Source organism: Vanessa tameamea, chromosome 23 (genome assembly GCF_037043105.1).
Source record: "Vanessa tameamea isolate UH-Manoa-2023 chromosome 23, ilVanTame1 primary haplotype, whole genome shotgun sequence".
NCBI classification, from domain to species: Eukaryota; Metazoa; Arthropoda; class Insecta; order Lepidoptera; family Nymphalidae; genus Vanessa; species Vanessa tameamea.
In genome coordinates, this window is record NC_087331.1 from 9,489,695 (window position 1) to 9,544,401 (window position 54,707).

Genomic DNA, 54,707 nt, shown 5'->3' on the forward strand with positions numbered 1-54,707 from the left:
TTCCTATTAATAATAAAATATTATACATTTGAAGGATAAAGTATTGAAGTATATATACAGTTTATGATGTAATTTAACTAAATCAAAACAACTAGAAAACGATGTTCAAACAGATGAAAAGTTTTTTTTTAATCACACCTAAAAGCAGACTCATTCGAGTCACCGTTTAAACAAAAAACTAAATTAAATGCGGTTTATCCGCTTAGGAACTACGATGCCACGGATGGACACATTAAACCTAACCCCTCTGTTTCCGAGTAACTACTAAATCTTATGTCGATAAAGAAGAAAAAGAGAATTATTCGTTGAATTATCGAAATCAAAACTAATTATTTAATAATATTTAATTAATTAATTACGCATATTTGAAATAAAAACGATCTTAAGCTGCTTGTGTAATTAATTTTGTATTTGTCAAGTAGAATAATTTATGAATTCTTTTGAATTATATTTTGAAGCAATTTACTAATCATAAACTAACATAATCTCATAGAACGCTCTCATAATCTGATGGAGGATGGATGGATGGATAATAGCGCCTTTACACTATCCGAGGCACGATAGTGTTAACTCTGTCAACTGTAAAATATTTGTGGCGTTACTAAAAACTTCTTGACTCCATAAACTTCTTATTGTTCCTGTTTAAAATCAAGACCTCGAGATCTGCAGTCGTATAAATTAAGAGCTAGACCAACGAGATCGTTAAATGAATGATTTGATTAACAACTAAAATGGTTTAATCAAAGTAGAGATATATTTACAACATATTCTATTTCAAGGATACAGTGTGAGTTTGACTTTAAATATTATATTCAGAAAAAAAAACTGTTTTTATTCAAAGCATAGACGCGGTCAGAGTATTTCATTGTATCCAGTATTATTGTAGTTGATGGTACAGTAACACGATCACCTCTCCGCATGGTCGCCTAGCTGCCCCTCTATTTACCCACCACACACCACCACCGTCCACCGCCGACATAATATTTGATCGTTTTAGAAACTTCCATTTACATTTTGTACTTACGTTCACATTCCTAAACTTACCATCTATTTCAAGCGAGTAACTAATCAGAAATCAAGCAAATTTCAGCCTTACTGCATAAACATAAGAAATAAGTATTTCATTAAAAAAGTTAAGATAATTTTGTCAATTTTAAAATTGTCAAATAAAAGATTAATTTTCGATTATAGTCACTATTGTATTATATTAAGAGTTAGATTAGGATATACATTTCAGTTAATGATTGTATAATTCTCAGTTTTTACATTAGCTTAAAGTAGGTATTACTTATAAAAACAGTTAATATGAATTCGTTTACCCAGTAATCGTGATTTGTTTTAATGTAGTTGTGTCAAGTTTCACATGTTGAGAAAAACTTAATTTACGGTTTTGATTGATTTATCTGTTCGTAGCCGTAGTTCGTGAAATATATTTGTTATAAGACATTTCTGTTTTTGTAATGATACTTTTACATCGTTTATGTTTTTCTAATGAAATTAAGAATGTTAAGATATACACATCATCCAAAAGTCAAATATCACAAAAAACATTTTAAAAAATCCGGAAATCATTAATGTTATTCAAAAATAGAAAGGACCCAAAATTGGTTCCTGTGGAACGCTCATTTTTAACACAGATCCGGAAGATTTTATCCAATTGAAGAAAACTTCAAGTTCAAGAACTTTAACAAGATAATATGTATTTAGACGCATATAAAAACGTTAAGTATGCAAACATTGTAATGCTTGTAAAAAATCGTAGAACGCGTGATATTCTTTTAAGTAGGTATAAGGTTTGGTGCGTATTCAACCAGCATTCTAAATATATATGTGGAAGAATTTTATTTGGCATAGGCAGATTTCCTCGCGATGTTTTATTTATTTGGCCTGATTTTAATTTGAAGTAACAAGGCTGATACGACCTAAACGGCCCGTTTATTTGATATTTCTTACGGTCTTGTAAGTTAATTTGATTTTTTTTTTCGTTTTTTTTTTTTAAACAACCGCACAGTAGCAAGAAACGGGATAGTTTTAAATAGTAAGTCGAAACCATTGTGCTGGTAACAAACGATGTTTCATTGAATTCAGAATTAGCGTCTTTTCATCAATAGATTTAAATTTATTGTATAATATTATAATAATACTCTGAACAGCATCAACGACAACTAATGGAGCTTAAATTAAAGACGTTACTGATGTTATAACATTAATCTATCTGTTTTTCTTTGTTGGATTGAGGCCACACGATAAGTTAAGTATATCTTGTTTTATCGTGCCTTCAAATTAGTTCAAGTCTTACCGAGTTTATTGTTTAATTCTCGTGCTCGGTGCGAAAGGAAAACGTCTTGAGAAAATCTGCTTATGTTATTCTCTCATGTTTACCAGCACTGCAGTCGGTAGCTTCTTCCTAAGAATGCAATGCACTCACAGGATGAGTAGAGGAATCTTGGGATAGAATTTTAACTCTATAATTATCTTTACATATTAAACTACATAAATATAAAAATTGAACTATTTATTGGAGTGTAGTTTTATTTGTGTTATTTTTATAGCATCTTATTAAATATTTTTAACTCAAATATACTCTTGTAAGCGTTTCATTTCTAAAAGGTAATACGGGTTTGGATATAACAATTATGTTAATTATACCAAGAACATTTGCCAAGTTTTATTACAGACATTAAATATATGGATACTATAATACCACAAAACTGTATTGCACTACATTTAATCAACGATAGTGTTAAGAATATCAAATTAAGTTAAAAAAAAGTATTCAGCTAAATACGCAGAAGTAAAATTGCAAGTATCAAAGAGATCTGTCGATGCGTGTAACGTGCTTATAAGAAGACGTCAGACGTTGCGTGAAATCGCTAATTGTGCAAACATCCTTATTGAACTGCAACACATTAGCGTTTCAGATAAATAATAACAATATATATTATATTTGAAGTGAAATTACTTTGGTCATGATGAGTTAAATTTTAAGGTCGTTATTGAGTGTACATTTTCTTTTGATACATCCCAATATGTCAGTATGAAATGCTATTTAAATAAAATAGATTACCACAAACGTTGATAAATCTTATGGTTATCTATCTCTAAAGTTCTTCTCAGAGAAACCTTAAAGTTAAATTGATACTTATTATACTAATTAAACTATTTAGCAAGCATTACACAACTTAAAGCTTACACACTTTAGCAAAATGTCGTGTGTTTTTTGAGTATTTACCTTGCTAAAAATAAAGTCACTTTAAAGGACACACAAGGGCTGCTCAATTATAAGTATTATTTTGTCTCACTATTTATTTAACTTATAATTTTTCCTTTACTTTACAAAAAAATATAATACTATCAATATTCCAAGTGATGACAATACAATATCGAAGTATATTTAATTTTGGCACAATGCGCAAAATGTTGACGTAAAAAACGAGCCATCGAAACGCAACCGCAGTTGACGGCGCGTGAAATCGCTAATTGTGCAAACGCCCTTGTTGTTGCTCTAAGTATCAAGTGTTGAGAATACTGGATTTAAGGATTTTTATAAAAAAAATTATGAATGAAACAACTATTCAATGAAATTAGATTACGCCAAATATTATGATGCGGACGTCGAAACTATTCACGGTGGCGATAATGTTTTTACTGTGCAACTTTTATAAAAGTAAATGTAACACTTCTCGAGGTGAAGCGTTCAGTCACCCAACCTTCGTAGAGATTCACGTGGTTAGGCCCCATTCTCTTACTAACATTTAATATGACTACCAACAGTTGTAAAAATTGGGAAAATCACAATTGTTAACTATTTAAAGATTGCCAATACCATTCATGAATTACAAAATGTTTTAGCACCATCACATATTGGTATTTAAAACACAAATTCAAGGCCTGCCTCAGCCATCTAGCCGTCCTGGACTGGACATGCATTCGGCGCCTTTTAATATTCGACCATGGTCGGCCTGGGAAGGTTTAATAAACATGGGGTGACCTCTTTTCCATACGTAGCTAGCGTAATTTCAGTATGATCGAGGACGGTATCTAATGTTATGCCTAGGGTATTGAGGTGACTCCACACCTTGACGCCCCCCCTCCCCCTAATTTTGGCGCGCTGGGCTGTCACTCGACCGCAACCCGTCCCAACGCTGTACACTGTATACATTTTATATAATTAATATACACGATCGCTCAGTTACGAGTGCAGTTATATTGTTTGTGTGTAAAGCAACCAATTTATTTCATTACATCCGAATAAAATACAAAACGCAAGCAAACAATCACTAAACACCAGTCAAACGTCAAACATTTTAACATTTCAATGGAATAGACGAAAAAACCGTCTATAATGTAAATACCCTTCAAGTTTCAATCGTCAGACTATCTCCCACGCAAATAAAAAATATAGTCTTAATTCGTCGAACGATTATAATTCTTATGTTCAAGCAATAAAGGCGTATGAGACGCAGAACAGATTGTTAACAAATGTTTAGGGACAAAGGTTATAATAAAAATGATTCCGCTCGATTCCGCAATTATTCTTATACAATGAGTAATTGATATGTCTTCAGTGGTTTCGAATAACAACCAGCCAGCGCTAGGTGACACCCGCAGGGCTTGGAGGCTAAGGCGCGGTGCATACTGTGCGACACGAACGAGTACAGACCTATTTTACAAAATTATGTCTTTAAATTGTACGTGTAAACGTACACATTTATCAAAAGACTGGAAAGAAACAGGTCACAGATATATATTTAGGTCTAAATGTTGCGCTCTGTGCTAACATGATTTCTAGTTTTTATAACAAAAATGAATAGAAAAACTCCAAATTAAAATAAAAACGCTTTTAAATCTGTCTTATTTCTGTTAACTTAATCTGCGAAAGCACTTATTACATATTTCATAGAAAATATTTGAGACGTTTCGTAATTGTTATAAACTAATATTATCTTCGGAAAAGACTTTAGTTTTCATGTTTTTATAGTTCACAGCGAGGAATATTATATTTTAATTATATGTATGCTTAGTTTTAATATTGTACATTATTTATCTTGTCAATTATGATAATTTTATTTTAATATCAATGTCGCATTAAGACAGTCTTACGTAGCGTTTGAAAACGGCCTTATTAAATTAAAAATACGCAATTCGTAGGCTCACTGTAATCTGGGCAATGTAAAGAGAATTTACCTGCTATTATGTTGAAATTTTCATAGTGTTTTAAGTGTTTTTTTTTCGCTTTTGTACAATTAAATATTGCGGTTTGAATAACCACAGCTGAGGGCTGAGGGATTGAATGACAGTATCTTTGTTTGTGAATATGAAAAAATCAACCCGTTGTCGATGGTCTTCGATTAGATTCTACTTTATTTCAAATGTACAGATAACGAGGGCTGAGGAATGAGGAAGCTACCTTTTTATTGTTCCAATTGCTGCCTCTTATAAAATACGTTCCTGCTAGGTCCGTGATCGAATAGACGTTTGAAACAAACTTTTGACGAATATTTACTTAAATATTACGTAATAGTACTATAGTTTATTTGCCATACTAATTAATAATATAATTAGTAGATCAATTTTAATTTGGGACAAACTTGTGTGTCTTACTGCGCTACAAATTTTTATTACATTGCAGATATGCAATATATGTTATTAAAGTCAAAGTCAAAAATCTAACTCCGGTACGGAAATTAATATTTCCATTAATACCATAATGATTGTTGTTTCATAATTAATACAAAAATATGTAGTTACTTTTTGGTAGAAGTTATTATTCAACATTAATTTAATACACCTGATATTGTCTTGAAGTAAAATCTTTTTTTAATAGTAGAGAAATTACAGAAAGTAAGTCTTCCAAATTTAAATCTTTCCACTTGGTTATTAAATCTTTTAAAAATTATATCAAAAATTAAACAAATGGAAAATAGAAAGTTAATTGTGGTACCTAAAGCATGTTTTAAAAGACGTACTCTGTTGCTCAGAGATTTAGTTATAAAAGGATGCTGTAGAAAGTTCGCTTCGAACCAATATATTTATATTTAAATGTCTTTGTATTTATACACTATCGGTATTGCCGTGAAAGCGATCCTTTATAAAAATAAAACTTACACACGCCCCAGAGTCGCTCCGATGTTGTAATTAACCACAATGGCTTGAGCTTTCAATGATCAGACGACATCTGTACAGAACCGATGATCGCCAGTTTGATTCTCTCTTCGAATATTCGTGAACCTCTATTTCCTTAATAGTAAAACCAGTTATAAGCTTGACATTACTGATTCTTCAGGTCCTTAAGTGTTTCTGGCGTGACAACGTTGTGAGTACCTAAACCTTATTAAAGCTATACCTATAAGTTATTAAATTTGTCGTCTAAAACGGGAATGCCCTTAAAAACCGATTGAACATTAAATAATAGAGCGAGGAGGTAAGTAAAGCCGCGGGTCGTTCATTTTATTATGATTCGTATCCCCGCCTACCAGCTACCGTTACCGTCCGCACCCCAAACAAACGAACAATACCACATTATTATATATTTAAACAACATCTATTCAATTAAAAAATAACCACACAATTACAAAAGAAATGAAACGACTGTGATTATTATAGTCTAGCCGAGTACGATGGGCAAAGGAAGGTGCTGTGTTTGCGTTGACCAAACATTTTTAATAATAGCAGTATAGATAACTTTTGTTCTGTAACAATCTTATGTAGATCTTATTTTAAAACTATGGGGGGCAATAACTGATATGCTTCTGTCTACTTAATCGCCATATTGGAATTATTTGCATCTGTCTGTGCTTGCTGGATGGCTGTAAATAAATAAATAAAAAATAAAAAGCCTCATATTTCTCACAAATTCATTAATGGATGGCTGTAACATTTGCAAGTAAAACGATACTAATACACGAACACTAAGACTGTTTGCGTGAGTGCTGGTCTGAGAATATGAACTGCTATATTAATTTCATCAAATCAAAAGCACGCCTTTTGCATAAAAACTCCAAGTCCAAATGTACCCGAAGTCTGTGTACACACTGTATTGGCTGTGTATTGGCTGGTCACGCTGGAAATGGTTAGTAGTCAGTTCTTTATAACGATGGAGTTAGCTTTCGTTGATTTCCAGAGCAGTAAAGATTATAATTAAATTGTAATTGATTAAAGTACCGTTGTAATATGCTTATCAGACAAGAATAACTACTGAGTTTCTTGGTGGTTCTTCCCGGAAAATAAAGTCCTTGTCGATTTGATCGCTTTAAATTTAAATAAATCTTATAAAATGATAACTTCGAAGTGTTTGTAAGAAGAGCCCACTTGAGCGAGATATATTTAAATTATCGTGTTGCTTTTCGCAGTTTTTGCGTTCCGTATGAAAACTGAAAGGGGCGGTGTTCCTTCATTAATAAATATATGTTACTCTGTGACAAGAACAAGAGAACTTTTGGAGAAATTAATTAGTTACGAGTAATTAATACTTATGTAGTTTATATAAATCTAAAAATACACATCTGTTTGGTGATACGTCCAACTATTGACATCAAGTTTCTAAACGTTCGTTGACCAAATTGGATAAAGTTTTACCAGGTGTGCGTGCCTCAATCGAGTACAAAAACTATACCTGTGAGACAAAATTAATAGGAAAATCGTTATTTTTTTTTATAAACATTTAATTGAATGAAAGTAATATACTCGATATATAATCGAATAACAATTATCAAGGGGATATTACGTTATAATGGAAATAATAAAACAATTGTTATTCGTAATTGCACTTGAGTGAGTGAGTCAATGAGTAAGTGAGTTCATGCGGTGCCCTTGTTCGTGGCTCATTGTTCGGGGTGATTACATGTAGTAAACGACTACTTTTGTAATCGAACTTTATTGTTATTTTTTTAAATCACTTATTAATTGTTTAACGTTTTCGAGTCTGAGGTCGATTGCCCGACAACAGTTATTGTCGGTGAATTATACGAAATAATACTTGCACTTAAATGTTATCGAAATATGTTTATTATTTTGTTATATGTTTTTATTGATGTTCTTTATGTTTTCGTTAAAAATGCTTACGTTTTGCTCAAAGAAATGCCCAGAGTTAGGTGGAGGCTACGCTTAGATTTATTTATTTGTTGTATTTTAAAGATAATAAATTATTTATTTCTAAGCAGGATATACAAAAATTTAATTGTACTTTACTGACATACCTACTCTGTCATTAAAATGGTGGAAAAGAGTAACTACTCAGTGTCTTGCCGGTTCTTCTCGGTAGAAATTACTTTCGTAACCGGAGGTAGCTTTAAATTTAATTCAACCCTGAAACATGGTTCAAAAGTGCTTTTATGACCCTGCTTATATAAAGAATATTTTAATTTTTGTTTTTTTAACGATTTCAGAAAAACCTTATTGTTTCTCTTTTGTAATAATGAATGATAGTTGCAAGAAATTACAATGCAATGGCGAGGCAAAGGTTTAGATGGTTTAAAGCTTAGTCCACCACCCTGCCGTGCGCGTTCGAATATGTATATAATATTTTCCCGTTCTTAATACGTAAAATTATTCTTTATTCAAATATACTCTAACAAATACTTTTTATCTTTCGATAGTTGCTTAGATTTGAATTCTCGATGTTTGTTTAATAATTTAAATATGTTTTATCTGTTGGGAAATTCTGGCTTTCAATGACGGATAAATAAGGTAGTAGTTCGGAGTTTCATTATCAAAAAGTAAATGCTTCTGTATTTAATAAATGATTTCAGGTTTGAGTGACAAATATTAAATATATATTTATTTTTATACAATATAATCGTACACTAAAATATGACTGCGACAAATTATTATAATAATAAACATTTAACATATTAACTTTATAACCTTAAAATCATAAGCTGTTTGGTGTGAAGGTTTATGTCCATTGGGTGAATACAGTCAGTTTACGAATATCACATATAAAAAATAAATAATTTATTTGCATTAAAATATCCTTGAAATTAGATTATAATTGTAAAACAATACTTAGACATTCGGCTTCAATAGTAACAAAAACGTCCTATGAGAGATACGATCAGATGTAATATCTCCCCGGTTCCTTGTTTCACTCACAAAAAGCACATCTACCCTCACTAAAAGTGCTAAAAAAACATTAAGCCGATAAAATCAATCCTATTTTATCCGCAATTTCACCACAAACCAATCCTTTGGGAACGTATCAATAACGTATCTATTGTCAAAAGAAAACACTATCAAAACCAAAATCAGTAGCAGGTCATTGTAACGAAATCACTTGTACAAGATACTTGTATTATTGTATTGTGTTTTAGTGCGTGGGAGAGATTCCCCGATATGCCCTTTTAGATCAGAAAGTATGAGATTAAATATTTGCATCTCTGTCTAATGTATGGAGGAGAGAAGGCTGGCATGATGCATCTTTAAAAAGGAAAAATTGTAATGATATATCTCCATTTCTTTCAGATGTATAGTGAAGAGAGGGACGGGCGTATTTGTTATCTTACTTTTTGCAGAATTAACCCTAGTTTTTTGGGCAATGTTGACGAATTATTCGCTTTGTGGATTTGCTTTTGTTACTCATAAGGGTTGTTATTATATACTTTTTTCGTCAAAGGCTTGACATGCAATATTTGTCTATATTAGCACCTGTGGGTTTCGTTCGCATGGGTTTAATTTGTTTCGCATTCTATTCCTGGCTGATCCCCTGTCAATCGCGGCATATTGATTATTGAGTACTCACAATAAAATATTTAAACAAAGTTTAAAAAATTTAGCAATGCTTAATATTGTTGAGATCCCGTTTGAAGTGTGAGTTCTCAACCAAGTGGTCACAACCGCCCATAGACATTATCACTATACGAAATATTAACCATCCTTTAGATTGCCCAAGCACCACCAGTTTGGGAAACCAAAATGTTGTGTATGTAGTTTCAATTGCTTATTCATTCTAAGCCAAAAGACAACTACTTAGTAGTGCTGTTTAGCGGTTCAATATGACGTCATAAATGAATTGTACCGTGCAAAAAACCTACAGTGGGTAAGTTTCCTACCTAAAATATTAGTACTATTAAATATATCAGTTTGCTAACTATATTACAGCACTGAAAAGCATCTGACCACGTCAACTATGATGTTCCGAAGTTATATTGTTTACTTTATCCACGCCCCACCCGCTCTCGCACAGTAGTGGCAACCCTACCGTCTGACCCACTCCACGCCCTGCAAGCCACTGGATTGTGTTTCGATTAATTCGCTATACTTGTGCCGCGTCTACATTTTATATTACAGGCGACAAGTACGGAGAGGGCTTTAGTTTTCATTATTTTATGTGATTTTTTAAATTCAACAGGGTTCGCGGATATATATCAGGGATATATATCACGATATAAATCACGATATAAAGGCCTGACTCTGAACGATTACTTTTTATGGTTAGTTGATTACAAATTAATATTAAAATAAAATTTGTTGATTTATCTCACAAACAAATGAAGATTATTATAATAATATTAAGTGTTCATTAAAAATTTCTTTCTCAAATAGATCGACACTAATTCCTTTGTTACTTTTTTTTAATAAAAATGTGATATTTCGACACTTGTATTATTTTACAAATTCCTATCACATTTTTAAGTGTTTACAGAATGAAATTCGCTTCGGTTTCTTAGCAAATAAAAAATAAAAAAATTACGTACTAATTTTAGAAATACGTGCAGCGATGATAAAAATAACACAAACATAAAATATCATCAATATATATATGGGGCGTTGACGTAGAATAAAGCGGTTAGGTGTAAATTAAGAACAAGAATATTCTTATATATTACAGATTACTTGTTTAAATTAAAACGTAATTCGTGTTAGTGGTATAAACATGCATTAAAGAAGAGAAGCCGCGTCCACAGCTCGCCGCCCGGGTCTGTCACTAGCACTCGCAGTAATTATTTTTATTATTGACCGCGCTAAGGTTCGCGCTTGTATATTTCGCTTTTCCATTTTTGTTTCGCGCATTTTATAGATGACGATGGCTTAATTAATTTTATTGGACGTTTGACGGTTAGATCGCTGCATTTCATATCTGTGTGGACTGGAACGATATTTTTTTTTAATTTGAATACTTTTTTTTTTAAATAGTAGCCTAAGAATTTAACTTGTAATCAAATAGTTATCTCAAACAGATATCAACATCATTCCTTATATAAAAAAATGTATTGAAATAAACATTATGTAGTGTTTATAGTCTGTATCAATTTAGTTGACAAATAAGTAACACTATTCCTAAGATACAAAATATGTATTTACACTAATTTCCACCTGTGTGTGAGTGTCCTTTTCTGTATCCCTGACAAAGTGTATGTCAGTATGTAGTTAGGAGTTAGGTAGTTACCCTCTTATAGTCAACTAAAGTTAACCTACATCACTAGTCGTTTACAAGTAATTGAATATTTTAGAAATACTTATAAAATCGAACGTTATTACGCAAAGACTCACAATATCGATATTAAATTATTAAGATGTCTTTCAGCTTTAGGGGAGTTATGTTTTATTTTTAGTTTGAACTTCGGAGCGATTAGCGACGACTCGAGTGAAATTTTACAATTCCCCGACTGAAAGCTGAAACTTAGCACAAAGGATCTGTCGTCCTTCTCACTCGTTTCTAGAACACTATACCTGTCTCGCTCGAGAGAACTTATTGTAATAGTGGTAGCCAAGTTAGAAGAAAGTATTGAATTATGGCGTTCGGAATGGTTTTATGCAATAGTGAATAATTAGGTTAAATTTTTTTTATTTCATTATAGAACGCATTTGTATTTTTATTCTAATTTAATTCATATGTTTGTTCATCAATCACAAAATGCCTCTAGGGCACTAATGTTTTGGCAAACGATGAAATTGGTCACTCTGATGGTAAGCCATCCCCTTAGTTAGAAACAATGTCTGGTATAGTCTTGCACCTCTACTCTCCCCGTATGTCGTGGACATACAGCCCCCCATATTATCTGATTGAGCATACATAAACATAAAACATATTGAACATCTGATTGAGCACTAGAAGGTAATTAAAATTTTAGTGTATCTATTGCCAAAGAGATAGTTACCTATAGCCAATTCTACCCCAGACTAACCACCGGAGTAACTATAAATAATCAAGTTGGATATTGAATTGTCGTTATAATATCGTTGATCGAAATCATGAATCTGAATTTTAAATGTTAGAAAAATGGTATCGAATATTTAGTACTTTTCTTAAGTAGTTAAGTTAAATTGTGCCGTTTTATAAATGAAGGTATATTAATCAAGTGTTAAATGGGCATATAAGTCAACCGTTTATAGTGCAAAATATATCAGAGCTATTCTGTAATATGTAAATCTGATCTTTAGGTACTAATTTCTCGATTAAAATAGCCGTATATAATAGTCTTTCGCAATAATGACTGTCTTGATGAAAATCTGTCTCTGTAGATGAGAACATAATATTTATGTAATAGGTAAGCGGACTGGCATATGGACCACCTGATGGTAAGGGGTCACCACCACCTATAGAAATTGGTGCTGTATGAAATAATAAAAAATCCTTACATCACAACAATGTGACACCATCCTTGGGAACTAAGATGCTATTTGTTTCTTGTGCCTGTAGTTAAACTGGCTCACTCACCCTTCATACTGGAACACAACAATACTAAGTACCTATTGCTGCTTAGGTAGAATATGTGATGAGTGGTTGGTACCTACCCAGACGGACTGGTACAAAGCCCTCCCACCAAGTAAATTATACCACAAAGTATCAACATCATTATACTTATTCTTCGACCATGGTGCTAATTTGTATTAAATATTGTGATTTCCAAATTTTTTAATTAATAACATTATTTACACAACAACACGGTTGTGTACAAATTATATTAACATTAAAAAAGATATTGCGATCAAAACAATAAATTCGTCATGAATGAAATGATATCAATAAAAAGTCTTCTGTTTCTGATGTATAAAAACTTGTACAATTTATACTCACCGCATGAAACCGCCGGCCGGGTATAGAATCTAAAATCCGTTTCGCGAGTGTTTGAATTATATATAAAGTTGCCCAATAACCTGCAGTACCGCTTTGTGCTCGGCGTGGAAATATCCACCACCGACTGTAATGGATACCGCTTGCATGTTACCTTCCACTGAAGTCTTGCGGAATTTTATTATTAACATTTGATAAAAACTCTTCCTAAAATCGGTTTTTTTTTTTATTGTTAATAACCATTGTTTTTTTTTAATTTCTACTTGGTTTTTACCAGTTCTTCTAGGAAGAATCCACATTCCGAACCGGTGGTAGTTGTACGTTTAACACAATTCTCAAGCCTACTTGAGTAAAGCATATTTTGATATGATTTGCCGTGGAAGATCCACATAAATATTGATATTAATTGAAAACACTTTAAATATATTGCGAGTTAAAGGAAACTATTTCAAAAGCAAACATTCCGGTCATATTAGGCGGTGATGGCAAACATCGTGAAGAAATCTGCATGTGTCAAATTAAATTATGTTGCGAGAGTATCCATCATCCAATAATAGAGTTGCATTGTGAACGTATACGCTCAAAAAGTGCAAATATTTCTGGAAGTCTTTGCCTAGTCGCGAGTCATTTACAGGACAAAATATATAGGAATATTATATTATGTGCAAATTAATTTACGATTTGATACTACCTTAAGACTTTATTACTTACTTTGTTTTCTGATTCAATAGTTAAATTAATTTAAAAGTAAAAAATGAATCGTAAATGCAAATAGTAAATAATCTGATTAACAGATTTGTAAATCGATTTAACGTTTAAAAAATAATTAAATTTTCTCACACGCTTGTAAATTCAAAACATCTTAACCAACTCTAATGCTATTTAAAAACCAACAAACAATTACAGCCGTCAAATTTAAATAGAGAGCGTCCGCCATCTTGTTTGCGTCACGTGTCAGACGCGTGTTGCAAATTCGAATCTCGCGATTAACTGAATTAAAATCTTTTTAAATAGACGGCAAATTTTAATACTTATTTAAATATATGTTTATAGAAATTTAAACATTTGATCCTTGTAGTAAGGTATAATCTCGCATGCGAATATTTTCTCATTATTTAACAACATGAAAGGCTTCCAGTACGCAGTTTGAAAAATTACAATGAGTTATACAGGCTGTTTTGGTATCTATTTCTAATGCATTAAAGTCAATGTTCCTGTGCTAAAACATAGGGGTAATTTTATAATAGTGGGTAGTAAATTTTTATTAATTCGTAGTAACATTACGTTTCGGTTGACCAAATTGTTGTCAAGTGAGTTGTTTCATTGTTGTCATTTGCACTGATGAGATCAAAGGCCATACTGCATACATTTTAGATTTTACCGTCCAACATTTTATTAATAATTCAAATCTAAGTTTATTTCAATAATTTTGTTGCAATGTTTTATTAATCGTTAAATTAATCTCATTTGTTTTATATTTTATAAATAATATATTTTTAGAGACAACTTATTTTCAAAGATGAATATTAATTAATTCATTAAAAATTAATAAATAATTCAATTGAAAAATTAGTAAATAATTCATTTGACAAATAATGTCCATAACATAAAATATATATTGACTAACAATTGATTTAATAATTTTATTACTTATATTGTAACTGTTACAGTGGTACATTTTTGTCTAACATAAGGAAACCGAACATTAAACACTGAAACATTAATAATTGTACGAAAATGCGATAAAAATCTAATATTTAAAAATTTTGGTGCCAATATCATAAATAATTATCATCTTTAATGACTAAATTTGTAAAAATGGGTTTGGAGTTTTTTTGGTATCGACTTTATATCTTCAAGATCTACTTTGGAGAGTTGCTTGGAGTAACATTGATATACGTGAGGCTTGGACTACCTTTCATAAAACAAGTATACTACTTCCCTCCACACTGAGTGTCCCTGGAGTGGTTAGTGGATAACTGCTTCTGCTAACCGTGTGTAGTAGGTATGCTTTACCTAATAGTTCACAGGACATCATTAATTATATTTTAATGATTATAATATTGTACGTCGTCCCATTAAAGTTGCGTTGACTCGATATAGTCAGGTAAGATGATAAGTTTATGATTATTCTTTGCGTTGCATTTATTCTTTAATGTATATATTTAATGCTAGCTATCTGTCCCAAAGTCACACGTGTAGAATGGTGTTTTAGAAGAATAGATGTCTACAAAGTTCGAATATTTTACAAATAAAAGGTTGACATCTTGATTTTTTGGCCCACCTAAGTAATAGTACTTATAAAAATTTCTCATTACAAACAAATCAGTGGTTACGAAATAAAAGTGTATTATAGTTAATACACATCTAATAAATGTTTGACACGTACTAATTATTTTATCATTTATTTTAAAGAGGGTTTTTTCTTTAAGAAAATGCCGCCCTCATAGTGCTTGCAAAACATTCAACTTAATACATGCTTAATTATATATATTTTTAAGCAGACCATCGTACTAATTAAGAAATGAAAATCAATATTGTCACTAAGCCCACACGACGCAAGATAATCTCAATTCACAATGGCTCGCTTGTCACACATGTGGGCAGTGGGACTTTCGTCTAGACGTCCAGGAGCTGGGCCGTATCTAAATACAAATACCGGGGAATAGATCGGACTACGTGAATGAATTAATTTGGTTCGTTAGCGAATATTGTCGTGGAAAATATCTATGTGTCTATGCAAGAAATGCCTACTGTTTATTTTATAGAAATAAATACTATTTATAATATAGACAATACGTGTTTGCCGTCTAAAAATCGTTTAAATTCATCAGAAAACTATTGAGAATAAAAATTCCTAATAGTACCTATTCATATTTCATATATTTGTTATATGGCCAGTAAGTAAAACGATTCACCATCCTGCATTGAAGCAGCATGATTGAATATCTTCCAAGTCTACATTAACAGGCACTTACTTTTTTCAACTAACAAAGTAAAATAAAAATAAAAAAAACTATACTTTTAGGACACTTAACTCTTTTACCTTTACGGTAGATAGACAATTATAGAACTAACTTTAATTAGTTCTATAAAACGCTCTTATAGTAAATTAGTACGGATAGGAATTTTAATAATTATGGAATTAGTACATTATTAATACTAATTTTCCTGAGTTAGATTTTCACAGTAGCATTGATTTCTTGGAATGACAACAATCACCTCATTAGGACTCTAACTGTTAACGGTTTTACCTGCTTTCCGAGACATGAAAGAGAACACTGCCGAGTTATTGATTTTGCGCTGCCGCTAATTATTTATTGACAGAAAAACTCAATTCCTTAATTACTAACTCTACCCGGAATTTACTCGTGTCCTCTGAATCAAAACAAAAAATATTATTCAAGTAGGTAATTGCGATCACTTTTGTACCGCCGTTTAATATTAAATTTAAAGCTACTACCGAGAATTATCAGCAAGGAACTCTTTTCTGATAATCAGTTATTTAGGTGACACCTCCTCTTCCTTTGAGGAGAATATTAAGGTGCAGATTTCGATGTATTATTTGCTTATGTTAGTATAAATTACCAATGGGTAATAATTGAGTCTGATATTGATGTATCGAAATTTAAAAAATACAATCATAACATACGAAGATGACACGACGTTAAACCGGCGTCTAATGGACGTCAACTCGACGTCACGCTGTCGGCCTCACAATGGTACGTCACTCGAGCGTCGATGTCGGCGAGTGGTTAACTGTCTGTCGGCCAGTTAGACGCACTACATTTAAGAGGTTCCGATTTACCGAGTACTGTTTTAATTCGACGTTTAATGGATAAACTTATCAAAATATATCTGTTTGTAAGGTGATAAAATCTAATTCAAGTCTATAAAGAACTTTGTCACACGGAAGACAAACAACATTTAGAGAAAAATTAAAAAATATAGAGGTACTAATATTGTGGTCGGGCTTCGTACAAACCCACCACCAGATACCACCTACTTATCAGCCATTCTGCTCCTATACACTAAAACAACAAGTATTATTGTGTATCGGTAATCTAGTGTTATTAAAAACGAAAGGGCGTAACGTCTTAGTTTCTAAGGTCGGTGATACGTTGAGGATGTAATTAATAGTTAATATTTCTAACAGCGCGTCTGTCTATGGGCGCTTGTGGTCACTTACCATCAGGTGGCCCATTTGCGCCTACATATTATTAAAAATTGTTACAGAATATTTAATAAATTGTCATTATGTCTATATATAAATTAAACACTATCCTATATATTTTACCACATACATTGACCACACGGTCGTGATTTATACAGTCAATATTTTTAATTCTTATTTGTATTTAGTTAAGGCCTTAATGTTAAGTAACCTCTTACAATTCGTATCCATAAAATATATATTAGTATGAATACTGTCTAACAAGTAATGTCTAGCTTATAATAAAACTGCGTTCTCGAAACGTTTTCTGCCACGCCCAGTTTACGCTTCGCTTTCATGACAAACACTTTTTGTCTTCATGTTTTGGACAAGATTGAACGCATATGTATGCTTTGTATTTTATATTCTACAATCAAATTCCACAGCTATTTTAAGCTTGGTCTGTGCAAACATTGAAACCTTTTATCAAAGAATCATTGATCAATAAGACATATTACTCAATACGAGATATTAAAGATAAAATAGTGTTGATTTGAAAGCAGGACGTATAAAATTTTAATTGTTCCTTTCTGACATACTGTTATTACATAATATCTGTTATTAAATGGTAGGAAAGAGTAACCACCGGTAGAATCTACTTCCCGGACCGGTGCTATCAAGAGTGAGATAAATAATTGAATTTTTCTGAACGTATATTCTCACCCCTTTTTTTAAGCGTGAGGCAATAGAGACCGCAATTGTGTTTGCGAACATACTGGTGCACTTTGACGTGTCCTACCGAGTTGTCTAGTTTCCATTAAGAATTGTCTATTGTTGCATTGAAAATATTGGAAACCAATTAATTAAAAACAATATTATTTACATTTAAATAAAAATTTTATGTTAAACAGGTTTATTTATAGTGTCTCTGATCAGTCAGATTGCAGTGAGACCGTTCAGTTTTATGACAGAGTGTATGATTACAGAATAATCGTTCGAAGGAGACATTTGAAATGAAGGAAACAAGAGGGCAGTCTGCGTGTAATGAGCCGTTTATTGTTCAGAACATTTACATTCAGCTACTCTAAACGATTAAACATTCCACTTCTAATATTTTAAGTACATAATAAGTATAAATATAATATTAACACTAATTATTTATGAACACTTATTTTAACGAGTATTTAAAAACTATAATATTATTTGTTCAAAATATTGCAAGATGAGCAGCTAAGGGAATATTGGCTACGAACATAGATCTGTATGTCTTCGAACGTGTTTAGGGTGAATCCCCGATCATGCTAATAAAATGTTTGCCATATAGAAAAGGAATATTCAATTTAAATATAGAAATTAAAAAATAAATACTCGCTAAAACCATTCTATTGTATATAATCTGTTTGGTAATTATCTATAAAAATTAATCTAGAAAATCTAAGTTTAATATTAACTAATTACTTACAATGAAATTATTACGTATAATAGGTACTCGTTTATTTACAAAATGGCGTCTAACGCCTCACTTAGCCATTAATACTAAAATATTTATAAAGCAATGAATATCGAGAGGAAATATTTGTTGAGACTTACACGGTAAGATCGTTCTACGTGTTAAGATCAAGAATCAAGTGTAATCTCTTTTGCACGTCGCACTTATTTAATACTAGTTTCGGCCCGCGCCTTTGCTCTCGTTAACTCAAAAATGATATTTTTCTATCAATGTTGTTTTGTTAAATAGGATGCGGCCATTCATAAACTGAGGCAGTCATTTTTACTTTATTTTTACTTTGATGCCGTCCCAATTTCTTAACATGCCTAGTATGACGATACCTTTTACAAGAATTAACCAGTAAAACCAAGGTTTTTGATATATCTAGTATTTTTAGTAAAAACAGTAGTAAGGTGACATAAAAATGTCAGAATTGGTCGCGCTGACTGTTCCCATTTTGCGATTAAAATAAAAAAAAAAATCTGAGAAAAATATAAAATATGAAAACAGCGTCGAAACGTGCAAAAGAGTTCAACATCGATTTCACCTTTACATATTTACATCACATAGATACTGTCTACTCAAAGATCGCAAACTAAACATTTTCACTCGGCCGTTAATTACGAGTCCAAATTAGTCACGCAAATATAGAGCCCAATTGTCCTAGCTAATTTAAAATTCGAACACTATTCATAAATTTATTGTTTTGCTAATCCTATTCCAGTTCATCGGTCGGAAACTCGATCAATGTAAAAAATATTGATTTTAAAAATTAAAATAATAGCCATGTTCACAATTACAACATTTAAGAACTCATTTCGCACCTCACGTATATCGTACAATGGTTTATAAATAATAGCGTATATAACTTTCTAATATTTCACGAAGGTGTTCTACGGTGAGTTTTCAATTTGTTCGTATAGAATAGCTCTTTAGTTTAACTGGTATGTAATCGATCGTCCGAGTAAATATAAACTATAATATACACTTAAAAATGTCACTTCATAACATTGACTTATAACTTCGTATACTCAAATATCGCTAAAGGCTTAAAAGTATACTTTATTTAATCCATACACCGATAAACCGATAGCAATGGGAAACAGAGTTTATTTCAATACAATTAGTACGTGGTATTTAAATACAATAATGGTCTTAAAATATGTTTTATCTGTCAAAGACGGATGAAAGAAGTATGAATCACTTTTTACATTTTCAGTGTTGCCACCTGTCGGGTACTAAATACATTTTATGAACTATTTAATAAACTTGAAATACCCAAATAAAAACTTCAATACAGAGCACAGTCGCGTTTAATATCAGTTGTTAAAAACAAATCTTTAACCAAAAAAAGTTTTCGATTTTTTTTACAATTTACTTTGCACAAATTCTATTGAAATAAACGACTAGACTAGAGATAACCTAGTAAGTATGTTTATTTAACTAATTTATCACAACTATGTCTAATGAAGCAAAACACTTATTTACAAATCGCTTATGAATGTCTCGATCTCCTTAATTAATGAATTAATGTCTTACATTTACATTGTCATTGTATTCAATTATATATAATTACTATTATATAATAACTATGCAACATATTGTATAATTATGTAACTCGTTTAAGATGAGTCTCTAACTTAAAACTGACTGACTCGTTCACATAGTTTAACTCAAGTCTTTTTATCATTTTCAACTTCACAGATATTCTGTTATGATTCACGTTAATGGCCAGTAATTGCTTAAAGTACTGTCCAATATTTCAGGTACCCCTAATCAGAAAAGCCATCATTATTCGTGTTGTCAGAAGTGGGAGAAGTTCCGGGGGATGGCACCTGCAATTGTCGCCCATACATCAGCTCGGAGGGAGGCAAGAAAGAAGACAAGTACTCAGGAGGAGGTCGTATCACTGTGGGCATGTAGCGCGTGCCACTGTAGGGTGGCGTGAGGAATCTTCTAGAAGGTGAAAACTTGAAACTCTGGTTCGATAGCGGCGAGAACGCAGACCTCGATTGGTAGTTCTGCATATACGGAGACTCCGGTGTCAAGCTGTAGGACTGCTCAGGGCCATTCACCATCATCTCCATGGCTGCGACCACATCCCCTTTGCATCTAGCTAGGATAGTTTCAATCTCCTGTCGACTACGTTTCGGGAACACCTTAATTAAGACATCGATGGGTGACTTCTGGAAGGGCACTGCGTCCTCTGACTCCGACATGGGGGCATCTTTCCCGCGTCGGTATTTAAAGGTCGGATCCCATTTATCTTCGTCTTCCTTCTTCACCTCATCTTGTCTATGTTCCTTCATCGACAAGTTCTCAGGGGTGAGGGATGGTTCGGAGTGCTCTAACTCCTCCTCCACATTCAGTTCGTGGTCTGATGGTGATCGAGGTGGTGGTGTGGAAAGGGGCGGAGTGTGAACTGGCGTTTTACTCTCTTGCGTCATTTCTGGTGGCGAGGGGCTTGAACATACTTCTGTGATTCGAGCGCGCTTGTGTACTGTTGACAAAAGAAAAAAATACATGAATTTATATATTTAATATAAATAATAATATAATTATAAGTTTGTGATTTCTATATTCATACTTATTAATAATTTACTGATGTTATAGTTAAACTTAAAAACTAAGAGCAGTAGGTTTATCTAATTAATTATTCAGATATCGACAGAATCCGTTTACTACATAGGTACCTATATATTTGCGATACGCGATAAAGATTTATAATTAATCATACATTTTACATCGAATCAGATCAAAATGTACTCTATGAAGTTCTTTTGAGTCATAATATTTAAAAAATATTGAATGTACCGATGATCTTATGATCAGAAAGTAGATTCTTTCGTTCTACCAATTAAATGACAAAGGCATATTATTAAAGTATTTAACTTCGGTACATCAAAATTGACGAATAACATTTGTAATCTTAATTAGAGTAATTATGCGCTGTTTACTAAAGTATTTTAAACATAACACGTTAATTTATTTAGTAGAAAATTTATAACTTGACTACCAATGGTAAAACAACGGTATACTCCTAACTCGCGTAATGTTTTCATTTCATAGGAAAGTTCCAAATGTGAAATATAAAAACAAGCAAATAACAAAAAACACTCAAAAGTGCATTCAAAGTAAATGATATCTCAAAAATAAACAATAATGTTAAGTTTTCTTTGAAACATGTTTCGTTAAAAACCTTTACAAGTTAAAATACATAAAAAAATCATTCCTCTGTGCACACAGCGCCAAACAAACACGGCCCGCAAATGTACCAGCGAACGAGTAACAAAACTATAAGTTGAGTTTAAAAGTCACACTGGGTGAGTCAGTGAGTCAACATACGTTACGTGCATCTACACATTAAGTTACTTTAGTTCTATCGCACTTGTGACTCAACTACAGTGTCCATTACGGGAACTCATTTTACTTTATACTGGGTTACATTAAAAATAAATGCCTCCCTTCTGGTCGCGGCCTGCTCTGATATTTAGAGATGGAACGAGAGCGGAGCAGTTCCCAGAGGCGACTCCCTACTGCTACTACTACGACTAGCATTTGTAGCTAAGAGCCCGGATATGAACATAAGCATAGACACATAGGCAAGTTACGCGACTCTCTAATTCTCGAATCCCTCACTCTTATGCGGCTAATTCGACAGGTTTGGAAAGAGCTCAGGCGCAGGACCAACAGCTTTACACATCCAACTCCCAGACTCCGGGCTGTTACTGAGAATTTTTCGTCAGAAAAAATCAACAACCCTTTCGGTCGGCACGAACTGAGTTTGAACCTAGAACAGAACCTGTAACCTTTTATCTAGCCATCAGATTAACGAGGCAGTCAGATAGTATAGGTATCTCAGATAGTAGAGAATCACTCGAACGCAAACATGATAACATAGTGGGTACTATGAACTGTTCATTTCGCGTTTATCGGCAGCTAAAAGAAAGCGTCTGAAGAGTCGAAAACCGGGAACAGCCAGCATGGAAGAAAGACCAAAGGTAATATGTGCATATTTTTTTAAATGTATTTCGAATTATTTCCATTACGTAATACAAAGCGTTTAAAAAGGTACAATTTAATTGAAACCATATTTTTAATGAATGCCTCGTTCTGCGTACTAATTATTTTAAAATATATTTTAGAGCTTTTAAATGCAATACAATAAACAATAGCCGTCGGTTTTGAAATAATTTTAAAAAAAGAACGCTTTGTGTCGGAGGAATTCAACATTAAGAAAGCACAAAACACTAAAACAATATTGTCACAACTCGTAACGCACGACTGGAACGGGCGCGACGAGAGCGTACACCGCACAATACATTTTAAACGGGCAAACAATAACCATACTTGTACGTCGAGATATAAAGACTATAATAGCTTTTATGTTTTTCGAAGTAACTCATTGTACTTATACCTTAAAACACAGATTATGTAAAAGTGCCATATATGTAACCAGTCTCGTTTTCAACGAGTACTGCCTAGCTATACTATATAAGACAACATCAAGGTTCTATGAAACATTGCTTATAAAATAATTAAAAATGTTCTTTATTTAATCATACATCATCATAAGACATCTTCGAGGTGATTTGAAGGTTAACTTCATTAAGCATATGGAAATACAGTAGTACACGGGTTTGAAGCCGCTATCTTGGGCTAAGACTTACGTGTGTCAAGAAAAGGACCATGTTAGATTTATTAGTACTTGAATTTATTAATTGCAGAGAAAAGCCGTGAAAGCCGGGGCAAAGTGGTTACAAGTGAACGTAAATTTTAACGGAAGATTCTGAGTCAAAACCTGGGCTAGGCATTACTGAATGTGCTTAACGTCGTATCTCGTTCTCGGCGGTAATGGAAAACATCGTGAGAAAAACCTGCACGTGGTGGATGAGAATCTTCCACGCGTATCTACCAACTCGCATTGGAGCAGCGTAGTGGAGTAAGCTCGAAATCTTCTCCTCGAAATCCATTGAAGACTTTTGCCCAGCCGTAGGATAAGACAGAATAGAGATGCCATCATAAGCTATGGAAACGAAATGCCTAATTGCTTTATGAGAATAAACAAGAAATACTAAATTTCTACAAGGTAATACACGTGGTTTGCTTAATATATATAATATCTTTTATTTCTCCCTAAAATTTAGCAAATTCCAATATGACAAAATGTGCAGGTGGTAGCTTTAAATTTAATTCAACGGTGTGACATGACAGTTTTTATGACCCTATTAGCTATTATTATTTGAATAAAGAATATTTGATTTTGGTTTTGTATTTCCCAGTTAAATTATCAGGTTTGCAAAAACATGCAAATGTTTCCAATGTAACAAACACGGTGACCTCAATATTAGGTATATAATTTAGGTTCTTACTTCATGTATCCTGAGTCTTTGTGAACAAACTCAAAAGTCACCGCTGAAAACGAACGAGGCATGTAACTGATCTATGATAAAATTGTAACACGTGAACGGATCAAATAGCGCTTCACCTTCGGTCGCAGTCGGTTTTCAACGTTTTCGAAATCAATTCTTAGAGAGTAGCCCCGATGTTAAATGTAAATACCAAGTGTATGCATGGTGTAACGAACGCGAGGTGTCTCATTAGTACTTATTTAATATATTACAGTAGCTATTAAAGCTCAATGCCATTTCTAATGCGCTCTGTTCCTTGGCTTCACAAACGCTCGAACAAGTGATTGTGTTCGTGCAATTAGAGTGCGAGGCGTTTTCAGTGATGTGTGCGAATTTAATGGTCTATGTTATTGTTTTTTAAACGAGGGGGGAGGTGAAGAGGAGGGGGAGTGATTCGATTACAATTTGATCGTATTATGTATAAGCGGGATGTATTAGTGTGAGTGCGTTGCATTGTTTGTACGTGTGAGTTTTCTATATTTAAAACGTACCTAATCGTTGCTTAGCAGATTAATTCGGGTCGGTTTGGTAATTAAAAAATACAGAATAGTAATAGGTTGTGCAGTCGAGGCGTTCAATATGTATACAAATCAAGTGTGTGTGTAATTATGATTACCTACGTAATGCAGATCTATCTATTACGAATGGAATACTGAAAAGATTCTCATAGCGAACAGTCGGATTCAGAGCAACACCCGATTCGCTAACAAGGGTAGTTGGATTAACAAGCTGTTCTTATTTATTATCATATAAATCTTGAACTGATGCTACCTATCACTTAGCAATTTGATGTTTCATTATATTTAATTAAATATCGACGAAAACGGCAACTCATTATGATTCATTTAAAAAAAAATTGATTGACTTCCACTGAGCATATTTAAATATAACTGTGTTGAACCGAGATGGCAAGTGGTTAGAACACGTTCATCAAACCCAGTTACCACTATATATAATGTGTTTATAATTCATCTCGTGCCCGGCGGTGAAGGAACACATCGTGAGGAAAGAGCGAGGAGCGTGATGGAATAAACTGAAACGCGAGAAGTGTCAAAGGGTAAGGAAGCCTTAGCCCATCAGTGGGCTACTTGCCCTACTGGCTGTTACTTTACATTTCAGTTTAGAAAAACTACTAAGAGTAATTACTGACTTCGTTGACGGTTCTTTTGAGTAGAATATTCGATACAAAAAAATTAACGGCAAGAAACAGAGTTGAATTTATGTTTAAATTATTGTTCGTCCTGAATGTAAATAAAATAAAGTATACGATTTTTTACCATCCATATAGTTATTGTTGAGTAAAAATCTATATCTATTATTATATTTAAACAAGAGAACTAAATTTATTCCTAAGCAAAGTTAAAAATATTCGCAAAGTCTTATTATAGAAACGAACACGATAAATTGACTCCGGGAAAACTTTGAGTTATAAGTTTAAGTGCTTGTCCTACTTCAACATAGTATTTTGATTTTTAAATCATTTCACGGAAACGTTACGAAACCAAAAAAAAATTGCACTTTTACCTCCTCAGTGCTAATGTAGTAAAAATGATTAAAGAAGACGTGGTTTATGGAGTAGGTATAAGCCGAAGATTGTAAAAAGATTGATATAATATACAAACAAAGATGGCTGACGCTAATAATTACGCACTTAAAAAGGATCATAGTTTACAAATTATAAAACCTCTTTACAACAAAAGTAAGAATTAAATCAACAAATGCATATAAATAGTATGTATTCAATCTCACAAAACGAACAAAAAGACAATGAAACACAAAGCAATATAAAAACCTACGCCCCCACAAAAGTATTTCATTAAAATAAACCACTATTATTCCATACAAGCTCGCAACGGGCCATTTTGAATCTCATTACACGAATGAGACGGCAACATATTATTACGTGTTTTTTACATACAATGATAAGAGATGGCTGTATTTATTCTTTTTAATAATGAATTGTAAAGAATAAAGACATCTGCTTAATGTTTTGGAGTGTGTGTGTTTATTGCTGTACACTAAACTGTCTGTGCTGGTATTATAATAATTGTATTATTTAGGCCGCGGGCTCGAAAATTTAAGTAGACAGGGGAGATAACATTGAAATTTTATTAGCTGTTTAATGCGGCTTCGCCCGTGTATACTTCACTTTCGGACCTTGCATGTTTTCCTTGGAAAAATCCGGAAAATAGTTTTATGCCATAAATTACGAAAAACGAACATTAACGGGAACTTCAAATTATTATAACTATAATCGATTTCGATGAAATAAGGTCTTAACGGTGTTAATAACTAAGTAGTACTCGGTACGAAGTGGTAGTTTAAGTTTCATATGTAAATATATCGTCTCGTGCTCGGCGGTGAAGGAAAACATCGTGAGGAAACCTGCATGTGTCTAATTTCAACGAAATTCTGCCACATGTGTATTCCACCAACCCGCATTGGAGCAGCGTGGCGGAATATGCTCCATACCTTCTCCTCAACAGGAGAGGAGGCCTTAGCCCAGCAGTGGGAAATTTACAGGCTGTTTATGTATGTATGTTTATGTAAATATAAGTTTACAGATATAACATGATAACATTTTGGGATCATAAAACATTTCACGGAGACCAAGTCAATAAAATTAACACATTTTTTTATTTAAATTTCATATTCAATCGTGTGAATGAAATCACGAAATAATTTTGACATCATCGTAAAACTTGTAAACGTGCAAATTAAATCGATAGCCGTCGCTTCGTTTCACATCAACAGTCGTGTGAAAACGATTCCCGAAAAATTATTGTTACGACGCGACGTCAATAAACGCGTCACAATGCGCCGAGCAGCCATTATAGCAGATATTGAATTGATATTCAAATAAAATCAAGTGATATTAAATTCTTTTTTTAGTATCTAATTTAAAAATGATTGATATTTTTTAAAACTAGCATTCTAGGTTAGGCTAGGTGAGACTAAAACTGGAGCTGAAGATTCAAACTCTTGATTTTAAAATTGAAATATTGATTTAAGACTACTGTGTAGATTCTTGAAGGTATTAGGGATAGTGCAATTCAATACCTATCTATCTCTGTGCCATGCCAATAGTTCCGTTCAGCCGTTCTAGTGCGATTAAATAAAACATATCCATCATTCGTTATATTAGTAAGATTACGGTCATAACACTCAAACCTGGTCATAAATTTTGTAAATTCTCATTATGATTTACAAATCACGTGTTCAGATGTGAGGGAAAATGGAAGGAATTCCGAACCGTCTCCATGAGAGGAGAGAAGTAGGCCATGCCTCGCTGTGCGACATTTCTGGTCCCTTGTTACTTACTACCAACTTGATTTTAAATTAAAAAAAGAAAAAACCTTATTTCGTATTAAATATTAATAGTTACGTCTGGTTACACTACGGTATATGTTAAGCCTAACTATGACAGGTTTTGTAGAGCCGGATGATTGAAATCAGAAAGTCGGAAGCTGAAAGTTAGGTGTTAAGTATAGCCATTACTTCGACTCAATCGAACAGCGTGAAATGAACTGCGGTATTAGTTGAAGTCGAATGCAGTCGATTGATATCCACACATCCCGATACGATACATCACATCTGTGTTGAAGAGTAATTATTCCTTATAAACATAATTTACGTTACTGCTCCGGCCCCGTGAGTCTAGCCTATGTTACAAAGTCTAGGTATAATCTTTATCAATAAATGGGCTATCTTAAACTAGAATATATTTCAAATCGACCTGTACATCTCGAAGCGTTAGGAGCATTTATACAAGAAAACTCTTTAGCCTTAGATAGGAGTCAATTTTCCGATAGTTCACCTTAGTTGGAATTGCCGTTGCTATTGCTATTGCCGTTGGTGTATTAAATTCTAGAAGAGAATCTTACAGTAATCTCGTCAGCGCTGAATTTGAATATTAGTCTTGGAAACTTGTAGCAACCGAATATATTCTATTTAATGACGAACGAATCTAAATGTACGAACAGACAATAAACAAGGGACACATATAAGTTAAGCGGTGTACACACGCGCGGTGTCGGCCGCAGCCGCAGTAAATCGCGCCGACAGCGGCGTGGCGCGCTTCCAGCGTTATTGTCTCATCTCGCTTTGTCCGTGTTATTTATCGTCCATTACTCTGTCTCAACACGAGCCTACCGGCGGCGGCGCTGCTGTTGGGCGAGATGCGATATTATTACTTGGCTTCGCGCCGAGTGGATCGCGTTGTTGTATTGTTTATATGACTACGAGCTAACTGCCTGCTAACGTTGGAATACCTTCATTCTATTTGACGCATACAATCAATATTGCGAAAACCGAACCAAAAATTATCTCTAATTATAAAAACGTATTATCCATTAACCCGCATTTAAGCGGCGCGGCGGAGTAACCTGATAGAGACTAGCTATGGCTATGAGTGTTCATCTTGCGTTAGAAGTGGAAACAATAAGGACCTGCGACTTTAAATCGATGCTTACAAGTATTCGGCTTTAACACTTGATCGTCAATGTGAACTAAGCTTTTTCATATATTAATTTAAATAAACATGATTTAAAGTACCAGTCCCAGCTCTATTAGCGTATTATATCTACGCTTCAAACAACATCTAGTTCCGAACAAACACACCAACTAGTGCCTGTACGAACAAAAAGACTAACAGAAAAATTTAGGAACTAATTGGCGAGACCCAAATGAAAAATAAGCAAAAGAAACGACGGACTCTATGAAAAAAGCACACGCAAATATTTTAGTTATTACCTAAAGAGAATTATATAAGTACATAATTTACATATAAAAGAACATTAAACGCAATTTATAAATAAAAGTCATCTCGTAACTGTTTTTTTTTGTAAATTAGATTAGTTGTTATACGAAAAACATTTTTCAACCGAAGATGTTTTTGATCACAATTTTCATCATTCGAATAAGTAGTTTGTTAAAGAAAATGATAGAAAATACAAGTACCATCATCATCATCCTCCTGCCCTTATCCCAATTTTGTTGAGGTCGGCGCGGCCTGTCTTTTTCTTCCATACTACTCCGTGGAATGTCATCTCGCAAGTAACATTCTTTCAAATCATATTGCCTTTCACACAATCCATCCATCGTTTCTTTGGGCGTCCCCTACCACTATATCCATCCACGTCCAAAAAAAATACAAGTATATTACTGTAACTAGTAGTAGTAAGTATAATAGGTACATATACATATATATACCTATTATATCTAAAATTCATCAAAATCAAAAAAATCTAAAATTCAAATATAGTAGGTTCATAAAAGCAATTTGGAATCATCATTAAGTGTTGAATTAATTGTAAAGCTACCACCGGTTCGGAATGTAGATTCTACCGAGAAGAACCGGCAAGAAATTCTGTAGTTACTCTTTCCCTCCATTCTGATATATCCGTTATAATATAAGTCAATAAAGTACAATAAAAATTAATATATATCTTTCTAGAAATCAACAAATACTAACCTGAGACATTAGAAGGTGATCTAAAGAGACCAAGCGGAAAGCTAACTCAGGGGCCTGAGGGCTAACAAGCCTTGAGCTACATTCCTAGGTGGTTATTTTTTTGTAATTTCACCAACTCCATTATCCCCCTCACTAAGATTAAGAATTACTATTACTTTGACTATTTTGTTATTTATTTGAAACAATAACTAATAACAGACAATAAAAGTAATGTGTTATACAAAATTGTTTCCTTTTGATAAACTACTCTTTAGTTGTCGACTTCTAGAAGATGCTAGGCCTACAAATGAACAGCTTAGTTTTTAAAATATCAGTTAATAATGTTCTAACAGCTACAGATAAACTCAAACGAAAGTACAAACTTCATTCAACGGTGCGGCGATTAAAAAATTACACGACAAAAAAAACATTGAAAACTGGCGAAACTGAAAACTGGAAGCGCCCTTAATTAAGTTATAATAACTGAATAGACGGTTCGGACTAATTAGCGGTTACAAGCGCGCGTTTGTGGGGGAGGGTTTTTGTATTAAAATTATTTTGTTTTGTAAAACTTTTGAACGAATTATAAAAATTTAAAAATTAGGTATTCACATAATTTGCCCGCATCGCTCCGAGCGTAATTAGCGGCCGACGAAACTACGTATGAGTTGCGTTCTCGTAAGGTCAATCTCATACTTTACCGAATACCGTACGATGCGATCCCAGCTGTCGCCGGGCTTCGTATTGCACACAAATATGACTCTCATCCGATTAATAACTAAAATTGAAAAAACTAAATGTAAACGTGGACTCGACTTGATAGTTTTTCATCTTTTAGTCTTTGTATATGAAAAATCAAATACATAGAAACTTATTATTGTGACGCCTATCGACGTAAGATCTTAAAAACGTCCCTAATAAAAATAATCTGTTTCAATTCATGTTTTTATTTTGTCATTATCAATACTGTGTAGTATCCTAACTAACAAATAAATTACTTGCAAAATTAACATTCGGCCATTAGGAATATAGTTAGTAATGATCACCTCGCCAGATGGAGTAGCAATAATATGTCGCAGGCCATCTCTCAAAATAATAACGTATTTAATATTTTAATAAATACCCTCATTTGATTGTTTACGAATTTTATAATGATTTTCAGTGTAATAAAAATACTTAAACAGTTTCTTAGTATCAGCGACTCGAAAATACAGCGATACAATGTATAAAATGTATTAATGATCTAGCCAAGGACAAACGACATATAAATATAATAGAAGCGTTACACTTGCTTATTGACAAAATCCACCACCGATTCGGAAATAAACACCTCGGACCTGAGAAGAACCGAACCGGCGAGAGAAATGCATCGGTATTTTGGTATTTTAATCACCAACTTTACAATATTTTTTTATACAATAAAAATAAATATGTATTGTATGTATTTTCGTTATTTGAAATAGCCTGGAGGCGATCATCTTAGTTTTGTAATATCTTTTAGCGAGCAAAGCTCTTTAGCGATTCTTTTAAATGTTACAATTTATTATATTAATGGAATATGTCAATATAAGTAAGATATACAAAAAAAGCAGAGAAATGTGAAAAACTAGTTTTCAAATTTCAGTCGAAAATATTTTCCCAAGTTGATAAAAATATACAAAAAAAGACACGAGGCACCACCGAAACCGACGCACGAGCAATACACAAACAGACAAAAAAACGTGGAGCACTCAAAGTCGACCGCCGTGCGCCGCCGGCCGCTGGAACACTTTGTCCTTTTTGATTTCTAGACGATATTTCCACCGCGTATGTTTACTTAAAACTATTGATCTACCCCCGCTTTACACGCGGCACATGAGACGACCCGTCAAGGTTTTTCTTCAAGGCGTTAAGTGTTTTTCTTTTTATATCATATATATTGTCGGGGTGTACTGGTGACTGCCTCATAGGTCTAATTATTTTGTAGTTCGTATTTCGGTTCGGAATTCGGCTGAATTGGATGAAAATCATTACACATTTCTTTTTATACGTATTTAAGGTATCACCTTCTACTGTTTCAGGATCGACATGTACTCGACGTGTAATCGACTAGGTTTTCCTTGGATTCCAATACAATTGGCCAGCGTGCTTGGCCAATGCTTTACATGAACGTGCACAGGCCCAACATGTTGGGCAAGCACTGACATTGGCAGCAGTTGGCTAGCTGGTTATGAAGTAAAATCATTGATAATTATTTCACCATAGTGATCCAGAATAGATTTACATATTATACTCTTACGACAGAACTGATCGCACTTCGTAATCGAATAATTACATAACTATATCTACATCTCATCCGGAAGCGCATACACTTCCCGACAATAGAAGTATATATATTAGCCTCCAATACAAAATGTTACTCTTACGTGTGATATACATAAAGTATATTATCCTTAAATTTTACAGACCCCACTTACTTTGAGACTGCGTAGATTATATTACGATTAAATTTAACCACAATCAAGGTACTATCATAATTTAGTTGGGTGTATGTTCTAAAATAAAAAGTAACAATATCTTAATAAATAATAATCTGTGCAAAAAAAAAAACAAATTAAAAACCGAATAACAAATTCAGTGTCTAAAATTCAATAAAGCACATTTAATAAGTTCAATTTCGACGTAACCCTTAATTCAAGCTTCATTCTCAAGTGATTAGCGATACTGACAATGCCACCCTGCTTCTGCCGTGCCAATTGTTCACGACACCTATTATTTACTACCGATACCCACGACCTATAATCAACCTTAAGTTCATAGGATAGAGTTCAAATTTGAATACCTAATTCGTGGATCAGCAGAGCAACTTTGAATCGGCGGGTGGTAACAATAAAACCAATTGTTGGGCGCCTCTATTATTATAGTTGGCGTTCGAAATTGAATCTTATTGTTGTGTGTTAACGTTAAAATTAGTTCGGGAGGCAACCTGCACATTCGATTGAGGAATTAGTATTCTATTGCAATGCAATCATACGGTGGTCGGGGCAGGGCTGGCTATGGAATAATTTAATTTCATATTTTCGTTTTTCTGGTATAGGAAAAGTACAAAAGAAAATCTAATCAATCCGCAATACCATTAAATAATAGCAGTTTCAATAACAAATACACAATTTATTGTTGACTTTGATGACTTAAGACTCGTAATGTTCATACCTACATATAAATTTCATTGTAAGTAGGTAATGACGTTATAATTTAATTAGTATAAAGTAGTAACTACAGCAATTCTTTAATTAAAAGGTGTGTCTCAAACTTCAAATATTATACTTAAGAGGGATATCTTGTGCGAGCCCGTCACAATCAATGTACCACCCACTCACCACATCATCATACACACAACATATCTCATACTCAAATACATACCTTAGTATGTATGTGAGTATGAGATATGAATATTTCAATCAATATGTTGTTTATTCTCTATGACACATATACTTCATACTGATAACGACCTCAAATATATATATGAAGCCTTTTTAACAAGAATAACTCGTGTTTTAGCAATTAGCAGCGACAAACAGATATGTATCATTTTTATTTGATCACTCAAATATTGCTTTATTGTTACGTATGTATTTATATTTTTTGTAAGAACCATTTCAACGCTTCGTCTATAAATAGCGGAACCACTAAAACTTTTACGCCGACGCTTAATAATTGTAATTTATTTATAAAACTAAATTATTTAAAATATTTAAAAAATGTTGTGGCAACCCTGATTTTAAGCCGTAAATTAAGTTAGGTGACTGTATTTAATATACGGCGGGTCACAACGTGACGTAAGCAAGAGTTATTTTGATATATTCCATTGAAGTGAACTCATCTGCTGTTATTTCTTGTTTGATGCAAATTGTAGACATAGCTTTTAATACGATTATTTTTATAAACAAGTGCAAAACTTTTGTCGTTATTAAAACGTATTAATATAGTAATATATTATAATTATTTATATATTATATTGAAGACAATTTAAAAAACGTCCCAATAATAATCGTTTCGTTACTATAGTAGTTTTATGTATATGACGTTTTATAGGATCAGCTGACGGCTCGTTAGAAAAACGTCTACCGATGTACATACTATAACTATTTGTCAAAGATACGAACCCAGCGTTTCCGAATACCTCATTAAAATAAAAAATAGTTTCAAAATAGGTAAACTATATTTTCTTATTCTATTGATCTATATAATAAATCATTTTCTCGGCGGTGTCTGTTCAGGATGCTTAATTATTAACTGTGACGTAATTGTCCTGGAAAGTCTTGCCTGAATCAAAAACTGACGTCTCTTTGATATAAAACATTCCGAAGGTGATATTTTCTAACTTACAGTTAGGATATTTACCTAAGTTTATACAGGTAAATATAAGTTATATAGTTATACAGGAGAGAGATAACTTAAAAGGAAATTATCAAAACGTAATAAAATAGCACGGATTACAAGGCGTCTCCGATTTCTTCTTCCAAACAAGCATCATTGATGTTTGTCGACGTTAGTGTTACCAGCAATAAATAACAAGTTTTAAATTCATAACGAGCGCGTTAATCTGCGCCGATCAATGGCTTCACGACATATCAATCATTCACGTGATTGAAGTTGCCAAAAATTGCATGTAACGCGATACGAAATAAAGCTAACTTGTTATCTAACCCGCCATGTATCAAGAGAACCCGATACTCAAAATTTAATCAAATCGAACGGAAAAACAAACAATCGTTCAGAAAAATTTAATAAAACTTAAGAAGCCAACAAAAGTAGGCATCGTGTTACCCGACATACAAACAAATCAATTCCTTAACTGCGTGTATCACTTCGCGAAAAAGGGAAAAAAACGAACGGAAATAGATAACATGGAAGAGGCGCTACACTTAGATTGAGCGTACTTTATATAGAACTACAAGCGTATATTGTATTTTATAAAAGTAATGCAAGTTATAATTCCGTCTGATTGAATAGTCCAACGAGTAAAATAATAATGTAAAATAACAAATAATTATGAAATTTATGATTGTTATATAATCGGACTCAAAGTTATGTTTATCTACATTTAATAATCATTTAATTACATTTAATAATAATTTAATTACAATTAATTAATTAATTAATTACTCTCATGAAATTGACACCTTGCATGACACTGAGACTTGTAGCAGGCTGATAGCAATAAGCTCTGTTATGAATCTGTATTATTGTTTTAGTATCGATCATGTGTTAAGACAAGTGCTGTGAACGTAATCACTAGCTACTATCATCAATAGCTGATCCAGAGACGGCAATCCAATGTCAGCATATCAAACGCACACACTGCGGGCCCTCCGGCCTCTGTCGATTACTCAACCATTAACCTTACCCCGAAATTGGAGTGCAACCAGAGAGCCCTCTAAACAAACGGACGGACACATACTAAATCAAACCTTAATAGTTAACCCCTAAGAATCTTTATCGCGTAACGATTTCGGTCTTAAAAGATCATCTTCAAGTTCTGATGCGGCATCGAATCTTATCGCTTGGATTTAAAGTTTCTTTTCGAATGGTAAATGCAGAAGATGTTATCCGGGATGTTAACAGGACACCAATTGAGTTTTTTAGCAAAAGGTTTCAATAATCGTTGGTCAGTATAATGGAGGAGTTTTCCTTTTTAAATGTACAACTTGTTATAAGCCGAGGGCTCATTATTTGAAGATCTCGAACGTAATTCAATACATTCCTTGTTGGAACATCGAGTGCTTTTCACTTTTATATTTTTTGTTAGTATCAATCTCGAATGCGCAGGTTATTTTATTTCAACGAGCATTCGAGTTTTGTAAGTTAAGAAAAGGCAATATTATGATAGAATGATTTTAACCATTAAGTTTTACTTTTTAAGTATTTAAAATCAAGAAAAATAATGAAACGCTTACAGAATACCAAGATCCCTGCTATCTCATTGGTTTTTACTTCGTCATATCAAAATCAATGTAAATATTTTTATTCAAATACTTATTAATGCAGTACCGATAACAATGTGGGATTTCATTGTAATCCGTACCGCCATGTACCGAAAATAATCGGTAAAATACAAACAAAGTAGTTATTATTAGTCATTTAAAAATTAATACAAATTAGTATGAATTTAATACAAGTAGTAAATTTTCACACGAGACAAAAGAATCATTCAATCCAATGTCAGATGTAAAATATGTACAATATGAACAAGGGTAGATACAGAGTAACTACGCTTTACTAGTGAGGTTGTTTTTAATAACCAATGGAAGCTTGTTTAGTGGCAGTTCAAGTCTAGACTCAAAAACGAATTATTAACTTAACTTACGAACGAAAGTTTTTTTTTTCAGTATTAAATTCATAAATGTACAAGACGTGAAAGATAGAATATCCATAAAAACATCGTTTTCTCTCTCGTTCGTTCGTTCGCGTTCGTTCCCGAGCACGAACTCCACGGCATTCACGCAATCAACTGCTACGTATACAAAGCAACATAAATGGAAATAAAAATATTATTTCATACTAAAAAGCAGAAAAAAACGCTTGCTAAAGTTTATCAAAAGCGAATCCAACCCTTCGAACCCGTTCGAATTGAAAGCGGTGTATTATAGCATTTTATACAATGAAAATTCAGGTTGCATCCCACGCTGACCTCGAGTGGACGCGAGACGGTAGATACACTAGCACGCGAGAGCGAGCGAGATAGATATATACTAGAAGTGGCACTTGAAATATAAATGGTATCGAAATCAAGAGGGAACGAGAGGGAAATAGAATGTTTCTCCGAGTTAGAGAGAAAGGTCAGATCAAGTTGTTGGACAGAACAAGATTCAAAGATATGAGGACTTGAATATATCCTGTTAAAAAGATCAAAAAAGTGTTCTTTGTCATGCCAAATATTTATAATGATTAATGTATGGTCGTCGCGTATAGTTATATAGTTTAGTGTTTATACATTTATATAAATAAATCAACTTTTAGATATTCGATATACGTATTCGTTATATAATGTAAATATATTAATTAATTATATAATTCTGTACAACATACCAAATTGCAATAAATAAGACTTTTATTTTGTTTTCACTTATTTAAATATAGCAAATTAGTCTACAAGAATACAAAACAAAAATTTGTACCGCTTTGAATATAAATATTATCGTTAATAGCTATACAGAGATGTGAAATATACTTGAAATTGAATTCTAACCTCTTAAGCTGTTAACCCATAGCGAACTAGATAATAATAAGTAAATAATATTTTTTTTATATTTAACGAACTGTAGTCAGAACTTTTTTAAAGAGTTACTGTACATCATATACATGGGCATACTTCAAAAGTTACGATACGTTTGTTATAGGGTTGGTTTTGGATGACGCCACGTAAACATTTCTACTACCCAAAAAAATGTTGGTAAAATTAAAGGTTTCTTAAAAATAGTAAAAGTACTAACTATCAACCTTTAAATGTCCCCAATGCTGGGCTTAAATCTCCTCTTCTTTTGAGGAGGGGGTTTTAATCTTACTCGATCACGCTGCTCTAATACGGGTTTGTGTATAAATATGTGGAAGAATTTCATTGAAATAAGACATCGGCAGCTTTCCTCATGATGTTTACCTTCAACGCCGAAAACAAGATTAATTACATATATACACAAATTAAGCACTTGTAAATTCTGTGGTTGCCTGTGTTTGAACCCTCAATGATCGGGTAAGATGCACGCGTCCTTACCACTGGGGCATCTCGGCTTGAATATACTAACCGAACGAAATTATGACATGAAACAATAAAAACTCCAAAGATATTTCTCCCCTATTTATTCTGAGTATTTGTTCAAACACTTGTCAGTAATCCGATATTATTGGAACTGAAGCCGTATCCAGTTACAGTATATCTAGGACCAAATTGATGTTTTACGTAATAATTATGTACTGTACGTCCGTTTTGTACCCTTATTCCTTTTTGAAATCCCTTGTTTATCTCACTAGCTCTCTCTAGCTCATTCACATCAGTATCCTAAAACCATTCATCTTATTAAAACCAGAGATGAGAGGAGTCAATTTAGTTTGTAGGTTGAACAAACATTTCGTCTTCTCTGTATATCATTTTAATTTGTATATCAATGCAATGTAAACCCTATTAATACTAATTACCGATCATATCAGTATATTAGACAAAACTACAAATGCCTTTTCAACTATTTATATTTAATAGATCGTTTTCAAACAAATATTTAGCAATTAGAGCTCATAGCGAGCGATCGATCGCTCCCCCGTGTAATCGCGTCAATCAATACCCGACAAACGCCGGCTGACCCCACTCGTATCCGTCATTTAGTTAAAATATAATTATATGCAGTAGGCAGACTAGCAGATGGGATTCCTAGGAAGTGGTCACCACCACAGACATTGCCCCTGAAAGACATTAACTATCCTTACAACGACGATGTGCCATCAATCTTGGGAGCTTAGATATTATGTCTCTCGTGCTTGTAATTACACTGGCTCACTCAGCCTTCAAACCGGAACACAATAATAATATATAAATAGCAAATAGATATATTTTTTTAAAACATACAAACAAATACAACATTACTAACAGTATTTAAAACGGTATATTTACCGTGTTTTTTATTTTTATTTGGTGGAGCTCGACATTTCGACATTATCTACGAATGTCTTGTTCACGAGACTGACGTTTGCGGGTAGATGTTGACGGCATTAGAAGTGTTAAATACAACATATTCGAAATGACCGAACTGTACAGTGTAAACAATTTTTTTATCTAAAGAAAATATACGTCGAAAATTATTCGGAAGATATACTATCAAGTGTACGTATAACAGAATTATCACGAGCATTTATCTGTCTATACATAAAATTCCTAGGAACGGTTAAACTTTTCACCAAAGATCTCAGTGTTAAATAAGTGCTGGAGCAGTATTAGATGAATAGAAATGAAGTTTCATATACCGTGGAATGTCACGGGGTGAGCAATACTGTAGCCGCAATAAAAGAGGCGCGTGACGGAACGCGACGTGTGGGCCGAGACCCGAGACACAGCGGAGATACTCAGTAATTCACTATATCCAGTTTTATAGAGGACATTATGCATTTACATGATGAATAAAAATATTAAAGTGAAATATCAAACGTGTCATCTCTTTCAAAGCGAATGTAATATTAAAAAAGTATTTTATTCTTAATCAAAATATTACCTACTTACCTACTTGATTATTGACTATGTATTAAGGAATTTAACAATTATATCGTATTCATTTTGTTTTATTCGTCAACCGAAGTTTAATTTAAGTTTCAATCATATTACTTATCGAAGCATCAGTCTGCTCGAAGAATTCCCTCCTGTTTGATTAAGTCTACGATACAAAGCAATGCCCATCAATCTGAATAGAGCGATACAAATTATTGCTTTTTAGTGAAGAATATCTATTATATATCCGGCCTTGAACAACGCCCTAGCAAGGTTCATTATAACCATTGTGACGTACATTTATAAGACATTTCGTTTATTGAGAAGCGAATTAAGTTCTACTAGTATTCCTTGAAAATCGTTTTCATGTCGGACCAATATTGCTTAATTTCATCCAGCAAAAAGAGATTTGACTTCGAACGTACGCTTCGTGACTACGGTAAATGCAACTCTAAACGTCATACAATAGAAAAGGGTATATTTTTAAATCCGAATGAAATACATAAAACATATGTATATTACTATAACTATATAGCGTTTAAACTTGTTTCTAAATAACACACGTCAATAGTTATAGTTAGTTAGTACGAATGTTATAAAATATAATTAATTGCATTGCAAGCGTCACTTCCTGCCAACTAGCGACCAGCGGCGGTCAAATACGAACTTTTATATTTTAATTAACTATTCGATTTGGTTAGCGAATAGTTAACGGTCGAAACATATCGGTAACGATTTATCCGCGTATTAGTAAGTGCCGGTTCATATTTTACATTCCTATAAATATTGTATTGTTTTGAATCGAATCATTCGCACCGCCAAACTTTGGAATACTTTGCCTTAGTCGGTATTTCCCGATAAGTACAACCTTGGTGTATTCAAATCTAGAGTTAACAGGTATCTTCTAGGCAAGCGTGCTACGTCTAGATGTCTAGACCATGTCGATGCTTAACATCAGGCAAGACAACGGTCAAACGTTAGCCAATTAGTTCTTCAGTCATTAAACAATACAAACCGCTATGTTCCCACGTTTTAAATCTGTAATATCTTCGAAAATATTCATTTAAATTACATGTTGTTAAGGGCCATACCTATTGATCTATATTAAATGCACAGTGTATTTAAGGTACTACTTGGATAAGGATTAATGCTGTACTGCTTAAAATCGCTTCGAAAATAAGACATTATTTCTCGTAAAATAAAAGGATAAAAATGGTTATTGTGGGTTATCCTTAAGAGATAGACATACATCAACGCGGATTTTTTTGAAGACCTTTTTAAGGTGTTTTAATACTGTAGTACATTATTTTGATCTATCTCGTCGGGTTGAACCAGCATTTGCAGTGTAAAAGCAAACAATGTGTTTATTTCCGACATCACTTCAGAAACCTCTAAAACGATCAGTGTTTCTCTACTATATTGTGCATGTATTATACAAACAAACCTTCCTCTTGAATCAGTCTATCAATTAAAAAAAACCGCATCAAAATCCGTTGTGTAATTATAAAGATCTAAGCATACACAGGGACAGTCAGCGATAAGCGACTTTGTTTTATACTATGTAATGATGATTACCCACACATAAAATCCTGCATGGCAATCAACTCGTACTAACTGCTCGCTTTCTCTCTATATTCACTTTTCTGTGATCTATATAATTTTCTAATCTGTTAATATTGTCATAGCAGTTCCAATGGTTTCCCTTCTGAAATCGAAGCCTCGGCTAGGGTATGATTAAAGGAAAAGTAATAAGCTTGTATCTTGAGCGCGAGCGGGCGCGCGTGGTATGCGCCATGCGGAATGCACCCTCGTGTAATATCTATAATTCTCGCTATTAACAACCCACTGTAGCTTTTATATGAGACATAAGACTGTGAAACTATTTTAATCCACTTTTCTATTAAACTCTTCGTATTAAATTAATATTTCGTATTGCTCGTGTGACTCGAATTAAAATACTTGTAATGCTTGTTCAAACTGTCATTACATTTGTATGACATTGCCGGTTCTCAAAGTAGGCTGGATAGACTGGATATAGATTTATGGAAGGCAGTTTATTTTTGTTTCGTTTGCGTATATCACTAAATTTTTAATTATATAATATCTGGCCTCGTAAGAACAATTATATAATTATGATGATTTGTTTTAGTTTACGAGTGTCGTATTTGCTAATCTGTTTATGAATGAATTTGAACCGACGATTTACTTGGTGGTAGGGCTTTGTGCTAGCTCGTCTGGGTGGGTACCCACTCCTCAAATATTCTACCACAAAACAGCAGTACCCCGTATTGTTGTGTTCCGGTTTGAAGTGTGAGTGAGCCGGTGTGACAAGCACAAAGGACATAATATCTTAGTTCCCAAGGTTGGTGGTGCATTGGTGATGTAAGGAATGGTTAATATATCTTACAGCGCCATTGTCTATGGGCGATGGTGATCACTTACCATTAGGTGGCCCATATAATAAAAAAAGATCTAAACCAATGAACTCCATAAAAGTATAATTGAAAATAAAAAAATTATGTACCAAGAGCATGTCTTTGCACCTACTAAATACAATCATTTAATTGAAACAAAAAAATATCGAACCAAAATATTAAGTCTAAACATTCATCATAGCAAATATTTAATTTTTAATATTAGCGATGTTATTAATCGAGCGCAAGATTTATTTAAACTCAAATTATAATATTCGTTTGAATAAAACTAACAATTTCACCTCTATACAAAACTACTAACAGATTTACTTCAAACATGAACACGTATAAAATAAAACTGAAAACAATTTAAATACCTACAATAAAAAACTTAAATTTCTTTTCTCACAACCACACAGAATCAATTCATAAACGGGTAAAAATTAGTCTAGCGGACGTGTATATACTGTAAACGAATCAAGTAATCTACTAACCCTCAAGAACTACCCTTTTTAACTAAACTTTACATCCCACGGCACAAAGTCGAAAATCCCTCGCCAAAATTAAAAACTCTTTTGATGTTTCAGAAAGGAATTAAAAACATTTGTATTATAAAGCGACGCAATTAACTAAATGGCAGGGTGTTTAGAAACTGTATAAAAAACACCAGACTCCTTACTTTTGACGCGAAATATGAGGACTACGTACTTACGATGTGAGGTGCACGGAAAGTTCACGATAAAAATAACGTTCTCATAGCGCGATCACACGAGTCGATTTCAGTCGATAAACTGATAAATCGAAAGCTGTTTCAATCGACCGAACAAACATTCACTCAATTTAAAAAAATCTAAAGGTAAATAATAATAGTTCGGCACACTTGGAAATATTTTTTATATTTTGTCAAACAGCTCATTTTTATTACAAATCTACAAACAGTCTTAAAGTAACATAAAGATAATTAATTGTTTATAAGCTTACACAGTGTACTGTGTGCACATTCATAAAGATGTAACATTATCCACAAATTATAATCAAAAAATTATGACGAGTTGTTCGCCAGAACAGGCAAGAAATTGACGGAATATGTCATCAATCATAATAAATTGACCAGTTAAAACGCTATAACTTATCATTTAATAAACTACCAAAATATTTACGCGTATAATTTTCATAGTAAACATTGTTATTAAAAAGTATCTATTTAAATTTTCGAAATCCAGCGAGAAAGTGCGTCGGCGTCCGTACATAAGTTGGCAACATTCCGAGCGCATTATGTCTACGTACGTGTATCGTGTACACATTTGATTAACGCCTGCTAAGTGACTTCTTAAAGAGACTGACTTGCGCCATTCATAATACAGTTTAATGGAACTATACATTTTATACGACGTTAATACGTTTTTCAGTTACGAATTTCTTTAACTTAGTTTAGTGTTGAGTGCGGCGAGCTGTGCGCTGCGCGCTGTGCGCTGTATACAAATAAACCTGGACTGTTTATGTTTGACGTGAGTACTTGCTTATTTCCAGACGGCGTCACGACCAAATTTTTTTGATTACAATTTCAATTGTTTTATTCGTTTTTTTTTTTGTCATTTGTGTCTCATTTGTTGATCCCAATATTGTGTGCTAATTGCCTTTACGGAGGTGTTTGGTCTTGGTTAAGCTACGATTAGCTATCATTTTCAAATCTTCAATGGATTTTGGAACTCTGTACTGAATGTCTCCTCAAAAGTTTTTGACAGCATAATTTTAGCTAACTATACTATTTACTTAACTAATATTTAATTTAAAAAAGTCTTCCATCTTCAAAATATATGTACTCTAAGCCGTAACCCATCACTTTCTATAAGTTTTATAAACCTTTAAACGGGCCACTAAAGACGTATAAAAGTTCCTACTGTAATATTATTGGATATAAATGAACTAATTTATCAGTCTTATTAAAGATTAAACGAAAGTGTCAAATATTAAAATATCAACGGAACCCTAACGACGTGTTGAAATAAAAATAAAACAAGTTCCGCAACACGCTGCGCGTCGTGAGTGTCGCCATAAAAGTCATACAAGCGATACATTTCACCGCGCGCTGAAAACGCCGTGCAAACATCGTGAATAGAGCCCCGGCGCGTTGTGTTATAGAAAATTAAATAAAAACTAACTACTTGCTGTACACATGTATGTATAAGTGTACGATTTAGGAGCCGTCTGTGTGTGTAGGACACATTGCTTACTGGTTCTTGATTCTTGATGTAATCAATCCCTTTATGATATAATTTTCTCTGATATTCCGCTTACAATAATACCATTCGAAGATTGGGGCATAGCTTTGACATCCGTCAACACCTTGTTAGTGTCATGTTAATGTAATGTAATGTATTACTACCCAATTATTAAGTACTTTTGAAAATAAGAGAAAATCTTTAGAAAAAATAACTCAACAATTATTATCAAAACTATATGCAAAATGTAAAGGGCTAAATCGTTATCGTTATTATAATCCGGGCTGCTACTCGCGAAGCTATCTATCGTGGAAGCGAAGAGAAGAATAAGAAATCGTTACATGAGCTGACTGATTCGTTGAACACGCGAGGAGGAGTGTTCCTCCTAATTCGAAATCATAATAAGGCGCAAGCAAATCGTTCTAATTGAAGCTTTATTATAGAATATTAAAAAGTCAAATCCAAGCTACATATTATAACTCATCTGGGGAACCATTAAATTATATTAACAAAATAACCATCAATTACGATTTATCGAGCAATTACTGCTATGGCCATTTCATCCGTCCAGCTAAGCGTGACGCCTGTTCGGAGTAGAGACAATAGCTCAGGACTCAGGAGCGTTCCGGCGACGTCCGACAGGCGGCCCGTATGCCGGCGAATTGATGCTTCATTAAATATATTTTCGTCTGTCAGTGTCGTCTCTTCTCTGTGTTACTGATATCAGTTTATGTCGCAAGGCCAACATTTATAGGGTGGTAGTGTCGGTATAATAACTCGAGGCGAGTCCCGAACTCGAAGTGAGTCTCACGAAAATTCATTTAAATTTAAATAAGTACATTTATTTTTCGTCTTCAAAAATATTGTCAATTTGAAGAGTTTATTTGTATGTTAATCCGTTCGTTTGTGTGGACGCGCTAATGTTAATAATATTTATTGATATTTAAATGTATTTGTGTTAAATATATTGTGAAAGACCATTTATTGGTTAGAATATTATATTATAATATCACAATAGGGCTCATGGGGCGGAGCGCTAACGCGTAACGAGGGTAAGGCCGCGCTTTACAGCGTTTGCTTTAACTAGTTGGTGGCTGTCGCCATCGCATACAGACATTGACACTGTAAGAAATATTAAACATCCCTTGCTCCGCCTGAACACACACACGAGGTACGTTGCTAACGTGAATATTAGTTCGTTTCGTCGGTCTATTTTCAAACATAAATATAATCTGTGACACGAAAAGATTTTCAGGGAAATTCCACGTGAACACAGCCACTGTCTAATAGTAGATTACGAGGGAAATCAAAAGTTTTGTTTAATACTTCGATAATATTAAAAATGCGAAAGTAAGTTCGTTTAATTATTCGTTTGTTACGCTTTTACGTTAACTACTCAACTGATTATTTATTATAAAGGCATATATTACGTTGTCAGGGATAGGAAAAGGACATTGGGTACTAACACTTGTCCTCCTCCCTTATAAACGGGAGGCCAAAACGAGTTCTAATATTAAAACAATCGGTCTGGTAAGTTTGTTCAGTGGAAGTAATAAGCGGCAACACTTTCTGAACGGTCTAATTGGTCCTCAACGCGACAGAGTTCGCGTTATTGAATTCATCCCCTAACTGATCGCGACAACGACCCGGCGACTGCGCTAAGATTTACAGAATATTTATTTCTTTCCAAATCTGCTTATGAAATTTAAATTGATGTTTTCAATCATTTTTTTTTAATATTTTTTCAAGGATTCGTGCTGATATTTTAACTTCATTGCAAGACTAAAAGCATATTCTTTTGCAATTATTAAATTACAAAAGGTTAAGCGATAAACTAGATTATTATTTATTTATTTAATAAATAAAATGTATAATAATGTAATCAGAAGTGTAACCAAGTTGAGAGTAATATTCAACTAAATATTTCTCAAGATTATTCACCAAGAAATTGACAGATTTGAGATTTGACGGTTTAAAAACGAAGCTAAATAAAAAGACAGGATTATTATTATTAAAATAAGTAATTAATAGATACTACCTTCACTGGTAAAAGTCAGTTGGTGCATTTGATCTAGTCAAACATTTAACTAGGTGTTTTGTAGAGGACAATATTCAATAAGGAAAGCAACTGACCTGGGGCGTCTTCTTGTAGATCTGGGAAGTGCGGCGCGGAGGGCTGCGCGTACAGCAAGTTCAACTCCCGAGCTTCGTTTTCCTCTTGCGCCTGCTGGCGACGAAGCGCTACCTGTTAGCGAATTAACGAAAATATAATAATACTATATTTCATTATTATTAAAATATCATTAAATATATAGAATCATATATTTATTTATAGCTTTTGGTAAAAGCAAGGAGTGTTTTAAGGATTAGAAGCATGTGTGCACTTTCTCACACATAAGTAGGTCTCCTCACGGCTTTACTTCTACACATATGTATCTTAAAGCACGAATTAAACACTCATTGCAACTCGGGTTTGAAATGTTGAGATGGCCCAGGACACGTTAGGTACTCTTGATCAAATATTCCGGACCCGTTAAATTAACCCGGAGACCACAACTGGGCATATACTTAAATCTGTTTATATTTCGTCTCGTGTCATCGCGAGGAAAACTACTAATGTCGGATCACATTCTGCAACCTCCGTATCTCGCCTCGGAGCAACGTGACACACACGGGCTCATTGTATATTTAGTATATTTAGAGGTTGTTACTAAACTAGTACGAACGTATGAATGAAGTACAATAAGTACACTAGAATATTTCCTAATTACATCTTTTGCATCTTCATAAATATCCGCACATCGAGATTTGTAATGTACATACGATGTCCTTCTGATAAGAATTATACTGGATCGACTACTACATCCCACGTTTTCTTTCGAACTTTCATGCAAAGAAAACCATTGAGTGGCTTCTCGTATTATTCTTCACAGTTTATTAATACAAACCTGTGCAGCCATAACGCGCTGTCTCTCGGCTATCAATGTGCACTTGGCGCACACACAGTCCCGCCAGCGACAATAACGCTTGTGTCCTTTTAACGCCGACACAACGCCGTGGTTGCGACACCGAGCGCATTTTGGTGTTCTCTGTACACAGAAATAATAACATATTTATTTACATTCTTAACACGTGATTTAATTACGATAGAGCTGTTCCTGTGGGTTCAATTCGAGGCTTCCGCGGAGTTCTTATTGTCTTAGGTTCAGCTTCAACAGTCACTACTATAAAAAGCTGAGAATCAATGAAAACCGCTAACATATCAAACAGTGATTATTTAACATTTTTAAAAAAGAGGCAGACAGACAAACAGTTTACTTGATCGTAGGTGGTCACCATTGTCGATAGTCTCTGGCTCTCTAAGAAATATTTACAAATCCTTCCAAAACCAACGTGCCACCAACCATGGGTCTAAGATGTCTGTAACTACACGGGTTCACTTACCATGGAAACCGGAATACTATATAAAGTATCGATGTTTATGTGTCGGTAGATTGTATAATATCTAATGAATACCCAGAACCCATACTAGGAACATAAATACTTTGTATAGTTGTGTTCTGGCTTAAATTATGAGTTTCAGGCACAATACCACGCGGTGTAATTGAAATCTTAGTGGTTGGTGTTGCACTGACAGTTTAAGAAATAACTTATAATTTATAATTTTTCTTACTGGACTAATGTCTATGAACTAATTAAACCACTTCGAATCAAATCAAATTCCTTTATTAAACAGAGACTTTTAGTGCGTCCACATACTCTACATTGTCCCACAGAAGAATAAGTGAATCTATGTAATCCAGTAACAGGAGTACATAGATCGGCTACGAAAATAAAGCTAAAATAAATACATTCTAAGTTAGCCCTCATTTAGTTATAAGTTAAGTTTAGAAAATCATATCGTAGTATACACCAGTGATCTACATTTTAGCGCTCTAGACTCAGTCTTTTGGTTGCGGGTCGACAGTCAGTCAGGGCACACAATTTTATTAGTATAGATTAGCTAACTACTGAGTTTCTTGTCGGTTCTTCTCGGTAGAGTCTACTTTCCGAACCAGTGGTAGCTTTATATTTAATTCTACACAGCAACATTCGATTCGATTCAAAGGCTTTCATGAGCCTACTCAAGTAGGCTAAATAAACAATATTTTGATTTTGTTCAATTTGGAGACCAAATAATCACTAAGAAGCAATTTTATTTTACGACAAATATAAATCTAAGTGCCACCGCTTTGTAATGTAGATCATATCGAGAAGAACCTATAACTCAATAGAAGCAAAAGCTATATATAATATATCTGTTATATTTTGATAATTTAATATTCTAATACAATTTAGTATTGTAGATTTTTTAAACAAAATATACAACATTTCTCATTTCTGTATTCGTACATACGACGTTACATACAATACGGTCCCTGTTTTAGGATTAGTGCGAATAATTATGCGATAACTGGTTTTGATGAATAAACACGACGTTTATTAATTAAATCAAAACGCAGTATTTTAGTACTAATTATTTTAATTTAGCGCAATTAGTAGATACTGTCTGAGGCTGTAATGCATGTATTGCTTACTGACTGTATTACCAAATAAAGTAATTGATATATAAATTTTCACCATTTAATTGCAATGAATTAATTAATATACGTGTTTTAGTTATTAAAAAAGAACAACTGCTGAGTTTCTTGCTCTTCTTGATATTGAACCAGATTCAAATTCTAAAAGGCCTTAATCGAATAAAGTATAATTTATTTATTGAAGTGCTCATAATATACTTGTTATTCTGTATATATATGAAGCAATATTTAATCGTGTTATTGGAGTATATTAATGTTAAATAATAATTTAATATTATTATTTAGTAGGCGGTTAATAAATACGATCATTTTTGCGTGACTTTATTAGCCAGAAATTAAAAATACTTCGTTTTTTTTTTGCTATTGTCGTATATCTTTACATATACATATTGGTTCTGTATGTGTGTATAACACTGAACTCCTAAAAGGTTATAATATATTTTGATATAAAATTGTACGTTTAACCATCACAAGTTTACTGTAATGTTGTTTTGAAATATATATTTTATCAAGCTAGTATACCACCTTATTGTAAGTAATGTACGCACATACACTTCGCCACACGCCCAGCAAGAAGTATAAACCACTTATTACATCTTCTACTGGCGCACGGCTTGCACAAAGCCATCTAGAGGGTTACTACTTAAATATCACTTTCAATGATAAGGAAAGACAAAGTAATATTAATTAAATCGAGGTAAATATTAATCAAAACTAAAATTAGACAAATAGAGAGAGAACAGGTAATGTATAAGATACTAATTGTCGCCCGCGGTCTTGCTTGTGTTTTAAGGGTGGGTCGTCAGGTGTTAGGTAGAGAAAAGCCTTTGACCTTTCAAGGGGTCCAAGCCAAATATTAAAGTCCACCAATTCGGTTCACTAAAAGAGTTACAGTCGTATTTATATATAAGATATACTGAAATCCACACACTTAAGTTGTAAATAATAAGTCTGTCTACATCGTTTTATAATGGAATATAATTATCAAACTTATGTCATACTTTAGTATAATAGACTGTTAAAAACACTTATTAAACATAATGTTACAATATTCAATATAGTATTCTTTCGAAAAGAACTAAAAAATAACTCAGTTGGTATTTTTAATTAAATTAACTGCATATAATAATTATGTATTATCAAATTTACTAATTATTAGGTATCAACGTGAACGATTACCAACTCCTCAGTTTTTTTTAAAGTAACATGAAATAAAGCTTAGTAACTCTAACATTATTAGCCAAATAAAATCGAAACTTCAGTCATAGAAAATGTTATATATTGATTATATTTATTTATTATTGTTATATTTTTATTATTATGATTTATTAGTATGCTAGCAATAAACGCTTTAAAATAATCATTAATAATACTTAGCGGACGTAGGCGAGTCCAGCGATCATTCAAAAGTTGAGGTTTAAATTTCAGTTTTTACAGCTGGAGCCAGATGTGATGTTTAAGAAAATCTAATTATTTATAAACGGTACTGAAAACTAAACCAATACGACATTAAGTATCTACCCGTCCCGACTTCGTAGGGGTGATATCTTTTTTATTTTATTTTTTGTTAATGGGACTTGATCGGCGCTACTTAGCGGACCCAATTTAAATCACCCAGAGACTTTCTCAAACACACAATTTTATATCAAAATACTTCCAGCCGCTTAGTTCAGTGATATAAATCTACACGGAAGAATTATATACAAAGATACACGACAATAACAAAAAAAAATTCAATATATTGAATTTCAATCGCAAATTAAGTCACGGGAAAATGATTCTATTTAATAACCGCCTACTGCGTGAATATTAAATTATTATTTAACTAACCCTCTATAATATATTCGAATAACAAAACACAATTAAATATCACTACATACATACGGAATAACAAATAATCTAATAATTTAATCCCCTAACTACCCTAATAATAAAAATTACAAAGTTACAAAAGTGTAACGTTACACTTTAATAAAGTGTTACATTACAAGTGAGGACAGGCAATGACCTTTGTTATTACATTACATTATACTGTAATTGCAGTGGTAATAACATTACAACGCCGTAATACAATTATTGAAAGAGGAAGTGACACTTGAAACTGTTATTTTGTAAGCTTCCATGTTTAAATATTAACGGCGTGAGTATACGGCATTTTGTGACGAACGTGATTATCGTTCCAAATTCAATATTTTACAACTTTCTTCACTAGACGTGTTTTTTTTTATAATTAAAGACCTTGTGATCTAGATCACGATATAATTAGCTCCGTCCAACAGTATGAGCGTGATTAAAAAATAATCGAAATCTCCAAATTTCATTCACAGTTAGATTTAAAATAATAATACTATTTTTCGGTTCATTTAAAACACTTTGATTCTTAGTAAATTTAGCTAATACACAGTAAGTAGTATATATTTTTTATAATGTACCTAAATATTTAAAAAAATATTTATTTCAATATCGAATACTGTAAACCGGAAATAAAAATGCCTCTAGTTTTTTCACACCTGAGTCTGCGCCGTCGCTCGGGAATAAAAATCATAGATTAATTTAATTTAAAAAACACGACCTTTAATCATAGATACGCACTTTTAAAAACACTTGATTTTAATATTTCAATTTTTTTTACATTATATAACATCTTTAATATTATTACTAAATTAAAAACATATTTATTAATTAAAAAAACACTTGGGCAATCATAGTTTCGATAATGAAATTCACTACTTTTAAAAATGAATTAGGATAATTACCCAACGTCCTAATCACAACGTGAACGTACCCTTACCTGGTATCTTTCAGAGGCTCTGAGGAAGAACGGCGGCAGGGCGGCCAGCACCGGATGCTGGACCAGCTGGGAAACGTCCACACCGTTAGGGAGCGACATAATTTCCTAGAACTGTTTCTATTCAGTACAAAACTCTCAGTAAAGTCGCTACACACGAACACTCGCTACGCTGTTCTCATCGTCCCGCGCAACAGTTAAAGCGACGTTCCGTTCCGCGGTGGATTTCAACACTGTTGCTTCAATTTTGGCAGAATGCTGACAGTTGCCGGGTCGCGCGGGACAGAGACGGCACGAGTGCGAAACGACACACTGTCTAAAAGGCATATCGGCCTCTCTCTCCCTCTGGAGTGATAACTGTATATGTTGTATCATCCGGTTATATAAAATGTTGTCAGATGAGAGGACGGCGCGGGCCAATGGCGCGCCGCCGGGGCCCCGCCCTCGGCCGCCGATTGGACGCCGGATGCTGAAACTTAATTTATAAAGGTGACTTTTTTGAGAAGCACTCTTTGTTCGGACAAAGCGGGATCGAATGAGGCACAAAAACACAATTACGTTTGTTATTCGCGTCGACGATTTCGCTTTTTAATATTTATTGTTAACGCTTTTGTTTAATCGCTCCAACAGCGGCTCTGAGCGCACAATGTGCGACGTGTTCCGAGGGCATTATGTCGCGATGAGATCGTTCAGATATTGTTGGCCATATTGCTATATCTAAATTCATCGCGACAGTTCGTGTTTCATTCCGACTCGAACGATGTAAGATCGCATGAGATATACGAGGTGCCGACGTCTCTACATTTCTGTTGCAGAGGCCATTGTGCGAATTCAATGGGAATTACATTTATATTATAATACTAATATGTAGTGTCTAACTCTATCATATGAAGTACATTATCTGAAGATTTCGCTCAGTCATTTTTTTTTTGTTTTAAATTGAATCTTATGTTTATAAAGAATGGATGTTAATATGTATGTATGTCTGTTTGAGATTATTAGACTTCGAGACCGTTTGCCCGATCACCTTAACAAATATATTTATTTTTCATGGAATAGGTTTTTATAGTATCAACCTTCCAACAAGGTCTCAAGTCAGGTAGCTTCTACACCGATCCACAACCAGGATTTGCTAGCTTAAAATAAATGTTAACTTTATTAAATAATCACTGCAATATGCCACATGATTGATAATAATATTTTTTGTATGAATTAATGATGTTCTGAGCGCTTAAGTATTAACGCAAACACAGGTGCACTCTCTATTCCCTCCCAAACTCCGCTGGGTCACCAATACGACACGAACGGAGAGAGTTCAGACGTGAAACCAAAGGCTTTACGTGCTTTCTGAGACATAGAAGCGTTATTCTCTGGTGATACTGAGAAATCATTAAAAAAACTCAATATTTTGTTTTGAACCTTAAACCTACAGCGATATGGAAGAGCCACTGGACCAACGAGGCAGTCTCAAATATATAATTTATTAGTTAACACATTAAATATCATAACACTGTCTCTCCAAGGTGTACGATTTGGTACATTAAGTAATGAACTTCGCTTCATCTCAACTCGGTTAATTCCTTAATCAATTCCAAAATGATACGACATCGGGACGGAAGGTGTGATCAAATCGAAATATTTCAATTTGCTTGTCGAAGGGAATTCGATTTAAATTACAATGAGTCGCGGGAGGCGGTGGGGGAGGTGGCGCTCGGGGGAGGGTGGTGACGGTGAGGAGTAATTATTAATGTATAAGTGAATATTTGCGCGTATTGTGTTCAAAACAGCGCTCGTTTTTATATCGAATGTTTATAATTGGACGGACGAAGGTTTACGACGAGTCCGTTTTCGTATAAGGCTTCCTAGTATTTCACATGTGCCTGCGTGCGTTATCTTCGTAGAGTATCTCTGGTAGGTTATTCTCATATGACCTTTGTAATATGTATCGATATTTTACAAATAAACCTAAATTACAACTGTCTACAGTTCATCAATTATATTTGATCTAACTCTCAACCCAACAATCAACCCTTTTGAATATAACGCTATAATTATACACAGACTTACAGTAGGTATACCGAGACAAGCAGTATATTTACTCAGAAGCTGTCATGATTGTTATTTAACTGCGCTATAATTTAATACAGCGTTTGTTATTCCTGCTGATACATAAATTAATTTACCCTTAGATTTAATTAAAATCTTATGTTGAATAACGGTAAAACATCAGATGTAGTTACCTAGTTACCTAGGTAATTCTCAATACGAGATTCTATAGATGATGTAAAAGCGATGGGTAGGTTAGGTATTCGTTTATTTTTATTAATACGACGACGAATATGTAATAGGATTTCTGAAAAAAGTTACTAAGTTTCAAGCGGTTTCTTCTCGAATATGACTACGTGCAGAACTCGCTGTGTAGGTACCTATTTACATTCAATTTAATAAAATTACGAATCACAAGTCCTCGAAAAGAAAACTTGGAAAAAGTATATTGTGGTAGATAACCTTAAATAAAAATAAAAAAAATCCGCTGCGCTCTCTTACGAAATATACGATTCTCATTTAAATTGTACAAAAATTTTGATCACGAATACAAACTTTCATTTATAATAGATACTACATACTTGTCCCGGCTCTGCACGTGTAGAATAAGGGGCTACATACCTAAAACTTTAAATTACGGCAAACCAAAAAAAATATTTTTTTAGACCAAGAACCTTCGCAGGCGCCTGCAGCACAACCGTCCATCGTGAGTGAACCATATCGTCCATAGTGAACAGACATACAAACTTTCATTTTTATTTATTAAGAAGAATAAAATTTGCAAGATTCATTAGTAATGGTCAGACGTCAAGATCGTAGCATAATAGTAGTCAATATGATGTTTAAATATACTTTACTCGAAATCAGCCCCCTCTTTACATGTACAGGTGAGGGCGGTAGGTGGTCGGGTAGTCGGGTGAGGTGGTGAGGTGGTGCGGAGGGCTGGTGGTTGCGAGGCGCAAATTAGAATTCCGCAGCCGCGACCAATTCGCGAAATGTGAACATTTCGCAAACGTCTCAACTTCGATGTAGTGATGGGACTGCGATATCGATATTTCAATTTATTATACACATCGGTACTACAAGAATAAGTTTTCGAATCAAAATTAGTTTTTCCTTTACGTTTACCCGAAGCAGAGTTACTTAATGTTATCAAAACGCTTCCACTGCATTACCTCTAACTTCTACCTACTGTTGATCTCATCTACAGAAAGAGGAAAAACTCAATTCCATCTATCGCAGTAAGTAGGTCGCTGTATACATTCAGGTATTATTATTTCTATTTTTTAATAAGCCTTGCTTATACTAAACATTGATACAAAATGTTAATATTATTTTTATAAAAAAGTAATTATTTATTCATTATTAATATCAATACTCCAGTTAGGTATGTTTTTTATTGCATTTTCCATTGGATGTTATTATCATATCACAAATAGTACGAGGAGAGCAAAATGTTTACGTTATATCGATAACAACCCCCATCACTACAAAGCGTGGGAGCGAGCGAATATCTTGGTAAAGCGTTAAAATGAAATGTTCGCAATTTGAATATCGTCCGTGTCTTCAAACACCCACCACCCGGGGCCCTCCCACGCCCCTCCGTACCCTCCACGGCTGTAGCGCGTAAACGCTCACGAAAAGCGTGATATTAAATGTAATCATTTTTAACGTGACATTCTAATAAGTCAATGTCTGACTCTTTTCAATAGATGATAGAGATCTATAAAATCTGTTAATTTTATATTCACCTTGGACACACTGGCGGTGTGAGACGTAACAGCTTATGTCCTGAATCACAATATACATACATACGTCACTCTTCACCTGACCCAACACAAAGGTTCGGCTTCATCTCAGATGAGGGTAGACTCGTATGATTTCGGATTTTGTTTACTCTTAGTA

At 33.6% G+C, this 54,707-nt stretch overlaps 1 protein-coding gene across 1 annotated transcript; it reads right to left on the reverse strand.

Annotated features, from left to right (window-relative positions):
- Positions 1-20,084: 20,084 nt before the first annotated feature.
- On the reverse strand, positions 20,085-50,903 carry LOC113402171 (doublesex- and mab-3-related transcription factor A2). Its single transcript, XM_064218680.1, has 4 exons — positions 50,760-50,903; positions 46,337-46,477; positions 45,522-45,633; positions 20,085-21,157 (listed from the first exon to the last, which is right to left on the reverse strand). Exons 1-4 carry the CDS (start codon positions 50,856-50,858, stop codon positions 20,430-20,432), a joined length of 1,080 nt encoding a protein of 359 aa, XP_064074750.1. The 5' UTR covers positions 50,859-50,903; the 3' UTR covers positions 20,085-20,429.
- Between the last annotated feature and the right edge of the window lie 3,804 nt (positions 50,904-54,707).

Coding starts and splice junctions, on each gene's coding strand:
- LOC113402171 (XM_064218680.1), bottom strand. CDS start 50,858: ATGTCGCTCCCTAACGGTGTGGACGTTTCCCAGCTGGTCCAGCATCCG. Junction 45,634..46,336: donor AGCGCGTTATGGCTGCACAG/GTTTGTATTAAT, acceptor ATTCGCTAACAG/GTAGCGCTTCGTCGCCAGCA. Junction 21,158..45,521: donor TCTACAAGAAGACGCCCCAG/GTCAGTTGCTTT, acceptor TTTTGTCAACAG/TACACAAGCGCGCTCGAATC.